This window comes from Daucus carota, chromosome 7 (assembly GCF_001625215.2).
Source record: "Daucus carota subsp. sativus chromosome 7, DH1 v3.0, whole genome shotgun sequence".
In the NCBI taxonomy this organism is placed as follows: domain Eukaryota; kingdom Viridiplantae; phylum Streptophyta; class Magnoliopsida; order Apiales; family Apiaceae; genus Daucus; species Daucus carota.
In genome coordinates, this window is record NC_030387.2 from 9129428 (window position 1) to 9201099 (window position 71672).

The window sequence follows — 71672 nt, forward strand, 5'->3', positions numbered from 1 at the left end:
GTTTGGGTGAGCTTAAAAGAAGTGCTTATTACTTAAAATAAATAAGTGGAGTAGAAGTTAGAAGCAAGATAAGACTTATAAGTGATTAAAGTGTTTGGGAAATAAGTAGAAGCCCTGAAACAAAAGCTAGCATTCCTAACTTTTTTTAAGTGCTTCTTGACTTCTTACACAAACGGTACGAAATAAGTGCTTCTAACTTATAAGTCGAGAAGTCCAGCTTATAAGGGGGGCCAAACACCCACTTATTTGTGCCGTTTGTGTAAAAAGTCAAGAAGTACTTATAAAAAATTAAAACTAAGAATACTAACTTTTTGTTACACGACTTCTAATTTGTTAGAACTAATGGGGAAAAAGAAGCAAGAATCATGTAAGATGTCTTCGAGTTGACCAGCCTCATGTTACTACTTACTGGCAATTTCAGCTCCTAAATCTGCAAGACAAACAAATCCAAATAATTTGTTAGAACTAATGGGGAAAAAGAAGCAAGAATCATGTAAGATGTCTTCGAGTTGACCAGCCTCGTGTTACTACTTACTGGCAATTTCAGCTCCTAAATCTGCAAGACAAACAAATCCAAATTAGATTCCTTAGCATTTTATCAATATATTCAGTATTTTTTCACTGTAAAAGCCTGAACTTCTTTTATTGGGGGAGTAGAGGTTTATTATGTTTTTATAGATTAAAGCCGTAGACTTCATCAAGAGCCACAGAATAACGGCAATATCAATAAAGCCTTCTTCCTTAATTTCATGTTTCAGAGTTTTACTGATGCAGCAAGCAAGACGTTGCAGAACTGAAGCCAAAGTGAATTAAGCCACTCTGAGAAGATCAAGCTATTCTTGATCTCAGACCTATCATTGAGAGAGTATTTGCAATTGTTCAAATTGTATTGAATGAGAAATGTGCTCCTTGAGCTGTATTTACAGGTGCTGATGTAACTAACCACTAACAGAATATTCCCTATCTAACTAACTATTACAGCTGGCTTATAACAGAAAATGAATACAGTGTATATAACTTAATACCCCCCTGTCAAGCTGGAACTAAGGTGGATCAAACACAAGTCCCAGCTTGAGGCTTAGAAACTTATGTTGATCAGCTCCTAATGGTTTAGTAAGAATGTCAGCGAGCTGGAGAGATGTATTAATGTGAGACAATTGAATAAAACCAGAATCAACGTATTCCCTTATGAAATGACAATCTATCTTTAAATGCTTAGTCCGTTCTTGAAAAACTTGATTCTCAGCAATATGTTGAGCAGAAGTATTATCACAATAGAAGCTGATTGGTAGAGGAACCTGAACATGAAGATCCTGTAATAAACCTTCAAGCCAGATTAACTCAGAAGTCGCATAACTCATGCTTCTATATTCGGATTCAGCACTACTCTTGGAGACAGTCTTTTGCTTCTTTGTTTTCCAAGAAATCAATGAAGAACCCAAAAAAACAGCATAGCCTGATAAAGATTTAGCAGAGAAAGAACATGTACCCCAATCTGCATCAGAGTATGCAGTCAAATGTAGAGGAGAATTAGATTTATAAAACAAACCAACATTCAGGGTGCCCTTGAGGTACTTAAGAACATGAATAACAACATTGTAATGAGACTGAGCTGGAGCCTGAAGAAACTGTGAAAGCTGTTGGACTGCATAGGAAATGTCAGGCCTGGTAAGATTTAGATATAGCAATTTACCAATGATCCGTCTATAAGGCTCTGGATCAGGTAATTTTGGTATATCTTTAGTACTTAAATGCAAACCCTTCGACAAAGGAAAATCAGCTGCAGTACAATCAGATAAGCCAGTATCAGCAAGCAAATCCAAAATATATTTTCGTTGATTTAACTGAATACCAGCATCAGTCCTTAGAACTTCAACTCCCAAGAAATACTTGAGATCACCTAGATCCTTGATAGTGAATTTCTGATGTAATAAAGACTTGATGGAAGTGATTTCTGGTAGATCATTACCAGTAAGTAAAAGATCATCCACATAGACCACTATGGCAGTGAAAGAAGAACCAGTGCTCTTTGTAAATAAAGAGTAATCCTGGGAAGATTGTACATATTCTTGTGAAATAAGAAACTGAGAAAGTTCTTTATTCCACTCCCTGGAAGCTTGACGCAAACCATATAATGACCTTCTCAGTTTACAAACAAGACCTGGAGAAGCCTTGAAATAACCAGGAGGAGGTGTCATATAAATGTCTTCTTGAAGAAAACCATGAAGAAAAGCATTGTTAATGTCCAATTGTTTTATAGGCCAGTTATTGGAAGCAGCAATAGCAATTAGGGTTCTGACAGTAGTAAACTTGGCAACAGGACTAAAAGTATGTTTGTAGTCCTTACCCTTGATTTGCTTATCACCTCTAGCAACTAACCTGGCCTTACATCTGTCAACAGTGCCATCAGGGTTATATTTGGTCTTGAAGACCCATTTACAGGGAATTGTATGTTTGCCTTCAGGTAAAACAGTAAGGTCCCAAGTATGGTTATCTTCAAGAGCTTTAAGCTCAGCATCCATAGCAGCCACCCATTGAGGGTGTTGTCTGGCTTGATTATAAGAAGAAGGTTCAACTGGAGAAGTCAAAACATTGTTTAGACTAACACAGTAGTCATCTAGAACAGAATCAGTGGTATGAGCTTGAAGCAGATGTGTAGGTTTAGAAATAATGAAGGACTCAAACTTCTTTGGTAATTGAGTAGTCCTAGAAGACCTTCTTAGAACAGGCAAAGAAGGAGGTGAAGAAGAGATTTCTACCTCTGCTTCTGCAGATGAAACATCCATATCAAAATGTGGAATAAAGTGTGATGAAGTATTAGAAGATGGTGATGAAGATGTAGTTCCAGAACCAGAAGGCATTGTGGAAGAGCAAACAGGAGCATCAACATCAGCAGGATTTACCATAGGTAAAACTGGAGGGACAACAGAAGGAACAGTGGTGGTTGAATCTTGATGGAAAGGAAAAATAGTTTCCTTAAAAATGACATCTCTACTAAGAAATATCTGCTTAGTGTCCAAGTCATATAATTTGTAGCCTTTCTGAGCGAAAGGATATCCCAACAAAACACATTTTCTTGCCCTTGCAGCAAACTTATCAGATGTTTTAACAGCAGCAAAGCATAAACAACCTATAACTCTGAGATTATCATAGACAGGTTGTTTGTGCATAAGAAGAGAATAAGGAATTTTCCAGGACAAAACTGAGCTAGGCATCAGATTAATAAGATAAGTAGCAGACAATAAACAATCTCCCCAAAATTTTAAGGGTAAATTGGCATGTAATCTGATGGCTCTAGCGGTATCCAATAAATGTCTGTGTTTTCGTTCGACTCTGCCATTTTGTTGTGGCACACCAGGAAGACTTCTTTGATGAATGATACCTTGAGAATGAAACAAACTTGTGCAATATTCTTGCAAGATTTCAGTACCATTATCACTTCGAATTGTTTTAACATTGGCCTTAAAATGTAAAGATACATAAGCCAGAAAGCCAGAAATTATATGAGGAACTTGAGTTTTGGATTGAACCAAGTGAGTCCAGGTAACTCTAGTGTGATCATCTAAAATTGTCAGAAAATAAGTGCATCCAGAATATGTGGGAGTCCTGTAAGGACCCCATAAATCTATATGCAACATGTCAAAAGAAGCAGGAGCTCGAGAAGAAGAATCAACAAAAGGAAGTTTATGATGCTTAGCCAAAATACAAGAATCACATTGTAAACTATTCAGAATAGAAGAAGAAAATACATTCATATGTTTGAGTTTACCAACAGAAAGATGACCAAGTCTAGCATGAAAAACATTTACATCTGGTAAAACAGTGGATTGAAGACAAGAATCACTAGCTAGAGGTACAGAACTAGAATCTGCAGAAGAAGCAAATCTGTATAAACCAGCAATTCTTGTTCCAACGGCAAGAAAAACATTAGTCTGAGGGTCCTGAAAGAAACAATGGTCTTGATCAAATTTAGCAACAAGCTTATTTTGATCAAGTAATTTGCCAACAGATAACAAATTATGTTTGAAATCTGGTACATAGAGAACTCCTTTTAAAAGAATTTGTGGAGTCAAAAAAACATCACCAATTTTGGTGACTGTTTTAGTAGTGCCATCAGGTAAACAAATGGTAATAGGAATAGTAGCATCATAAATTTTTGTAAAACAAGATGAAAGATAAGCCATGTGATCACTAGCTCCTGTATCAATTATCCATGATGCAATAGAAGTATGATGATCAACAGAATTTGCCTGGAATGCAGAAACAATACCTGCAAAATTCACTGATGACTGTTGTGTGAAGGAATCAGATAGAGGACAACTAGGTTGCTGCATCATCTTAAGTACTTCTTGATACACAGCAGAGACCATTTTGTTGTCCACAGAAGGAAATGTATCAGCAGGAACAGAACCAAGAATGCCAGAGTTGTCTGAAACATTAGCAGCCATCTTAGGAGACACAGACTTGCCTTTGAGAGTGTGATACCATTCAGGATAACCAACCAACTTAAAACACTGTTCAGCAGAGTGTCCTTTGCGTTTACAATGATCACAGATAGTGTCAAGCTTAGCTTTCTTGAAATCCTTGCGGAAATTAGAAGGTGATTTACCAACATTCTGAGTGAAATTAGGAGGATATTTCTGAGTAAACAAAGCACTGATTTCAGATGTTTGTGAACCAACACCAGAAATATTGTTTTGTTTCTCAATTTGTTGTAAAATATGATAAGCTTTCAGCACAGGTGGAATAGGATCCATGCTCAACAGATTAGTTTTAACAGAGTCATACTGCTTGTTCAAGCCTGAAATAAACTGAATCAATTTCTTCCTCTCTTCTGCTTCTAAAACCTTTTTCAGTACTTCACAAGAACAATGCGTCATAGCACCACAAGAACAAGTAAGATGACCTTCCAACACAAGCAACTTATCCCAGACAGTTTTCATTTTACCATAATACTCAGCAATTGTCATATTATCTTGTTGTATCTTAACCAGACTCGTATGCAAATCATATAGCAAAGGTGCATTGGACTTTCCAAAGCGAGCAATCACATCAGACCACAATTCATGAGCAGACTCAGCAAACATGAGACTATCAGAGATTACCTGTTCCATGGATGAAGTTAGCCAAGACATTACCATGTAATCATTACGAATCCATTTGTTATAGTCTGGAGAATCAGCATCTGGTTTGGATAGAGATCCGTCAATGAAACCGAGTTTATTTTTCGCTCCAAGCGCCATTTTCACACCGCGACTCCATTTGATGAAATTATCACCATCAAGTAACATATTAGCGAGTTGTTGTCTCGGATTATCACCAGAAGAAAGAAAATAAGGATCATTGTAATTCACAGCTTGATTATGTGAATTCAGATCATGAGATTGTTGTTGAGAATGAGAAGATTCACCATGAGCAAACGCCATGCCAGTAATCAATCACTAGATCGATCGTAATCAAGAAATCGTAAAGAGGAGATCGCGTAATCGATCGTGAAATCAATCGAAAACGAAGAGAACAGAGTAACACAAGTAATGAAATCGAGAAATCGAAGTAAGAATCGAAACGCTATGGCTCTGATACCATGAGAAGATCAAGCTATTCTTGATCTCAGACCTATCATTGAGAGAGTATTTGCAATTGTTCAAATTGTATTGAATGAGAAATGTGCTCCTTGAGCTGTATTTACAGGTGCTGATGTAACTAACCACTAACAGAATATTCCCTATCTAACTAACTATTACAGCTGGCTTATAACAGAAAATGAATACAGTGTATATAACTTAATACACTCAAACCCATCCGGCCAGAACAAAGTGAATATTCATGATGAGCCGTTGCAGACCTGACTTCATAGCAGCAGAGTGGTGTAAAACAATCTCATTTTTGTTCTTCTGAGCGACAGCTAACTCAACGACACTCGCATTTTATTTCACAACACAGTTCTCTTCCAGGCATAAAATAATGCCAAAAATATAATGTTTCTACCACTCACTGTATATTAGGATCCATGGTGGGATTTGGACGTGTATATGGAGGACGTGATGCTGTATTTTGGAGTTCATTGGCAAGGTGACTTCGTCGTGGGTCATCTCACCTCTGATTGGAGCAGCAGTGTCATTTCTTGTCTACAAATGCATTGGCAGGGTATGCTCTAAGAATTTGTGATCCATCACCTAATACTTGAACTCTGCTATGCTAAAACACCCCATTTACTAAATCTTCGAATCAAAATTCATTTTTGTTAGATGTTTACCCCTAAAGATAAGTGTTCTGTGACATGAATCAATAACAATGTATTTCTGACTGTGGTATTGAGAGCAGTGTAACCTTATATTGCATCAATTGGTCTTGAGTATTAACTCCTAGATTTGTTTCATAATATATTAGCACAAGTTGCAGCTGATGGCTTCTGTAAAGAATTTATATCCGCTTTCCTGTCTATCTTGATGGAACTGCATCATAGTATCTCAGAATATGCTAAATGAAGTTAGGATACAAGAACTTCAACAGCTGACTTTGACATAATATCCGTAGCTTGAAAATTAGAATATATAAGATAAATGTTTTACCATCCCTACTAACTGATTTTTATGTCTACTTTGTTTACAGTGCTCAAAATCCAGGGCAAGTAGCTGCTGCTGCAGCAGCACCAATTGGTGTCTTTATTGCTGTTACTGGAATCTCTATTGTAGCTTTCCCTCTAAGAAAGATTCTCTCTAAAGCTATTCTCCAAGCTCTAGCACTTGGCACTGCTGGAGCTTTCCTGTTTGACAGATGTATTCGTAAACAGCTTGGTCACCTCCTCATGGAGTCCAGTTTAACACAACCAGATCCAAAGGATTTGCTGCTGAATTTGCAGCTGCTTCTGTGGTTCTGTTTGCATCAAATCTCGGACTACCTATTTCTGCAACTCATACACTGGTTGGTGCAGTCATGGGTGTAGGGGTTGCCAGGGGACTTAACAGCGTAAGAGCAGAAACAGTGAAAGAGATCGTGACGATTCCTGTTGGTGCTACATTTACAATTATTTACACATGGATCTTGAACAGGCTTTTATCATATGTTCTGTAAGAATTGAGTGTACATTTAAAAAAATTTAAATGTATCGATGCTTAATGATTTAAATTGCTGAAATTTATGATCTACTTGATTGTTTGTATAAATTTTTCTTTCCCTGTGTTGAGATGATATTAAAAGGATTTGATGCATTGCAATGCATCTTTTTTTCAGAAATTAAGTTTTTGCTCAAACAGATTGAATTTTTTTATCCTTCGGAGAGTAGATGGGCAGTTTAGGATCTGATAGAATAAAAAATTACTCATAATCGAAAGAACTAAACAAACACAAGATTTCAAATCTAAGTTTAGCAACTCCATCTGCAGCCAAAATTACAAAATGTAGGTCAATAGATGTCGCGGAATGAAGCTAACAACCGAGTTCCAGATTCCAATGACACACTACATAAAATGAAACTGAAATTACGCACTCTGACACTACAAGTTACTACTGGTTTAACTGTCCCCGGTAGAATGCTAAGAATGATAAACACCGACAATTGTTGGCAGGAACAGAAAAATTTTAGATCATGATGATAGCTCCTGTATAGATGTTAGTCTGGGCTTCCACCTTAATTTCTTCAATGCATTTGGCTTTTGGTTAGGAGGGACAAAGGGCTTCTTATTTTTCTGGCTTCTATTGGGCAAGCATCTAGATGGCCTTTCCTTCGAGAGATAGAAATCCTTGGCAGTATAAATATATTCCTCCGAATAATCATCTCTATGTGGCAACGGTTCCTTGTGTTCCTTGTTTCCTTCAGCTTTCCCCTTAATTGAATGTCTGTGCTTCAGTTTTTGTACAGTAGTAGAAGGGATGATGTAATACTTTTTCCCAGGTAAGAGCTGCTCTTCTGCTGGCACAAGTGATTCATAAGGTTTTCTAAAGATACTTGGATGAGCCACACACATTCCGGGATACTTCTCAATCAATTGAGAAGCAGGAAATGCACTTCGATAGAGTTCTTGTCGACCACCAGCATGAACTATCCTCACACTAATATTCTCCAGTTGTCTGCTTAATTCCAGTGTTCGAATGGCCCTTTGTACCTCCCTCCTCCTTCGGGAATCTCTGTTGTTCCAGAACAGCTGAACACATCTCATCAACATTTCTTGCAACCAAAAGCTTCCTGGCTATAATTGTTAGCATCCAGCTTTCTGATTCAACATCAAGTGAACTTAAAGTTTGACTAGGTTCAGGTATTCCAAGATACCTTGTAGTTTCCCTTGTACTGCAACTCGTTAATTCCTGGCCGGCTCACTCTTTCAGCAGCTTTCACACATACTGACAATAGATGAATACAAGCCTTGGAAGAAAAGTTCAAAGGCTCAGAAATAACATACCCTTGTGTCCTTTTCATTTCTACGAAATTAATGTTACCAAAAGAATACCATTTGAAAATTAGCAGAGAGTGTATATCAAATATCAGAAGTAGCTTGTGGGATTGTTACTTAGCCAATTCTGCATACACATTCTTGTGCTTGTATCATAATCCCACAGGCCAGATAAAACCTGGCGCTCGAGCTTCTTCCTCCTCCCATTAATCCAGTTGTTATGGAGAATATAGCAACCTTTACTCAGACAAGATGCTGTCACATTTTTTTCCTCCCATAGGCCTCCATATGCACCATTGGGGAATAAGTCTCTGTTCAAGAATTGAACTGTTAAATTCGTTTCAGGTTCCAAGCATCTGTCGTTTCCCACACGGTTGGACCCCCCTTCACCACATAAAGTGTCGTAGAAGCTAGGCTGCTCAGAAAGATTGGATGAAGCTGCGTGCTTCACTACCTTCTCCAAAGCTTTGATAGTTGAAATATCAGAATGTGCATAATAGAAACCAGAATTTAAGCGACGGGGTAAATTGATAGGTCCTGCATATCATACCCTAATAAGTTAATAGCGAAAAATGCCAAAGCCATCAGAGATTATTTAAGTACATCATTAACCAAAGAGGTTGTTCTAACAGGAATGGTAGGGCATAATCCATGCAATCAAGTTGTATAATTTAATACTAAAATGTTCGGATTAGAAAACAAAACCTTTAACGTTGTACTCATCAGACTGTGCCACAAGAACTGCAGGACCGAAAGAACTAACCAAAGGCAATGGATTCTTAAACCAGTAAATATCAACATCAGTGAGCAATACATTGTAACCCATCTTCAGTATCTGGACAACAATTCTGGACTTCACTTTAGTTACACTCTGAAAACAATTGGTGCCGAAATGGCAGTCATCAAAGCTGATGTTGGATGGGGCAAGTGAATCCTTGAAAACAGGCAAGCCCTGAATAAACAAAGCAGGACAAGTGAAAATATAAGATTTCTTCGTCTAACTTTATAGACTTAAACTCTGATTCAAATGTCAGGTAAAATCAGGGAATACCTGCAAGACAGAGAACTCGTACGTTTCTTGGTCAAGAGCGCATACTAGAAAATTAGAGATTTTTAGGTGGCGCAGTCTACATACCCAACTCATCAGCATGTCCTTATAACTATAACCAGCTACTGCAAGCACAATGGTCTTGTTCTGATCTGAACGTTCCGAAAGAAGAGATTCCTGGGAGAATGGAAGGGATGGCAATGTAGACAAGTTCAGTTGATTTTTTACAGAACACTCTTTGAGCTTGACTTGGGACTTGCATACAGTAACACATTTCATAATCTTTTGACTTCTCGCGAGTCTAGAACCCCCTCCTTTCCTAATGCTTATTGCTTTCGGACTCTGAAATGGGTAAATAATATCTTCTGCTGTATTCACAAATAAGTACTGGCCATCACACCGAAAAAGCTTAACCATGCTTGAATAACTTGCTTCATGAAAAAATAATGATCCGTATTGTGCTGCCAAATGTACATTTCCCGAAGTCTCCCAACTTCTGTAAAAATCTGGAGTACTCGTGGCCTCAACCGATTGGTAAGACCCGTGTTGAAAATCATCATGATAAAAGTTTGAAATGATCAAACTGGCATCGAATACAAACCTATAATCAGACGATAGGGCCTCATTAATGATCCAACGTTTGTGTAGCCCGTTCCTGAACAAGAAAGGCGGAAGAACGCCTTTATGTAAAGGAAATTCCCCATTATTCCATGCCAAAATCATCTTTTCTTCACAATTTCTCAACTGAGAAGTAGCTGCAAGAAACTCCTGCAACTGATGAGGACAATACTAAAATGTCAATTACAGTGTTTAGTTGGCCACACTCTGAATCTGATGTCTGGAACTTCATACCTTTTTGATTCTAATCTGTTTATCTTTGTCGGATAACCAATGTTTTGCATCTGTATCCAAATGGAAGGGGAAGTCAGAAGCATTCCGAGATGAGGCAATTAAAAGCCAATCATAATCAAGTCTTACAACATGATTTAAGATGGTAATAAATTCCGGCAATAAAAGAATTTCAGGGTCTAACAGGACAGATACATCTGAGGTTGATGCTTGTGCTCTTGCAACCATTGAATGAAAGAATGGAGTCCCCAAGAACCTATATAAAAATTCAAGATAATAAGATGACATTTTCCGAAAAAAATCTATTAAGTACCAACATTTCCTCTTCATAATAGCTATATACTTGATGCCTGTACAACTTGTATCCAAGTAATTTCCTGCAACTAAAATTGAAATTACAGTGAGATAGAGAAGAAGTGATTACGTGAAGTCGATATTGGATTCAACAGAAACCCGAGAACCAAAGGCAGCTGCAAAGGAGAAAACCAAAGGGTCTTGACTGAAGAGAACAACATTGATGTTAGAAGACAAACCAAGCCATGATCTAACCGCAACAGCCTGCACATTTCTGTACTTATCTCTAAAAGGCCTAAGAGGTGCCGTAAATATTGTAATATTCGGACCGCCAGACTTATAAACACCATGGTTTACATTTCTGGGCATCATCAAAATCTCATCTTCGATGGAAGGCAACACCAGAGTGGTAGCATAAAAGGAGAGTTGCAAGACAAAACCACATAGCCAAACCACCTTCAAGTCAACTTTAACTTTTTCCATTGCTAATTTTCTCGATCTTGTGGTGCTTCAAGATTGCCTAAAGAATGAAACTCAAAGGGGTTTTTGAAGGACTTGAGAGGGATAAAATAGTGCAACTTTAACTTAAAAGTTTGAATGGTGTAGGCCAAAAGCCATTAAGAAAGGCGCAAAGGAAGGTACGTGCATGTGATGTGAGATTGTAGTCAGTAGTCACCTTCCGTTTCATGCTTATTTTTTTAAAAATTGACTTTGAAAAGGTTAGAAATGAAAATAAAATGCATGATCCAATGCTTATCTTTAATACAAACCATGTCGTAAAAAACGAGAATCGGACTTAATTGAAGAATAATCAGATGATTAACAGAATAATGATATTTAATCAGTTCAGCCGATTACAAAACAAGGATTAATCGGTGATTTATTATAACTAATTATGATTAATTACCGACTTTTAGAACATAGCCAAGTACACGAAGGCAGACAAGTAAAGCAAATTCAGCTGCTTTACTCTCATGCTAGCTCTGGTTCCAACAATACCAGCGCAACTCCATCTCTGCAGCAAAGTGGAATAAAGTTTAAATTTAATAATTATAAGTAAAAGTGATAAGCAAACTACAAAATATTTATATACTTCATTATTATATTTTAATATATATATTATGCCAAATAATTAAAATTATTATACAAAGTAAATTTTAGCTGGCTGATGTTTAAAAATAAGTTATATTTTTTGTCATCCATATATTTATATCTGGTGCATTTTCTTTTAAAATTTTAATATTTTCTTGTAATATAATACGTATTTTAAAATAAATTTTTTTATTTTTGAAATACAAATGTTAAGTTTTATTTATAATCGGGCACATACCTGCCATGCCAGGAAGAAGATAAAATTCAAAGAAAACCCTAATTATAGAATAAATAATCTGAACTTTACTCATCCACTTTTATCAAATGATCCCAAAATCGAATAATTCGACACGTCACCATAACACCGAACAAGAATAATCGGGAACTGAAAGGTATCGTCGGTCCGGTCACACGCGAGAAAACCGGTGATTGTTTTACGACTGTCCAGTTTACTGTAGTCAGCTGAAACGTTTCTCGCGCATCGAATTCGGTAATCAATCTCTCTTCGTTCCAGCTTTTGATCTACTTTTTATGTAATTCATTTGTATCATATCATGGATTCGACTTCAAAAAAATTAGCGAATATTTGTGAGGTAGATAGAATCAGTGATTTACCTGACACACTACTCATCGCTATACTTGCATTGCTTCCAATTGAAACTGCTGTGCGCACTTGTATATTGTCGAAAAGATGGAGGCCTCTCTGCGAGTCGCTCCCGAATCTTGATTTTACTGATGATAGGAATTCAGGCATACATTTCACCGACTTTGTTGATAAATTTTTGATGCGTAGGCCGAATGATTTGAAAATAGCTAAATTCCGGTTATATTGTTATCATGGAGATTACTACCGGGACCGTGTTAATGAGTGGATGATGAATGTGCTTGGACGTGAGGTGAAAGAGATAGACCTTCGTTTTTCGTTTCCAGACTTGTATAAATTGGTCCGAGATTTTTTTTACATGTGCAGTAGTGTTGAAGTTGTTATACTCGATTGGAAAATGTTAGTTGAGATTCCGGAGAATGTTAAGCTTTCGAAGCTTCGTGTACTTAGCTTCAGCGATGTTACGTTTTCGAGCTATGAGTCAGTTGAGAAGCTTTTGTTAAACTGTCCTGTACTTGAAGATTTATCTATTGACTACTGTGAATGGCTTACGGGCAATTCTTTAAGTATTTGTGGGTCTGTATTGAAGAGGTTGTCATATTGTCCTAGTTCAGATGATTTCGTGCTTCGGACTTTGATTGATACACCGAGGTTAGAGAATCTCGAAATTCATTCTTACACAGCCGGTGATAATGATATTTTGTTCAAGGAGAACCTGCCATTCCTCAAAGTAGCTGAAATCGACATCTGTGATATGCCACGAGGAGTTGATTGCATGTTTGGGCTGCTTAAAAAGATTAGTAATGTCAAATTTCTGACTTTGTCAGATAACGCCATGGGGGTTAGTGTCATGCCTAAAACTTAATTACATGAACTGATTTTTATCTTTGCACATAATTTACGTGATTATCATGTTTTGCCTTCTTATTTTTAGGTCCTCAGGCCTGCATATGAAAATGAGTTTATAATAGGTCATTATGAGTTCCCTCCGTTCCATAACTTAACTGAGTTGGTGCTTAACATTGATCTGTACTGTCATGAAACTTTACTGGACAACTTCCTTCAAAACTCACCGAACCTTGAAACTCTTAAATTTCCGCAGGTGAGTTTAAAAATTGAGATTTGACGTATTTGTCAAGAAGGACACTGAACTTAAAATTTAACACATTGCTCTCTCTTGTTGGCAGGGTCTTGTTTGTCGTTTCTTTGATGATTCCTTTCACCGCTCGTGGGGCTGGTCACAGTTACGTGTTCCAGAATGCTTCTCTACACATCTTAAAACAGTACATATTAAAAAATTCAATGGAATAAATGAGGAGTTAGCATTTGTGAAGTTCCTGCTAGTTTATGGGAGTGCTTTGCAAAATGTATCAATTGAAACTTTAAATTTGTCAAAAGATGCAGAGGCCCGGCAAGAACTGTTAAACTTACAGCGCGAATCAACAACTTGCAAGCTTAATATTATAGATGAAAATGGGAAATGCTTCTTATAATCAAAAAGTGTATGAGGTAAATTTTCTGTAATAAGCTCTGTTTTTCTTTTAGATTTTTTTTTTGTTTTTGCTACAATGTTTTTTTCTCCTGTTATTTCAGCCTTTCACTGTGGCATGAAATATTAACAAGATGCATTGTTTGAGAATGACATATTGTTGATTGTGTAATTCTTTTGCCTTCTTTTTAGATAAGGAATCTGTTTTGAGTTTAAATAATATTAATACACATAGATTCCAATAGCTAGAAACTGGAAGATAGCTAAGATGCGCAGCAATGTCACACCTTGTCCTAGTGCCATAGAGGTGCTTCATAGAGAGCCACAGGTTAAGATCCAATCTTTTCAAGGTTACGTGTGAAAATGAGTGATAAGTAGGTGAAGTTGAGTCTGGATTGCTCGTCTTACTTGCTGACCTTAAAGACTCATTCTATAGTCAATTTTGGTCCATCCTCTCTTAGGTTTGTGTTTATTTGTCTTGGTATTAGGTTTCCTAGGTAATCGATATCTTATTTTTTTTATAAGTAGGTAATCAATATCTATTTATGAAGGAAATCTGTTTATGCTACTCTCTAATTAATCACTATATTATAGCAAGACACCACCAGGTTGTTGTCTTGTCATATATTTTAGTGGATCAGTAGGGTATAATTGTTGCATTCTCGTGCCTTTCCATGATTTTTCTTCTAACATCTACATTCTTCCACCAACGAACCTCTTTACCTTGTCCACTAAACAGTATTGTCTGCTAAGCAGAGGTCTGCAGAATCTTGATAAGCTGCAATCTCAGAATCGTAGTTTTAAACTCATTTTCCTTAATTCTGGCAATTAACAACTATAATTCTAGACCTCAAAGTTAGACATAGCCTTAAACTATGTCTGTACACTGCATGCTGTTACTAGACCGTGTCATCGTTGTGCTTCCCTTTTATATGTTAATCACATTATACTGTTAATGGATCCAGCAATAGCTGCTCTTACTAAATATGATGAGGTATATTATAATATTTATTTGCATTAGTGATTATGTTTATAAATACAGAACTTAGTGTTTGATCTGGTATGTCTTATATCACAGTTGTTCTCCAGCCTCTGAATCTGCGTCTAATACTGAGTATAAATATGCAAATGTGCCTGATTCAGAAACTTGAATTCGCTCGTGTTTACTTTTGATTGCAGGGAATTTATGTTTGTATGTAGTTCTGCTTAAATGTTAGCTTCTTATATTTATTGCCCAAATGCAAGCATCCTATCGAATTCATAAATCCATGTCAGATGAGTACTCCCAACATTCAATTATATAAAAATCTGCTGAAACTATCAGGCTTTACAATTTATACAGGATTGAGAACAGAGATAATGTTTAGTCCCCATACATGGAAAAAGTTATCAGCCATAAGGATATGATTATATATAATGGAAATGAAAATAAGAAAAGCTCAGGATGAGGAAAAGGTGTCAAAAATGGTAGTGTGGAGGGGATCACTCAAATGTGTAGCCCAGTTGTTAAGTGGACCTTTTCCGGTGGCAGCAGCTTGGATTTTTTCACTTCAATTAAATTATAAGGTTAATTTCACTACCATACCCTATTTTATAACATAACACATTCTAATTTTTTTTTTTGAAAATGAAAATCATTTTTTTATTTATAAATAGATTTTTAATTGTAGTTAGCAGGGTGTATTCGATTAAGATTTTAAAGCATTTTTTTTCGTTTATGAAATCTGAAGGTATTCGATTGGGATTGTTTGAAATTCATTAAAATCTTGGGGTATTTAATTGGGATTTTAAATTATGTTACAAAATATGGTGGTATTCAATTAAAATTTAAATTATGTTTTAAAATCCGATAGTATTCAATTGAGATTGTTTAAAATTCATTAAAATCTGATGGTATTCAAATGATGAAGGATTTGTTTGGATTTCATAAAATGATTCGGATTTCATAAAATGATGAATTTTGTGGCATTTTTCGGTGTATTTTAAGTTTTTTGAAATTTCATTAGAATCCAAAAAAATAACGCAATGTAAATTACATTGTCCAACTATCAGACGTTAATAATGTCACTAACCAATTTTAGATTAAACTGAAAGAAAAATATAATATGCAATCTAACATAATTAATAATCTAATATAAAACTCCAAAACTTGCAATTTTATTCCACCGTTCATTCATGTTAGTAAACTTCGGCATGTGCAATATATGAGGTAAACCATAAACAGAGTGATAACGCCGTAGATGTGTCTGTTATCATTGATGAGGTAAACCATAAACAGAGTGATAACGCCGTAGATGTGTCTGTTATCATTGATGAGGTAAACCATAAACAGAGTGATAACGCCGTAGATGTGTCTGTTATCATTGTTTCGGGTAGTTTGAGATAGGCTCGGGATCTGTAAAACAACGCCGCACGAGGGTGTGTGACGTGTGTCCCGTGAAGCGTTTCCGGCGTGATAATCAGTGATCGGAACATAAGAGCATAAGTAGAGAATGAGAGAGATATGTGATTTTGTATACTTTGAAGAGTGAATATTTGTGATAGTAGCGAGAGTGTATATTTTGTATGTTGTGAAAATGCTTGATATTAGTGAGCGTGTCCTCTTCTTTTGTGAAAATGCATGTATTTATAGTGTTGTAATATTAGCACTGTTGAGCAAGGGGTACATTTGCTATAGTGCAAGTCATGGCCATGGCCTTACCTCGTGCAGTACACCACCATACCACTCTCACTAGCGAGTTGTTGTCCCTGCATACTAGAGTAGAGTGTTGAAGTTGACTTGTCTCTTGTCATATGGGTGTGTCAGTGTTGATATCATTACCCCATGACTTTGTATATTGCTTTATATATTGATGTTTACTCTAGCTATTTTCCAAAGTGTGTTGACATATATTATTAAATGATAATTATGCATGGTAATATCATTGCCCCCCTACTCCTTCTATTTGCTTTAGCGGATGGGAGGAGTAAGTAAGAAAAAAGAAAATTGAGTTGGGAAAAGTTTGTAGAAAAATAGATTGTTTCGAGGCTTTTCAAATATTGGATGCGAGCAACACGGAGAAAGGAAATTTTGTAAATATTTTGATGGTTGGCCCCCCAGTGTTGGTTGCGGACAACACTTGGGATATAGAAAATTTTGTGAAAAAATTGTTGCTGTGAAAAAATTTGTGCTTGGTTGCCCCCCCAGTGTTGGTTGCGGACAACACTCGGAAAAGAGAAAATTTTGTGAAAAAATTGGTGCTGTGAACAAATTTGTGTTTGGTTGCCCCCAGTGTTGGTTGCGGACAACACTCGGGAAAGAGAAAATTTTGTGAAAAAATTTGTGCTTGGTTGCCCCCCAGTGTTGGTTGCGGACAACAATCGGGAAAGAGAAAATTTTGTGAAAAAATTGGTGCTTATATGAATTTTGTCCAAAGATGTGAAAGATTGTTGCACGGATGTACAAGACTAAAACATATGATATGGCAATAGCAAGTGACGTATGTAATCAATGAATGCAATCATTTGATAGCGGTGTCTGAGACTTGGCGGGTCACAAGAATGAGATAGTGGGTAAGGTTTTGAGTGAGGAATGAGGTAGCGGATTATATAATAAATATGCAATACCTCTAAAGGTGATGGGCCTGAAAGTTAATAAAAGTGACATGCCTAGCTGTTGTTAAAATTTATGCTGCCTAAGCACACATATAGGTATGCATAGAGTGGCGGCTAACTGTCTTGCTATTCTGAATGGCTGGGATGAAGTTGGTGTTATTGTAACTAGCAAATATGTATAAGCAAGAGGAGCTTCTTTTTTTTCGGTCTGCTACCCACGATCTTTTGTCTATATACAAAAAGAGACTGCAGTGACGATGGATTGAGAAGAAAATAGAAAAAAAATGAGGAGTGCAGGATATAGTAGCCCATCAGATGGAGTGATGATAGTATTCATAAAATATAAATGGATGTAGCGGACACATGCCTTTTCCGTTGAACACATATACATATGTGATTGTGATGAGCTCTTGGAATTTTATTTATTTATACAAATAAAGGTGATGGGCCGTGCCGAGGTGATGAGCCCGGTAGTGGTCTGGGATAGATTTTGTAGTTGCTGAAATTAAAAAAAAAAAGCTTCCTGATATCACAAGTCCAGGTATAATATTCAACATGGTCAAACATATAAACGGTATAAATATATGATCATGCGCAAAGTGCCATATTATTGTAATATTAAGATTGTTGGTATGTGAGAGAGGAGATGACAGATGTGCACGTAGTTGTTGTAAAAGTGATGGAGTCGGAAAAAGAGATGCATAGAGTGTTATAAAATTACGCTGAACGCGGAACGACGGTGATCATTATGTGACTTGTATGCGAGTTATAGAGGTCGCGGCCTGTTAAATAGGGGTGGCGGGTACTACTGCCATGATGGGGAATAAATAAAGATGGAAGGGCAAGCGGAGGTGGCAGGCATTCCCAAAATGAGTTGATGAGTAAACTAGTGGCTGACAAATACACATATATACACCATTGTCTGGTTTAGAGCGGGTACATGAAAAAAATAATTTAAAATCTGAGTGAATAAATAACCAGGAAAAGCATGTTGGTGGAATTTTGCTGTGAGAAAGCATAAATAACAGTAAAGATATTGATGGCGGAATGAAGTAGCGAGAGAAGTATGTTGACTTGTGATGGCGGATTTTGCATTTCTATGATATATATAGTTATGTTTGTGACGCCAAAAGGCTGGCGGGTCCGGACAGGCGTGTGCATTTTTGCTAGGATTCAAATCAGCTTATTATACCAGGCATTTTAGTGTGATAATATGAAGATTGCATGAGCATCCTGATAGCGGTTACGGTGACATAAGTGAAGCTGCCAACATGTGCATATATAAGAAGAGATGTGGCCTGCTTTGTCCCGGGAAATAAGAATATAAAGGATAATAAACTGCTTGCTTGTTATAATTTGTAAAAAACGAGATGGCGGATGTGAAAGACGTAGCAGACAATATATTGGGGAACCATGCAGATTGCGGAAAAGGAAGAGAGAGCATGTTAGTGAACTCATTTGGCGGGCTAAATAAAGAGGCTGGTGTCTATTTCATTGTTTCTATCCGGACAAGAGAAAAAAGTAATAAAATAAAATAAAGTAAGCTGAGAAGTTGAGAATGGTGAGAGTCTTTTGTTTTTCAAGCCATGTGAAGAAATATTGTATCACTTTTGTCGATAAATGGGCCCGGCCAAATGTGAAAATATTGTACTAGCTTTTGTAGGAGCATTGTACTAGCTTTTGTAGGAGCTACTATGTCAAATTTTACGCAATCATGATGGTGTGCACTGCATTAATCCAGTTTGAGTCTATGAGACATCTAGAAATTGTGAGTAAACAGTTGTGAAGAAGAGGTTTGTAGAGCCAGCGGTCCCCGGTCTTATATATAAGTTAGTATGTGCTGCTGCTCTTATAATGTTCATAAATAAAAGGTGGAGGGCCCAATAGGGCTGATGTGACGGGCTTGAGCTTAAGGAGGTGACCTTAGAGCATCTCCAACGCAAGCCCAACTGCTGCGTTGGAAGATGTGAAACGGACCTGGCTTATAATTTTACCACTGGAGCAATTCTGAAAATTTGTCCCGTCCCTCTTCCCCGGGCCGAGCCTAACTCTGCCACTTGTCTTTAATATATATTATGTTATTCATTTTATGTGTTCTGCTTTTCATCAACTTCAATTTATATAATATAATAGGAGTATATTGTGGGTCCAACTCATGTCCGTTTTAAGTTTTGCGTTGGAGTGATGTTGCCAAGTCCAGTTTTTATCTAACTGGCATGCTGGTAGGACCCAAATAAAAGTGGACATGGGCTTGTCCATTGCGGCTGCTCTTAAAGGTGTCGTCGCGGGAGAGCTGTAAGCAGCAATCTGTGATGAGTTTGGTAGCGGTACAAGTGATATAACATATATGTAGTCGTAGATTAGGTTAAAATATCAGCCTGCCTTGAATTGTTAATGGGGTAAAAAGAAAAGGAGAGAAAACTGAAAAATAATTATTCAGGCTCTGACTTGCAACTCTAGGTGAAGCTTACTAAATAATATAATATGTGTGTTTCAAGTGGTAGCGGATAGCATTTGGGGAGTAAAATAAAAATATTTGACAAAAAATTAAATTTGATGTTGTGCTCCACATTGTGAAAATAGTGATGAATATGCTGGAAATATTTAAAATGATTGGTTCTGCAATAAAATAATTATTGGACAGAGTAAATAAATTTATAAAAATTGCAGGGCTTGATTTAATGCATTAAATGTGCACTAATATTTTCTCCAAATGAGAATAATATTTTTTATAGTTATACTAAGAAAAATGTGTCGCAGCAGCCCCTTAAAAAAAAGGGTAATTTGCAAAATTTCAGAAAATATGAATCTAAAATTTGGTTATGCTTTTTTGCTTTCGATAGAATTTTTTTTTTTAATGTAGGAACCCGCAGCCGCTACCCTTCGGTGTGCACTGGGTAAACCCACGAGCTCACGTAATAGCTTGCAAACTACGTGAACCAAGTTATACCGCACTTAAGTGACAGGCTCTGATCCAGGAGATATAGCCACACATTCTGCCCCCTTCGAGAGTTTCGATAGAAATTTGTAAATAAAAGTGTGAATTAACAAATGCAATGTGTAATTTTTTGAAGTATTAAAATGTGAAAATGTTTGGCAAACAAACAAAATTGTGATAAATATGCAAATATGCACTTAAATTTTTTGTATGACGGAGTATTAACAATAATGCATCAGAGAATAAAAAATAAATATGTTGCATGTTGTGCTTTAAGAAATGAAGCTGTAATTTATTTTTTTTTGACAAATAAATAGAGTGATATGAATATTTTGCTTTAACTAATATTTTTAAGAGACACAAAGTAATTGTTGGGAGAAAATAAAGTGAAATAAATAGAGTTGGAATGTTGTAGTTAAGAATATGTAATATTGTAACAGTGAACAAAAGTTTATGTGCCCGCGTTAAATATATATAAGGGATAGGTTGACAACAGGAATGCATCAGGTGGTGTTTAGCCTTGGGTGAACACGGGAAAATTGGAAGGTAACGGGTTAAGTGGAGGTAGCGGACACGGTAACATATAGCAGGGGTGATGCTAGTTGGCAATAATTTTAGCAACAATATTGACAGGGCATATCAAGACATATAAGTGATAAAGTGTGGAGCATTTATAGATGTTAATGAATATTAATGTGGATATATGTACTGTACGCTGATATTTGAAACATACAAATTAGATGTAATCATGATAGATATATGAGCAGGGCCGGACAGTTGTGAATATAATAATATATGGAAAAAGAAAAAACATGTGCCTCCCAAATATATAATATTGTATGTAGTGGTGTAGTTGTGTCCGTGAGAGAGATGAGCTTGTTCCGCCATCATGCTTCTTATTAAATAAGAGTAATTTGTTGAGAGGACCCATAAGGTTGATATTCTTGCTTCATTGGATGTGAATGCTTATAATTGCTGCAATAAAGATGGACCAAAAGTTGTAAAGATAGTTGTATGTTACTTTGTTGCTTGCTTTTGTGATATGTGCATGATGCTTTATTGCTTGCTTTTGTGAGATGCATGATGCTTTGTTGCTTGTTTTGTGATATGTGCATGATGCTTTGTTGCTTGTTTTGTGGGATGCATGTTGCTTTGTTGCTTGTTTTGTGGGATGCATGTTGCTTTGTTGCTTGATTTTGTGAGATGCATGATGCTTGGTTGTGGGAGATAGTTGCATGTTACTTTTTTGTGTGCTTTTGAGAGATATGTGCATGTTGTTTTTTGCTTGGTTTGACTTGGTGGCTTGAAGAGTTGCTTGTTGCTCCACTTAGAAAAGTGGTGTGATGCTCCGTTTGAAAAGTGGCATGGTGCCCCACCCAAAAAAGTGGCATAGTGTCCACCTAGTAAAAATGAAATAGCATGATGCTCCGCTTCCACTTGGTGAAGATTGTAATTTTATTTATTTTTTGATGACCCTCTTTCACTGATTCATGTGTTAGCTTCCTTTGTATAAATAATCGTGCAGGTGCTGAAGGCTTTTTGTAATGAAAAAAGTCCCTTTCCTGGCGCGCCAAATGATAACGCCTCCTCTCGTAGATGTGTCCGTTGTCATTGCTTCGGGTGGTTTGAGATAGGCTCGGGACCTGCAAAACAACGCCGCACGGGGGTGTCCCGTGAAGCGCCTCCGGCGTGATAATCAGTGATCGGAACATAAGAGCATAAGTAGAGAATTAGAGAGATATGTGATTTTATATGCTTTGAAGAGTGAATATTTGTGATAGTAGAGAGAGTGTATATTTTGTATGTTGTGAAAATGCTTGATACTAGTGAGCGTGTCCTCCTCTTTTGTGAAAATGCATGTATTTATAGTGTAGTAATATTAGCACTGTTGAGCAAGGGGTACAGTTGCTATAGTGCAAGTCCTGGCTATGGTCTTACCTCGTGCAGTACACCACCATACCACTATCACTAACTAGTTGATCCTGCATACTAGAGTAAAGTGTTAGAAGTTGACTTGTCCCTTGTCACATGGGTGTGTCAGTGTTGATATCATTACCCCATGACTTTGTATATTGCTTTATATATACTCCCTCCGTCCCACCAGGTTCTTTACGTTACTTTTTGGCACGCATTTTAATGCTCCTATAAAGTATACTTACATTATATATTTATTTTTAAAAAAAATCCCCAAAAAAAGTTTGATGTTTAAACTTTAATTCAAAAAAAGAAAAAATTAAAAATATGTAATAGAACTATACTTTACGAGAGTCTCAAAATGCGTGCAAACAGTGCACGTAAGCATCCTGATGGGACGGAGGGAGTACTAATGTTTACTCTAGCTATTTTGCAAAGTGTATTGACATATATTATTAAATGATAATTATGCATGGTAATATCACAGAATACTAAGTTTGCCGTATATCACAATTATATTTCTCCTCTTTTCTTTAATCTCGACAACCTTGCATTTTAAATTAAGGCACGACTTTAAATTACTTATAATTTAGATTTTTTTAATATATATAACATATAAGTCAGATCAGGTTTTTAACAGATTGGATCATAAAAAATCCGTATCCGCTCTTATCGAATCAGATTTATAACAGATCAAATATTTTTATTAAAACTTTGTACCCGTTTATTAAATCTCGGATTAGATTGGATCGGACTGGATCTTAGGTCCATTGACAAGCCTAATCCCGAGGAACCAAATTATATAGATACAACTTCTTGTCCAATTTCTATTTCGAACGGCAAGAAGTGTAGACAAGCACTTGTGCATCCGTGAGAGCTTCCGGTTAACACTAGCCACAAGCCATTCATTTAAACAGTGCCACGTCTTGGTTTCGTTTCTGACAAGACTACCCTCCATTCTTCTTCACCGTATCCAAACCATCTACATATCCCAAGGGTAATACCGTCTTTCCACAATCAGTACCATCAATGGAAAATATCATAGCATGCAAACTAAACCAAATCTCCACTCCAAAAAATATTAAAAAAATCAAACACTTGAAAAACGCCGTCGTTCCGGTGTCAGAATCTCCGGTCCCGTAAAACATGGCCGCCGCCGGAAACTTATCGTTACTCGACATAATCTCTCCGCGAACAATTATAACCGACCGAAAAAACCGCGCCGAACTGCTGCTTAACCTGTTCAAAAAGGAGTCTTTATCTCAACAATCGCCGATTCTTAATCTCAACGCTCTGATCGCCTCGAACGGCTTCGAATTCGATAAACATAGCGAAATCAAGAGATTAAATCGGAGCGGAAAGGTGAATTCGAAGGTGAATAATGCGGTGGATTACGAGAGCTCGAGCGACGATGAGAGTAATGGAATTGATGATGATGAGGTGGATAGTTATGATTGGGAGAAGGAGATGAAGAAGAGAGTAAAAGAGATTCAGGAGATGAAGGAGTTGGAGAAGAAAGCGGAGGAATTGGTGAGTGAAATTGGGGAGGAGGATGGGGAGGGGAGTGGAGAGAGTGAGGAGGAGAAGAAGATGAGAGTTCGAAAAGAGCTCGAGAAGGTTCGCCTTTTTTCGTGTTACTTGTGTGTGGAATACGATTATTTACCAAATTGTTGTGAATTTGGAGTATATTGAGTTTGCTAATTCTAGTGTCTTGATTAGTCATTTTTCGTTTGTGCTTGTGAAATGGTTTTTTGTCGAAACTAGTATAAGCCGAGTTTCTTAATTCTAGTGTCTTGGTTAGTTGTGTATTTTGAAGAGGCGTGATTTTTATTGTTGTTTTTTGCTGAGCTGTTGTAGGTGATATATGCAAATAACTGTTCTGATGTTGGGATCTGATTGGGAATATTCTAGGCACAATTTTTAATATATGAGATGGACTTGATTATTGGTACAGATCAGTGTGGTATTCTCGGAGGTTTATTGGTTATGGTAGTTTAAATCTCTCCTATGAGAGCTATCAAAAGTGATGCTTTGGCTTCATTGGAATCTACTTGTATGTATAAAATGTGGAAATTCGCAGTGATGTTAATGGAAAGAACTGGATACTAGAAATTATGGGATTGGACCTCTATGCAACTTAAGATTGATAGTCTAGTTCTGTTTGTGATCTTTGACTTAATTTACGTGTAGAGTTTGATAATTTGTACTTGAATTGATAAGGTTTTTTTCATTTTGGTAGTGGTTCAATTTAGTGATTGTTGTTATATGTTGCTGGTATTTTATTTTTGATATGGGAATGTAGGTGGCGAAGGAGCAAGCGGAGAGAAGGAAAACTGCTGAGTTGATGTTTGATTTGGGTCAGAGGGCGTATGGGAAGGGTATGTATGGGCGTGCCATTGAATTTTTAGAAGGTGCACTCACTATTATTCCCAGGCCTACTTTGTTTGGTGGTGAGGTTGGTTCGATTTCTGAAAGATATTATCTTTTTGACCATTATGATCTATATGCAGTTGATTTATCAAAATCTTATGCAAAAAATGGGTTGTGAGTTTCAGATACAAATATGGCTTGCGATGGCTTATGAAGCTAATAACCGACATAAAGATTGCATTGCGCTTTACCGCCAGCTAGAACTTAAACATCCGAGTTTTAGTATTCGGCGCCAAGCTGCTGAACTTCGGTATATATTGCAAGCACCAAAGCTTAAGATATCTCAGGAAGAGATGGTTACCATCCCGCTTATAGGTTCAAGTTACGACAAGTGAGTTTCTTTTGCTTACCTATAGCTTTATACATCTTGGCCCTTCTTTAGATAACATTCATCGTTCTTGTGGTCACTTGTCACCGTGGTGCCCTGTATCAGTAACTTTGAGGCACTTGGGTTTTCATTTGAATAGAGGATTTGACAAATGATATCATCACATCTGCAGCTATGCAGGAACATGGAATGATAAATACAAGGATAGTGATGGTAGATTAAACCGTTCGACGACAAACCAACTGCCTTCAAGCAAAGACTTCGTCGGGGACTTTTTGGTGTGGCGGCCACCAGTTGATTTGGAGAAGAATCAGGCTTTCTGGGTGGTCTTGACATTATGGCTGGGTTTGGTTGGAGCTGCTCTTTTTATTCAAAAATAAAGTGTAATAATTGTTTTCACTAAACAATCTAGTTTATATGTAAAAGTATATAAATAGTACATATGTTCTGTTTATTTTAATGTTCAATGTAATTATATGCTGTGAATATAAAATATTGTGTAATACTCTTGAGGTTTACCCCCTTTAATAGTTTTTAACCTGATTAGAACTTAAAAGAAACACTTTAAGTTTCTTTTTATAGCATTTTTCTACATTTGAAATGAGAAAATTTATTACCAATGACATCAAAATGGAAACAGATGTTGAGTACATTCTAGTTCATCTGTGTCAATAGAGAGGTAGCCAGGTAGGGAAGGTATAAAACCGATGGTAACGGTCAAGCTCGTGTCAAAGAATAGAATAGTGTAGGAGAAGAGGGAGGATGGGTTCATAAAAAATGCTCATGTCTTGAGAGATTAAGAGCACCTAGTCTTTGTTTACATTCTAGCATTTGCCTTTAAAAAACTATTAATCTGCAGGTTCTGTTTCTTAGAATCTTGGTTCAGATTAAGAGGATGCTACATGCAGTTAAGAACTTGACTGTCTCTTTTATCTGTACTATGGTATCTGATGAGTATGTCTCTTTCTGGCATATCTTTTAGGTTTCCCGTGGTCTTTGTTAGTTTCTAAACTTCATATGTTACATAATTGGTATAAATGTCTGGCTCTTTCTCTGCTTGAATGTTGCTATGAACATTGAAGTGCATGTTTATGATCTAAACTATATGTATGCAGTATGCTGTTTGTTTGTCCAAAAATTAAAGTTATTTATTAACTATTATACTCTACAGGACAGGGAGTTGAAAGCTGAGGTAAAGTTCGCTGGAGTTTTCAGGTATATAAATTTGCAAACTGCGGAAGTGTGTAAATATGGGACAATTTTAGCTCCTAGGTTTGCACCAGTTTAGTAACACTTTTTTGTTGCCAGTAAGGACATTGCTGTACATTAGCATTAGGACATCAGTTATCACTCTAGTCTGTCTTTTTTAAGAGATTTGAAAATTTGTAGAGTTCCTACATATTCTTCACAAGCTCATTATAACTGTACTGTATTATTAGTTTCCTTTTAGTGTTGCAGTGAAACCTTGTCTTCTTTTTTATGGTATTGTGGTCGCTAACATTTTGTGTGGTTGAGAGAAACTAACTGTAGCAAGAAAAGAATATGAGTGAATTTTGTGTGATAAGGTTTGTGAAAGATACTAGTAGGAGTTAAGGAAGAGAAATTCATTACCTGAGTTTGAAGTTTGTAGTTACATGATATGTGATATTGTGATGCCTTGGCCTTTCTTGGAGATGATAACTCTTGTGATTAGTTAATGTGATTTATGAACATTGTTCATTGTTTAGAACAAAAACACAAGAAGTGTAATTTGGACGAGGCAGCTAAGTGGTTGGTCACAACTTGGTATTGCAGAAGCAAGAGAGCTGCTTTGTGAAGCAGAACCCTGGGTCACAGCTTATGCAGTAGATTGCTTTGTGTAATTGAATTTTCTTGTGATGCAGTTGGTGTCAAGGATTCTCTGTATTTGTTAATCTCACTTGAGCATATGCGTTATGATTTCAGCATTCGCTTCCATATTATTCTAAATTATACCCCATTTTTTACATTATAAATTGTAATAATTCTATGCTAATTTGACAAGTCCGGAAGCTGGCAAAGATAGAGAAAAAAGGAAAATGGGTGAGGCTGGAAGAGCAGGAGCAGGAGGGACAGAATAGTAAACATGTGAAAGGTGAAACTTTGTAAAATCATATATTTCTATGTACTTGCGTTATTGCGTACCCAACTTGTATTCTTTATTGCGTTTACTTTGGCCGTTTCATGACATTTGTAAATTACAGCCAAGCCTGCCTACGCACGTTTATCCTCCTACACATATCCATTCTTCTACTGCACATATGTATTGTATACAACTATACAAGTACACTTCACTCTTCTATTATCAAAACTGCCAAACTCTTTTCGGTTTTGGGTCTTCCCGTGTCCCGTCCGCGAATTATTTTTATCCAGATAATAGATTTTTAATAAAGAATGGAGATCTTTGTCAATATTATGACGTAGATAGCACATTGAAAAATAATAGTGTGTAAAATATATTTAGGAATCACACGGATATATACACACTAAAAGATAATAGTGAGTAAAATAAATCTAGAAATCACTAGAATTTAATCCACTTAGAATCTCAAATTGATTATCAATATCCTTTCCGAATAATAGTAAAAATTGAATTTTTACTTCTCACATTTACATAGAGTGATATTATGTATTTAAATTTAGTATCTCAAATTATTTTTCAAAATAACGTGATAAATAAATGACTGATGTTAATGGAAGGAGTTTTGTGTACAGAAGAAATTTTGATCCTTCTTCATCACTTATACATAAATTTCAAACATTATCTAGACTCGGGAATAATTTTCAAATAGCTCATATTTTCCATCCATCATATTAATCAAATCTTTTATCACACCTTCACAAATATTCTTAATATCGGATCTACCTAACCCCACATTCCAAAATTTGGAGAACTATTCCCAAAACTTACACCAATTATTCCTAAAATGAATTACTCAATTCCTCTCCATTAAATAAACAATCAACCTTCTTACAAAAAAAATAAAAATAAATAAACAATCAACCTTTTTCGGCTACTTATCTTACTCTGCAGCTTATCTATACTTATCTAAACTCTCTCCCTCCTTTTTTAGTTGTTTCATTTCCATTTTCTGTTAGTCAAATTACCTAATTTTTGACCAAAATTTTAAATCACTCTTTTATTATTTGAAAAAAACTAAAAATTACATCTTAAAGTAGATTAAAAATTATTTTTGTTGATATTTTTTTTTATTTTTTCACTTAATAAAATATTAATAAATTTCAGTCAAATATTAATCAATTTAACCGGCACAAATCCAAAGGTAACAACTAAAAAGGGAAAGGAAGGAGGGAGTATTATCATACAAACACTTCACAACATTTAAATCACATATATAAAAGTTTTCATCTCATGTCCGACGCTCATGGAATTATATACAGTATATATATATATATATATATATATATATATATATAGGCTCATGATCAAATAGGAACCAATCTTAAAATAAAAACTAGAAACCAATACAAGTTAGTGATATTTTCAGCACAATTTAGTAATATTCTCTTTAAGATTTAGTGATCTGTGTTGCATGAATTAGTGAAAATTTAATCTCCAGATATGTTCCAGCTTAGAATCTCCAGATCTGTTAACGTTTTCGATTCAGATGGTGGTGATAGTGGTGGAAATGGTGGAGGTGAAGGTGGAGATGAAAGAAAGATGATTGTAGCGGAGGTTTGGGCGGCTTGAAGTAGGGGGTTGGAGCGTTGCCGGAATAGTGGCGGCTCCACATTTGAAGTTGAGTCGAGGTGGAGAAAGAAGTATGAACGGGGCTGAAGGAGGTTGAAACAACGATTAAGATGGGACTGATGAAGATGGAGGTGGAGCTTGTGTTGTTAGAAAAATAATGGAGGTGGAGGTGGAGATGGAGGTGGTGGTTATGGAGGGGACGGGCGGCATAGAGGTGGCAGTGGTTATGAAGGAGGCGACGACGGAGGTGGTGGCGGTGGAGATGGGGTTGGTGAAGATGGAGGTGGATTTGGTGAAGATGAAGATGGAGATGGGGTTGTTTAAGAATTTAGTGGTATTTGCTTTAGAATTTAGTGATATTTCAGTTTGGTTTTTAGTTTCTAGGATAAAGAGGTTTCTATTGGAGTAAGACTCTATATATGTATTGACTTAAATATTTACTTAAAAATATAACTTATATTAATATGATTAATCTCATTGTTAAAAATTGAAGCAGACGGAGTAAACGAAGTGAGGTGGTCAATCTTAGAGGCCGTTTGGCTAAATTTAAAAAAAGTGATTCCATACTTAAAGTAAAAAGTGGAGTAGAAATGAGAAATAAGTTAATAAAGTGCTTGGAAAAGAAGCTGTGAGACAGAAGCTAGCATTCTCAGCTTCTTAAAAGTGCTTCTACTTCTTTACACAAACGGGTCAAGAAAAGCAGAAGCCAGAAGCAGACAGCCCCTCTAATGAGCAAGTATGACTAGACTTGTACTTGTACAGTCTGACTCACCATAAACACCCCACCATCTGACCATCTCATCAAGACAATAAAACACACTTCTCTCAACACAAAATCTTACATTCCCTTCTTCTACACTTCCCTTACCTTAAACAAAACAACCTATACATACAATCCCAAACCTATACACACAAACACAATCAATGGCGGCGGATGACCCCACACCACTAGCCCAGCTCCTCTCCGTCCCGATCATCCTCTCCGACCGCCTCCGCCACGCCGCCGCCGCCGCCAACTCCTTTAAGTCCGAGTGCTCGGAGGTCGACAAGCAGGCCGAACGCATAACCCTCATGCTCCGCTCCGCCGCTCGCTACGCCACGACCACCGCTTCGTTATACGACACTCCGGTGCGTCGTATTGTCGCCGAAGTTGATAAGAATCTGTCCAAGGCGTTGGCGCTCGTTCACAAGTAATATTATGTATTTAAATTTACATAGAGTAATATTATCATACAAACACTTCACAACATTTAAATCACATATATAAAAGTTTTCATCTCATGTCCGACGCTCATGGAATTATATACAGTATATATATATATATATATAGGCTCATGATCAAATAGGAACCAATCTTAAAATAAAAACTAGAAACCAATACAAGTTAGTGATATTTTCAGCACAATTTAGTAATATTCTCTTTAAGGTTTAGTGATCTGTGTTGCATGAATTAGTGAAAATTTAATCTCCAGATATGTTCCAGCTTAGAATCTCCAGATCTGTTAACGTTTTCGATTCAGATGGTGGTGATAGTGGTGGAAATGGTGGAGGTGAAGGTGGAGATGAAAGAAAGATGATTGTAGCGGAGGTTTGGGCGGCTTGAAGTAGGGGGTTGGAGCGTTGCCGGAATAGTGGCGGCTCCACATTTGAAGTTGAGTCGAGGTGGAGAAATAAGTATGAACGGGGCTGAAGGAGGTTGAAACAACGATTAAGATGGGACTGATGAAGATGGAGGTGGAGGTTGTGTTGTTAGAGAAATAATGGAGGTGGAGGTGGTGGTTATGGAGGGGACGGGCGGCATAGAGGTGGTAGTGGTTATGAAGGAGGCGACGACGGAGGTGGTGGTGGTGGAGATGGGGTTGGTGAAGATGTAGGTGGGTTTGGTGAAGATGAAGATAGAGATGAGGTTGTTTAAGAATTTAGTGGTATTTGCTTTAGAATTTAATGATATTTCAGTTTGATTTTTAGTTTTCAGGATAAAGAGGTTAGGTTTCTATTGGAGTAAGACTTTATACATAGATTGACTTAAATATTTACTTAAAAATATAACTTATATTAATATGATTAATCTCATTGTAAAAATTGAAGCAGACGGAGTAAACGAAGTGAGGTGGTCAATCTTAGGGGGCGTTTGGCTAAGTTTAAAAAAAGTGATTCTATACTTAAAGTAAAAAAGTGGAATAGAAGTGAGAAGTAAATAAGTTAATAAAGTGTTTGGAAAAGAAGCAGAAGCTGTGAGACAGAAGCTAGCATTCTCAGCTTCTTAAAAGTGCTTCTACTTTTTTACACAAACGGGTCAAGAAAAGCAGAAGCCAGAAGCAGACAGCCCCTCTAATGAGCAAGTATGACTAGACTTGTACTTGTACAGTCTGACTCACCATAAACACCCCACCATCTGACCATCTCATCAAGACAATAAAACACACTTCTCTCAACACAAAATCCTACATTCCCTTCTACAACACTTCCCTTACCTTAAACAACACAACCTATACATACAATCCCAAACCTATACACACAAACACAATCAATGGCGGCGGATGACCCCACACCACTCGCCCAGCTCCTCTCCGTCCCGATCATCCTCTCCGACCGCCTCCGCCACGCCGCTGCCGCCGCCACCTCCTTCAAGTCCGAGTGCTCTGCGGTCGACAACCAGGCCGAACGCATAACCCTCATGCTCCGCTCCGCCGCTCGCTACGCCACGACCACCGCTTCCTTATACGACACTCCGGTGCGTCGTATTGTCGCCGAAGTTGATAAGAATTTGTCCAAGGCGTTGGCGCTCGTTCACAAGTGTCGCCGGAGGAATATTCTGCGGCGGCTTTTTAGTATTGTGAGCGCCGCTGATTTTAAGAGGGTTTTTAGTTTGTTAGATGCTTCTATTGGTGATTTGAAGTGGATGCTTAATTTGTTTGATTGTGATGGTGGTGGTGTGATTTTATCGTTACCGCCTATAGCGACTAATGATCCGATGTTATCGTGGGTGTGGTCGTTGGTGGCTTCGATTTATCGAGGGGGGTTTGAAGGAAGAATTTCTGCGGTGAATGAGTTGGCGTCTGTGGCGAAGGATAATGAGAGGAATAAGAAGATGATTGTGGAGGAAGGGGGAGTGGGGGCTTTGATTAAGATGTTGAAGGAATGTGATTCTCCGAATGGGCAGGTTGCGGTGGCGAATGCGCTTCTGATTTTGGCGGATGATGGGGAGAGGGTGAGGGTGATCGCGGGGGAGATGGGGGTGGGGGTTATTGTGGGGGTTTTGGGGAGTGCGGTGATGAGGGTGCAGGTTGTGGTGGCGGATTTGGTGGCTAGGATGGCGGAGTTTGATGCGGGGGTGAGGGAGGATTTTGCTAGGGAGAATGCGATTAGGCCTTTGGTCACGTTGGTTTCGTTTGAGACGTTTGTTGATGATTTGAGGGGAGGTGGTGGGAAGCAGAGTTTGCATTCAATTGTAGAGATTAATAAGCAGATTGGGAGGAATGGTTTTGGTTCGTTTGGTTATAAGCCCGGGGGGTTGGAAGGTGGGGGAGGTGGTTATGGGAGGAGAGAGAGAGGGAATGAGACTCCGGAAATGAAGCTGAAGTTGAAGATTAGTTGCTCTCAGGCTCTTAGGATGCTTGCTAGAGGTAGTGTCTCGAATAGTAGGAGGATTACTGAGACGAAGGGGCTGCTATGTTTGGCTAAACTCATTGAGACGGCAAATGGGGAACTGCGGTTGAATTGTTTGTTGACAATTATGGAGATTACAGCTGCAGCTGAGTCAGATGCTGAACTTAGGCGAGCAGCTTTCAAGACGAATTCCCCTGCTGCAAAGGCTGTTGTGGATCAGCTGGTCAAGTTAATTAAAGATTCAAACAACCCGGCATTGCAGATTCCTGCCATGAGATCAATTGGTTCCTTAGCTAGAACCTTTCCTGCACGAGAGACTCGGGTGCTTGTTCCAATAGTTGAGCAGCTGGGTAACCAGAACCAAGAGGTGTCAACAGAAGCTGCTATTGCCCTTGGAAAATTTACTTGTCCGGATAATTTTCTTTGTGCTCAGCACACAAAAACAATCATTGAATACCGCGGTATGCAATCACTGATGAGATTATTGAGGGCAAATGAAATAGCAAAGTTTCATGGAGTCGTTCTTCTTTGTTACCTTGCACTGTCTGTCGCGGAGGATGAGATTTCTGAGCATGGACGAATGTTGACAACTCTTCAGGGAGCAGAGCGTACCTACACAACTCAGTCACCGGAGTTCAAAGAATTAATTTCAAATGCAATACGTCGCCTTTCTGTTTATCATTCAGGGGATATTTCTGTCAAAATGTCATAGGGGCTCTCAGCCATTATATTGATTAAAGCTGATACATAGAATTTGCAGACTTTGGATCATACTTAGACCGGGAAATACCTTCCCTTCATAGTGTTAAATAAATACTTTGTTTATTTTGTGAAGTTATTTGATTTTTTTAGACGCAATAGATTCGATAGTACTGCCTAAACTTCTACAGCAATAGTAGTATTGATTTGTTTACAAGTGAGTTGTCAGTTTATTGCAGATTCTGCAGGTTAGAGACATGTTTTCTGGACCCTGTTAGTGTTGATTTTCATAAATAAATCACTCATTTCTATTACTTTTTTTTTAAAATAAATTTATTTCTGCAAATAAGGAGTGTTAAACACATAGTAAATACTTATGTCTAAAACATATTATGTGAATGTGAAAAAAAAAAATCCTGAAATGAGTTTTTTTTTTCCAATCAGAAAAGTCTAGCAAAAAAGTCAGAGAAATCCACACAAGGAGGGGTTAGCATGTCAGTGCATCAGTGAAATCTCTGGGTGCTGGATGTATCAATCGAGAAGAGCATAAAAAAGGAACTGGGATCAAAGTTGCTTGATACATTGCTTGCAAAGCTTTTTTATTGTAGATACATGTTGCAAATTTGTTACATCGAATGGTTTGAGATTTAAGTATTTACAAGTTGTCACTCAACATAACTTTAAAAAGACAACAAAGTGGAAGTCAGGATGCACAAGGAGAAAGAAAGGGTCGAACAAAACCTTCAGGAAACAAACAGTTTCATAGTTCTTCTGAGTTCTAGCATGCTAATTGATTTAGTGCACTGCAGGCAAAGGACGCCAGTTATCAGCAAGTTGAATAGTTCTTTCCTGTGAAGTTGGCGACATCTGCTCAAATAGAGCAGTCCTGACATGACCTGCAGCGGTTTCCCCTGCCCGCGCGGCAAGCTCCAAGTAAACTGCGGCAGCCTTCAGCTTCCCTTCCTGTGATGTAATAATTTCCATTAATCCACCAAATTTCATGATAACATGTCGAGAAAGGACATTATAAACACATTAAAGCAATCTGAAAAGAAATAACAGCCCTCTTTCTTCTAAACTGAACCATTAGATTGGTATCCCGGTCAGGATTCACAAATAAATCCGTAAACTACATACATAGAGAATAATAATTAAGCTACCCAGGGAAATGTCATGTTTATTGAACTGTTAAACCAATACCAAGATAGATCATAGAATGTGAAAGACATGAGAATTGAAGAGAACTACTTTTGTAATCGAATTAATAAAATATCCCCAGAGCTGTGAAACATTCTAGAAGCAACTCAGTAACCATGACGGTAAAATTGGTGCTATGTAGTACACTTTGTTAAATGTTAATCTCACAAAATATTGTAATATAGAATCTATGCAAGTTCAATTAGATCAATAAACATACCGCAAAAAGGCCAAGTGCATGCTCAAACTGCGCTTTACTGTGTCCACGGTCAGCAGCTCGCTTCATCCAGCTCTTTGACTGCTGGTAGCTCTGTGCTACGCCATCACCACACTGATAGCACAGGGAAGTATTGTACATAGCACGCACATACCCACCTTCTGCAGCTTTAATACACCATTTAGCCTATGAAAAACAGGAAACCATCAGAATGTGCAAGACACTGCAGCACGTATAAAATGGAAAGGACGGAATGAGTACAAGGCCTGCAAGTTTAGCTATTCAGAATGTGAAAGTTTGTAGCACAGCAGAATAGTGCCTATTGTCAAGGAAAATGCTAATGCGATAAACTAATCCAACTACTTTCATACAAAACTAAACATAATAACAAAACAATGTTCGACCTGATAAATATAACTCCTTTACACTGGCAACTTGAGATGACAACTACCATCACACGCAATTAGCAAACCAAATGATCAGTGAATCTTACGCCATCAGTTCAAAATTTTTGAGTTTACTTTCTGTTCTTTACACTAATGTAAAATACAGTTTTTAGATTTCCTCTATTTGTTCGAGCACTCTTAAGTACATGTCATATGTCAAATATTGTGCCTTTATATGCCAATTAGGAAATGACTATATTCTGAAAAAAGCTTTATATTCACCTCAAGAATTATTAGAACAGATACTAATTTTGTAAGACATATAAGCTTGCATCGTCAAAAATAAAAAGGAAATGACTATATTCTGAAATGTATAATCATTTAGTACTGAAGGGAGTATAAAAGATTAAATAGAACATACTGCTTCACACAAATCACGTTTCAGCCCACGACCATGCTGCAAACACAGAGCTAGTTGATACTGAGCACGTACGTAGCCCGAGTTTGCTGCTTTATACAACCATTTAGTTGCTTCCTTTAAGTCCGGTGATTCAACTGCATTGATTACAACAACCATATAATCATCGCAACAAAAAACAAATCATGAAATTACACAACATAGCCATATAATTAAATCAAAATTCTACTCTTGAACCAACTACAACAATAAACCTCCAGTTCAACAAACAAATCAATATAATATCAACAATGAATCACAAAAATTTAAACAACAGAACCAGTACAGTAACACACAATATATGTTATATCATGAATTGAAATTCATAACCCTCCAAAGCAATAATGGTATCAATATACTAGCAACAACACATCAAATTATACTGAAAAACTAACAGAAGAAGAATAAGCATCACAACTTTTTAACAAATAACGAGTTACACTAGCAACAACAACAACATCAATTTATACCAACTAAACTACTAAAAACACATAAGCATATAACTCTTTCACATAAAATAAGTTAAAAACTCTTCAAAGGAATCATCAAAATTGAGATAAAAAAACATCAATACAGGCACATTAAGCTAGCAAAACTAATAATAAAAAAACTTCAAGACAAATATTAAATATTAAAAACTTGTACATACTTTGCAAGTAAGAAAGACCTAAATTGCATTGACCAGCAGGATGACCAAGCTCAGCAGCTCTTCTATAAAACTTCATCCCCTCTTCTTTCTTCCCCATATCCCAATAAAGCAACCCAGCATCAACCATAGCGAGAGTGGAGCCACGCGCCACCCCTCTCAAAAAATAGTCAAGAGCTCTCTCATGATCAACCTCAACACCACCTCTCCCATGCTTATACTTCTTCCCCCACGCCAAAAACCTCATGGCCTGACTCAAAGGCCGCAGCGCGTCGCACCACGCGCGGCACACCAGCGACGCCGCTTCCAGCGTGGGGTGGTTGAAACCCCCGGCGATCCTTACGATAATATCGTTAGGTAGCATGGAAAAATCGCGTTTTGGATCCGACGGTCGGGATTCGGCCTCCGGCGATATTTTTGGAACCCACACCCAGCGGCGTGTGGAGGATACGCGCTTATGGGGGCGGTTGTTTTGTGGTTTGTCGATGCGGGTTTTGTGGTAGAATGATAGGGCGGTGTAGTGGGAAGTGTCTGCGGAGTTGGGCCAGGTTTTCTGGTTCATCGCCGTCGAGTAATGACGGTGACGGTGAGGTTTCATGGAAAACAAGGAATTTAAGTCGGTGGAGTTTCTGTGTTGTATATATGCAGATAGTTTTCTGTGTATGTATTTTGCTAATACGTTTTTAATTTGTTAAAAATACTAAATTTGTTTTATACAAGCGTGAGGAAGATAATTTGGTTGCGTTGTCACATGGTCCAAAATCTTATCATCCAGATCGTATGGAATAAATAGGTACCGTTACATTATAACAAAATTAATTTCTAATTCTATAAGACAACTGATATCTACTTGTATGTTTATAATTTCTTTTCTGAATCCAAAACAAATTCTGTCTTTCACATGTTTATAATTTTTTTAATCCAAAATAAATATTTCCTACCAGTTTTTAATTCTAGAATCATATAAATCGTACTATCACAAAATTATTTTTATCTAATATATTTTCAAATTAGTAAGCCAAATTTATATCAGATTCTAATAATTCTAATATAAAATACATTTATAAATATAATCTAATGGAAGTTGACGTCACATATCCTACTCAATATATATTAAAATTTGATAGAAAAAATTTAATACTTTGGCATGATACATAAGAGAAAAGGAATGATTTGATTACAATAGTTTATTTGAAGCCATTAATGACTGTAACGGTGTATTTTATACTGCATCGCCACTGTCGGATGATCCAACATGTGTAACAATTTTTTTTTTTACAGAAACCAGTCTGAAAAGGAGAACCTATATATTTTTACAATAGTTCTGACTTACAAACAAATCATAATTTTAACTTTTATTTAATTGAAAATTTTAATTTATTATTTATAAATTAAATTCTTTTACAACACTTAGAGTATCTCCAACGGCGTTGTCTATAGTCGTTGGCTAAATTGAACCTGTAAGACATTATGCAAAATTTGCCGAACCTGTAAGACATTGTACTTCAATGGTATTGGCTATATTGGTTGGCTATAATTCAAAAATAGAATGTTATTAATATTTTAATTTGTTAAAATAGAATATATCAGTTTAAATGGTAATAAATGATGTGCAATCATCCTACAGACTTTTTATAGGCCTGTAGAGGTTCGACAAATATAGCCATACATAGGAGGTTGGCTAAAATTATAGACAACAGGTTCACGTGGTTGAAGTATGATTTTTTCAACAGGTTGGCTAAATTTTTTATATTTGGAATGCCAACTCACTTTTTACCTAAGGGGTTGGAGATGCTCTTACAATATATTTAAAAAGTTTATAAATAATTAAAAAGTTCCTGTATCTTGCACGGGTTATAAGATATTACTTTATATAATAAGTGTAAGGAACATAATTTGCCGCATGATTGTATAATACAAAAGCTTATCATCCGTTAGATGGTATATTGAACAAATAAGCACCGTTAGATAATTACAATAAAATAAACTTTTGTTCCATAAGGTAATTAATATCTACTTGCATGTTTAGAATTTCTTTTCAGAATCCAAAACAAATTCTGTATTTCACGTATTTATGATTTTTTAACCCAAAATAAACATTTTTATTATTAAAGACAAATGTGTTAGATTAAGTTACTCATAACCGTTAAATCATAGAAAACTAATATTTTGGATTACATTCAGCTAAAATTTAAGATAAAATTTTAAATTATACCAAAAACATATAAAAATTATATATTTTTACAATAGTTCTAACTTACAAATAAATCATAATTTCAAGAATTATTTAATTAAAAATTTCAATTTATTATTTATAAATTAAATTTCTCCACACCATGTAAAATATATTTAAAAAGTTTCTAAATAATTAAAAAGCCCCCGTGCCTTGCACGGGCTATAAGCTAGTACAGAAAAAAAATGAAAACAGAACCCAGAAAATAAATTGTTCGTTCACTTATTTCTCCGTCAGCCATCCAAGTTTCCTCCTTTATACAAGTTGACCTTTAAAATTCAGAAATGTCAGGTGCAGTCACTGAAGTTACAGAAATGTTATTACTAGGCACAGTGGGCGGAGAGTGCATGCCACACAAATAGGGGTAAGCATTCAGTTCGGTTAACCAAAAATCGAACCGAATAATCGAAAATTTTTCGGTTCGTTTTTTGGTAGCGAAAATTTTGAAATTCGGTTATTCGGTGTTTAACAACGGTTAACTGAAAAACCGAACGGTTAACCGAATTTTCAATATTTAATAATATATGATTAGTATTAATAATATGGGCTTTTTTTATACATAACAAATTTTAAAAATTTTTTTTTAATATACTTCGACCTTTTAAAACAAATTATAAAAATATTATATTCCTGAAAATATTTCCAAAAATATGGTGGCTGCATATGCAATCATATATGCAGCAACCATATGCAACCAGAAATGCAACTTCATAAAAAAATTGAAAATTATATTTGTTTGCATAATACTCCCTCCGTCCCATTTTAATTGTCACATTTGACAAAAACACATATTAAGAAAAATTAATTTTACACTTTGTTTCCATGTTTACCTTTAATTAATGGTGTTTACCCCCAATTAATGATGAGACTACGGTTTTGTTTTCATCAATATTTTGGTGCTTCATTCTATATCATTAATTACATAAAAATGAATAATTATCATCTAACTTTCTTCTACATAACTTCTGCTTATTTTTCTGACTCTACAACAGTGTATGATCGAAATTATGAAACTCAGGGGTGCTAACAACTACAAAATCCCACACATGAAGAAGAAATCTCTAGAAAAGGAAGGGAAGCTGCCACTTCAATTGCAATGTGATGCAAAGCTCGTAGAACACGTAAAAAATTGGTTGAGTGCGTGCTGAAATGATGCTTTATAAGGGCTGATTTAGATTTATTTTAGACGGACGAAATGCATAAGTTCATTTTTGTTGTGGTGAAATTGAAGTTGTTAAGTCTCTGTAACTTGTTACTTTTTGTTTTAAAATCCTTAGTCTGGTGCCTAACGATTTATTAGTACAAAATTTCAGTCTTCCTTTTAATTTCTTTGGGTTAATTATCAAACGACTCACTTTGTACGTTCAAATATATCAAGTGGCTCACTGAAAATTTTTTGATATCATTTAAATCACTAATTCTCCTAATCATTGCACGCCGTTAGTTTTGAAGAAACGCATTGACGGAAAAGGTTGACGTGGACAGTGTAACGGTTATATTTGCTGACTATGCACACCTAGTCAACACTCCACCCGTTTGTATATATAATAACCCGACTATTTACATGAGTAAAATTAGGGTTCTTCATCCCTTTTATATTTTGAGACTAATTGAAGCTCCGTTTTTGCATTTTCGTCGAATTCATTCTGCATATAGTATTAGTAGAGCTTATTGTACATAAACCCTATGAGTTCCATGTCGTCGAGCACTGATCCAATTGTGGAGAGTTTTCAAAAGTGCTTTTGTGGTGGGAGAGTTAGGATGAAGACAAGCTGGACTGAAAAAAATCCCGGAAGAAGATTTATATTGTCCTAGACGAAAGGTGAGTTTTCTTTGTTTTCATAAATTTTACAATCATTTTAATTGATTTTATTAAATTGGTTGTTATGCCATTTTTTCAGGTGGATGGACAGGGGTGTAACTTTTTTGAGTGGATTGATCCGGAATTGAATGTTGGAGTTAAGGAACTCATTGCAGATTTGAAGCATAACAAAAGTATGAATGGATGAGAAGTTAAAAGTTCTTGAAGATCAGCTCATAAAGAAATCAATGAAGGTCAAGAAATTGAAGAATGATCACAGACAACAAAAGAGTTTTTTTGTTTGCATTTTTTGTATTTGTTTTGTTGTTTATGTGTTAAGACTTCTGAACACCAGTGCTCATACTGGTAGACTTTTTCTAGGTTAAATGTTTGGTTGATGAAATCATGAATTTTGATTAAGTACTTCATTTTGTGCAAGTGTGTGAGTTTTTTTCAGTGCAACCGTATGAAAAAAGAAGAGCAAGTAAAACGCAATTTCAAACAAAAGATAATAACTGATGCACCATTTTGATAGTTCAACAAGTTCAACAAAAGATGGACATAAAAGCAATTAGTTCAACAAAAGATGACATAACTAAATCAGTTCAAAAGATGACTAAGAAAAGCTAGCATAATTCTTAGACAAAAGTTCTTCAAAATAAAACAAACAAGACAGTCAAGCATCTTCATCATCATCAGCTTCTAGGTCAATTGCAGTCTCCAATGTATTTTTAAACTTGAACTGTGTCTTTGCTCTAAGTCTTGTGCTCCTCCTAACTGTCATTGGCTGCTCTTCATCCACCCCTCCATCTTCATCTTCATCTGGTTCCCCATCTTCTTTTCCATCAGCATCTTCCTCATTGTTGTGTTGTAAAAGACCCACCATGATGAATGTAGATTTTAACTAAAGTCATGCTGAGAACAACAAACAAACAAGAAACGAATCAACCAACACATACGAGCACGACCATCTACAGTAAACCCTAATACCACATGCATTATATGAACAGTAAACTCTAAAAACTAAAGAAAAGATGAAGAGCGTACCTTAAATCCCTATATCCGGTTCAAGCTTGCTTCTCCGATTAGGGTTTGCTTCTCCGATCACCTTCTTCGATTTTGGGGAGTAGATGTGTCGATTGGTTTTTTTTCCTAATTAGTCTTTGTTTTTATGTTTACTATTGTCCAAATTGTATTTTACTTTCGTTTACTTTGATTTAATTTTGACTTTCTTTTAATAATATTCACTTATAATAATGTTAAAGCTGCCACGTGTATATCGTCGCCACATGGATTGGGTCATGTCAGATTCTTGTCTCCGATTTAACAGAAAACGTTCAATGTAACGGCACTTTTGTTCAAAACTAACGGCGTGCAATGATTAGGAGAATTAGTGATTTAAATGATACCAAAAAAATTTCAGTGAGCCACTTGATATATTTGAACGTACTGAGTGAGTTAACACTAATTTCTTTTATGTAATTTTTTTGCTTTTTTTGTTGTTGTTCATTTATATCGTTTGTTGCTGCAAATTGAAAAAGTATTTATCTGTAGAGCTGAGATTTAGTCTGCTGTCATGTTTCAGTATAGAGGATTTTGTAATACTCTGTTTTACTGCTGCAAGTGGTTTAATTTGGGTCAGTACAGATTGCTATTTAATCTATTGGTGGAATTTTATTTGTGTCAGCATATCCTAAATTTTATCTGCAGGATGCTTGAGTTTGTTTAAATTTTTTAGCAATTTTTTAGTGATTGATTTACCAACATAGATGGAATTGCACTTTGGTGGCCTTATTAATGATCTGGTTTTTAAAGGAAAAAATGATTTCAGTGAGATTATAATTCTCTGCATTGTAATTTTCTGTTTGTCAAGTACACAGAGCATTGTTGTATCATGAACCTGCTGGATGAAACTATGGAAGTGATGTATAAGTCATTAGTTAATGTTCCTGTTAGCTCATTGTTAATTAGTCTAAGCTCACCAAGATTGCTCAATTTGCGAAAACTTAGTGGAACAGAACCATTCAATCGATCTCTACACAGCATGACAGATCATCTCTCACAAGCTTATACATTATGTACTTAATATCGATTCAATTTCTGGAACATCAGCAATCTGCATATATAATATGTAAGTTCTTGTGCTGTGTGATTTGTCTGATCTTCATTGCAGTTGTCGCGTTTTCTGCTATGTGTGAGTCTAACAGCATTCTCATTATAGAATAAGCAATTTATTTGATCAGTCGAGGCATATATTAGTGCCTAAGAAAACTGTACTAACAGATTGCAGTAAGATTAAAAACAATATAATTGCAGAGGTCACAAAGCATATGCAACCCAAATTCTTATTATCAAGAAAAAATTCAGGATAGTGCTGAATCATGATATTGTCAAGAGAAGTCTCATTGTTAAGCTCACTTTTTTAACATGCAGGCCACTTGTCATCATTCCTCATGAAAACAAAAGAATCATAACCAAAGAAACATGATGCAACAAACAAATATGAATAGATAAACCATCAAACCCATTACAATCATAGTTCAGTACAATTTGATACCACAGCAAAACTAGAAAGAAACATCTTAACCATAGTTGTCTAAATACTTCTCTTATTTGAGATATTGCAAAACCATCAGAAAATAAATTGTTGCGAAAATGAAGATTATTTCCTTCAAAGATTCATTGAAGCTCACGGAATCGTCGGGAGGAATTTCTTCTTCAGGGGGCAATTCATTGAGATCAATCTGAAAATGTAGTCCTTGTTGACCATTGTCGCCAGTTGCAAGAATATTTTCACCCTCGTCCTCTTCCGGCAACTTGTTCGAATCATGGTTATTGATTTTTGGTGTGATGAGTTTTTACTATTATTACTACTGCAAATTTTGATAATGTGTCTGGGGAGAGAAATGTACCCGAAGAATGTTGATATATACACATGGAGCATGATTTTACAGTAAAAATCTTCACTTTCTTTCTGAGCTGAGTTATGAGATATATTAATAGTCAAACATTGGAATCAACCAAACAAGGGTAGCCATGGAAAAGTCTAAGTCTACACAAATATGCATTGGACTTGATGTGAGACAACTATTTTGAGACAAAAAAAATTTCCAAATGTGACAACTAAAATGGGACGGAGGGAGTAAGTTTGCAACCGGTTGCAAGACAGAAAAATAACTCCCGCGGAGCCAAACATTACAACCTAAAAAGCAACTACAACAACATCCTATAAATCAACTCAAAATTCAAAATCAATTAAATTAGTGAAAATTTTAATTAAAAAAATGGGGAAATTAAATTTTAAATCACAATAACACAAGTGTAGAACTTTAATAAAAAAATAAAACTCAATCGACGATCTCTACATCAACAAAGCAACGGCGGCGAACAATGCGAAGTTAGATCCGGGACGGTAACTCTGTTCATACCAGCAGCGTTGTCCGGAATACCGGCCGGAGCACCGCCGGGAGTGGAGATCGAGGACGGAGTAAGAACGCTAGTGGGAGATACACCTGGAGCAGAAGTTGGAGGCGCATGAGAATAGGGAGAGGTAGGAGAATTCGTCGGCGAGGGGATGGGTGGGGACGAGCGGTGGGTGGTGGGGGAGTAGAGAGGGTTTGAAGAGTAAGAAGATTATAGTACGGGTTGAAGAGGAGAAAGGGGTTGAAGAGAGATTAACTGATTTTAGGAGAGAGAGAAGGAGGTGAGGTGACGGCTTAAGAGTAGTCCTCTGGCTAACGGCTTGAATCCGTGTCTTCACAGCATAAGATATTACTTAGTACTTGCGTTTTGGACAAGTGAATTTTTAATTTTACAAGTCTGGACCTTGAATTTATATTATTCATATCAAATAGCAGCTGTAGTAGATACTAGCAAAATTCAAATTTCGGTTTTCGATAATCACTGAAATAATAATTTCGGTTTCGGTTACAAACCGGAAAAATTTTGGTTCGGCTTTCGATAGCTAATTTCTGCTCATTTCGGTTTCGATTAACCGAAAAAAATTCGGTTTCGATTTCGGTTACGGTTAACCGAATGCTCACCCCTACACACGAAGTTGGCTGAGAGTGACAGACATCCCCCTCGGAATTCACAACCACTTTTCTTTTCATTCTATATAATATATAACGCTGTGCAACCTTACTTTTTTTTATTCTTTTTAAAATGAGTGCACCCAAATATTGTCATAAACATTTTTAAATAATATTAGCTCATAATCCGATTATGTGATTTATAATATCTATTATTTTCTATAAATGATTTAAATATTTATTTTTTGATGAAAAAATTATTCTAGAATAATATGTATGTTATAACAGAAAAAGATTTTTATAAATAAAAAACAAACATGGTTGCTTTAAATAAAATCATTGAGTGTGTTAAATTTAAAAATTTTATTTATTATAAATTCTAATAATTATTAATCTTAAAAAAATTAATGAATAAACGGAATGTCAAGATATTCTCTTGAAGATCAATATTGATACTTTTAGATTATACTATTAATATATACTTATGAATTTTGCAAAACAAAAATAAAAATAAAAAATTCACAGTCAAATGTCAAATGAAATGTATATTTATTAAAATATTATAATATATTAACAAGAAGAAATGACTGAGAGCAAGTCCAACAATGTCCTAATAAGTGCCTTATAAATATAATAAAAAATAGTGTCCTAGTGATTTAGGACATCATTGTGATGTATGAACTCGAACAACATGTTTTAAAATTGTGCGTTATTATTAAACTAATAATGTATTTGAACTAGTATTGGAGAGAAGTGAAAAAGTATGAGGAGAGAGATGCAGTGGAGGGGAGGGAATTAAGCTAATATTTTATTGTGAAAATTGGTTTAGGACATGCCTAGTATTGCCTTAAAAATGAGTCAATTATTGGATGTCCTACTGATTTAAGGCACTACTAGGACATTGTTGGAGCACACATGGACATCAATTTAGAACATTGTTGGGTTTTCTCTGAGAAAGCTTCCCAAGCCATGTTTCATAGGCAAAGCCCTACAAACAAAGACACTCTTAATCAAAGCAGGATTGAGAACTGGGAGCAGATGGACACAAACAAAACTTAAATTAACCGAAAAATAAAGACCGGGCATGCCTAATATTTAGTGTTCCCAGTTCAACCTTGTATGCTGGGAAAACAAGTCCCGCACAACATGTAATTACATTTATGAATTCGATCATTACTAGCAGCAATGAAAGTTCTGGTTAGTTCATTGTTGCAGAACAACACTAAAGTTAGTGAACAAAATTAGGAGGATATAATTAGTGCTTTTGTGGAGAGCCTTGAGGCTCCTCTTGTGTATACTAAGAATGAGTTTTATGACTCGGATGGATAAGGCCGGTGCAGCAAACGAGAGTATCATGCATGAAACCTTGCTTAGCCCTATCTCCGGTTATTGCAACCATGCACATGTTTATTTTTTTTGAGACTTTTGCTTGTATAATAAACCACGTCCAAAATGTGTTGGGATTACTTTTAATCTAAACATATATTAGTTTTATTAATTTGTTTTTAGTTTTCAAATAAGCCAGTTGTTTGTGAGACTTAGTCATAAGGTAGTTGTGTTTGTTTAGAGTGTAACAGTAGCACAATAAGCTTGAGATAAGCTGGAATATGTTCTCCTGGTTTTTAGCATTTTAGTTAGTTATAGACCTTATATTTCTGTTAACTCTTAGTTATTCATTAATCAGATTTGTTAGCATTCCATATCAGTAAATCATTTGTTCTGTTTTTCAAATGTGTATTCAGTTTATTCTTAACAATAATAAGACCACGTCCAAAATGTGACAAAACAACTGTTGAATACCAGCTTTCTGCGAACAAAATACACAAAATGATAGCTGTTGCATTTCGTGTTGTTGTGTTTGAGTGTCTATCAGTGGAGGAGAAGGAAGCAGATGGGAATGGTGGTGTGCAACAGCAGTCTGCAGCATCACACTCCTTTAATTTGTTTGTCTTCTGGTGCTTTTTCGTTCTTTCTATGGGAAGACCAGTAGAGAAAAGATACATGCATATGAGTGGGAGTATATGTTTGTTGCTCTCAGCCAACTTCATGTGGCGTGCACTCTCTGCCCATTGTGGCTAGTAGTAACATTTGTCTTACTTTAATGGCTAGACCAGTCATTTTTGAATTTTAAGGGTTAACTTGTATATTGGAGGAAACTTGGATGGCAGATGGAGAAATAAGCCATTGTTCTATTTAATAGTAATGTTGACATCTAATACTCCCCCCCGTCCCGTTCATTTCTATACAATTTTCCTTTTGAGATGTCCCGTCATTTTTATACACTCCAAAAATAATAATTTTTTTTATAATCTATCTATCTATCTATCTATCTATCTAATAGTTTCTGAAGCCTCTTTTGTACACTAACTACCCCATATCAGGTCTTCACCCCTGTTATTGATGGAAATTACAAAAATGCCACCGGTCAAAATACTCGCGTTACATTCCACGCTCGCGAAGAATCTGCCGAAAGTTTGGCATATTGAAAAGAAACTGCAAAGACTACACATGAATTCAAGGAATTCAACTTTGAATGAATTAAATTCGAATAAAAGAAGATATACGTATCTCTCTTTATGTGCTGCTATCACTTCTTTCTTCTTCCCCCAATCTCTCTGTTATGTTTCTCTTTTTTATTCATAGTATTTCTTTTGTATAATCTCTATTTGAACTACAACTCTTCTGATGATTTGTTTGTATTTTAGTTGCAGGTTAAACTTTCATTCATAAAGTGTTCGTTGATTTGCCTGAAAGAAAAGAATGGGTAATTTGTCAATATTTGATCTTTCTTTATGTATGGTTACATTTTGGTTATTAATTTTTTTGCTTTTTAGAGATTTAGTTTGTGAAGGAAGGTGTTTACAATGGAAATCACTGCGCGATGAAAGGAGTTGTAATATAATTTTGTCTATAACCTGTATAATAATTTTTATCTATTTATTGCAGTTGAACTTCATCCTGAAACTGTTTGATGATTTGTTCAAGAGAACAAGATCGATGAATATATCGCTATTTAGGTAACTTTTGTATGTGACTGTGTGGGTTTTGATTAGTAAGTTGATTATGTTGTGTATGCTTATACTTTTATGTTTTGGGTATCTTAGTTTTTAACGATTGATTCATGAAGTTGGGCTTTTTTATGATGGTTGTTACATGAGGTGGGATAGCTATATATTTTTTTTTATATATATATGGTGGTAAACATTCTGTATATTATATAATAAAATTCTTATCTTAGTGCTTATATTTTAGTAGATGACTCTATTCACATGTTTTTGGTTTAGAGAACAATTCGTGGCATTTATTCACTTCTGAAGATATGATTCAGGGTATGGTACTTTCCCACCCAACTCCGATTTGAATGTTGCCTCATTTTTCTTAGCTTAGGCGTTGTCTCTCGCTTTATATTTAGGTTATAAAGCACTTAATCGAAGAAAGATAGCAAGAAATGTTAAGAAAGATGATGGTTTTAGGAAAACAGGGCCATATGATTTTTGTTTGAACAATTCAGAGGCACCAACCAGCTCAGAATTCTCTTCCGACAACTTAACATGTAATAATCTGAGGTCATGTACATAGTTGTTTCATGTAGTGCTGTCAAATATCTAAAATGTTACACATTGTAATGCTATGATCTTTAATTTCTTTTATTTAGATGATATAAACTAACACACTGCATAACCAGTATCTTGCTAAAGCCAATATCCTGCTAAAATTAGTAGTTGTAGACATTATATTCCATAAAGAGATGTAAAGCAAGTCACCTCTAATTTTGTCAAATGCTTAACATGTCTTTCTATTTGATTTGGGACCTACATACCAGTGCATACTTGCCAAGTTCGACTCCTAAAACATTAAAAAGAAGGTAACATTGTCATCTACTATATCTATCTATATTATACTCCCTCCGTCCCACCAGATTCCTTACAGTTTTCTTTTTTGGATGTCCCGTCCAATTTTTTATATTTCAAAACTTTTCAAAAATAGTTAATGGGTCCCATCACTTCCCAACTTTTCCTCCCTTTTCACACTACTTTTACTTCCTTTTCACACTACTTAACTCCACTATCTCCCTTTTATACATTAAAAATCATTGGGTCCCACCACTTCATCCACTTTTTTTTACACTTTTCCACTACTTTATACATAGTATTTCTTAACCTCCATGCCTAAACCAAACGTAAAGAATTGGCTGGGACGAAGGGAGTAGTTGCTACTGCATGTCAGCTTCCTTCAATTCTGTAACCTCAACAGAATTAGGACAAAATTCATACTTGGCTATTCAATTATTTGGGATGTTTAATTCCCCAGTACTTTAATGAGTATACCGCAATATAAGGCTATAGCCTTGTGCACACTACTGGAAGATGGGTAGGAACTAAAACATTTTAAGCATTAAAATTTTCTTTATCTGTTCCTCAGTTCTTTGATCTTCTGTCATACTTGCCCATTGCTAAAGAATATACTAAAACACTTACATTCTTTAAATTTGGAAGATCGACATTGTAAATGTCCCATTTCAATCAGAAGCCTTTGTAGTTGGTGTTCTAGCATATCTCCTGGAGAACACATTACATAAGGAGGACAGTTCAATCAGAAAGGACATAGAGTACTTTTATAGTCCACACTGCTGGCTCTAATTTTCGTTAATCATCCTGGAGTATTATGGATTTTAATTGTTGTGCAACAAATCTAAATAATAATATCAAATGACTTATATATATTTTTAATTTTAAAACAGCCCAGCATCGTGGGCAATAAATTCTAGTATACTAGTAAACCTACTACTTTCTTCCACTATCTTCATTCCATAATAATATAAACACTATTATACCCACTACTTTTTTTCATTATCTAAAATCTGTTATTAAATATAAATGGGTCTCGTCATTATACCTACTTTTCATATAACTTTACTCATTTTTTACACTCTTTCTTAGTCTCCGTGTCCACACCCAATGTCTGTAATTGGGTGGGACGGAGGGAGTACAATTCTCGTATTTATAAAGGTGATTTATAGCTAAAACATTAAGTAAAATCTAGACAAACATATAAGATTTAGGGACCGTTTAGATTAGCTCAAAAGAAGTAATTTTTTACTTAAAGTAAAGAAGTGAGTAGAAGTAAGAAGTAAATTAATAATTATAAATTATTAAAATGTTTGGAAAAAAGTAAAAATTGTAAAGAAAAGCTAGCATTTACTACTGTTATTTGACAATGTAAACAATGAGTTAAATTGTAGAAGGAGGGTTGAATATATATAATCTACAAAATTTTCACAAACTTTTGTTTACAACTTGTTGTACTCAAACACAAGAGCAAATGAAAATTAAACAGAAATTTAAAGAACAGGGTTGAAAGGCATATATTTAGCCTATTTGTAATTAAAGAGGTACCAACTAAACTCTGATAAGAAAGCAAGGTAAATAGCAAGTACTGTTGAAGGAATCCGTACGAAGAACGTCAAGTGATTTAATGAAATTATATGTCTGAAGAATTTCAGGATGCTGCTGCACACCACTGGAAGAAGTTCATTAATATGTTCAAGCCTCAATGTACAAATAATCTTTTGTAGCACGTCCAGAAGTCCAGAAGGTATAAAGTTTTAATACTTTATTTATTCAGAAGATTCCATACTATTGTTACTAATGAAGAAGAACTAGGAAGACAAAGACTCGACGAACAAGCCACGTCTCAAATGTTTATTTGATAAAGAATATTTAATTCAGCTAGATACAGATGAACCAGACAGTACATTTGTGTGTCAGCTACTCAGATTAAGTGTTCTGCATTAACTATAAGTGGCCGTTCAATCAAGATGAAGATCTACAACGTTCAACAAAGCCTGGAGTCCCTGCTGCTGAAGGAATATAATTTTATAAATATTTATTTAATTATTTCACTTATCAAAATAATTAAATTGGTTGTATAATTTATTTATTAAATTAATTCACCTTCGAATTAATTTAATTTATGAATTTATATAATTAATATAATTAAGTGAGTAATTATCAAGTATTTATATAATTATTTAAACTAATTTTAAGGTTTAAAAGGGTCGGTATGAGATTATCAAGGAATGTCATACCGTGTCCTCCTATATGGCATTGGTTGACATGAAAATGTCATTCTGATGGGTTTTATGTTAGGTCCGGAAGCGATTGTAGAAGGGGGGGTTGAATACAATCGTCACAAAATAATCGCGGAATAAATCTGATTGGAATATAATTTTTTAATCAGATTTTAATTAATTAATATAACAATGTTTGAAGTCGTTATATAATTAAATTGGTTCAGTTTTAATGTCCACTAATGTTCATAGAATAAATTCGACATGGTATATTCTAGATTAGTGATTAAAACAACCGGTAACAAAGCACAGTAAAACTATGGATGTAACAATAGCAAGTTTTAGCAAAACTTGAAAGCTTTTACAAGTGCTTGTATTTGTCAAAGTGAATGAACACCTTGGAATGAAGAATGGTGGCCATATTTATAGGCAAAACCATTTGAACTACTAAGACAACTAAGGCTTAGACAATTAAAGAAAGACATGACAAAGTATGGCAAGCTAGGACAAACTAGTAGCTTTGCCATGACAAAACAAGTAAGGGTAAGACAAGAGCAAAGAAGGGAAAGACAACAAAAAGCAAGACAAGGCTAGTTGTCACCAATCATGACATCACATAATCAATCAAAAGGACAAGGAATCTTCCTTGATTGGTACCACTTGATTATGGCATGTGAAAGCATGTGGAAAGACATGGTTGTCTTGTACTTGGTGTGTGCTAGCTTGTCTTTGCAAAGAAAAGAGTTGTCTTGACCATGTGCTTTAATAACAAGGTTAGACAAAGCTTTTCAATGTCTTGGAGTGTCTTTAAAGGAGCTAGACAAAGCATTTCTTTGTCTAACTAGATGTAGAAAGCTTTAAAGTGATTTGTTTAGTAAATAATAAATAGAATATAATCCACTTAATTAAATTAGTTGAGTATATTCATTAAATAAATTAATTCAAGAGTGAATCAATTTACTAAATAAAATATACTACTAATATAATTATATTAGAAGTGAATATATATAATCTATTTAATATTTAATCACTTTCCTTCTTTAACAGAGCTTCTGTCTTCTTTGAAACTTTAATATCTTCGTCTTGAATTGTCAATCAATTGAACTACCACCTTTGTTTGACGTAGAATATTTAATCCTTGTAGCTGATACACAAATGTACTGTCTGGTTCATCTTGTTAGGTCCAAAGTATCGTAGAAGGGGGGGTTGAATACACTACACCATAGATGGCTTTTCCCAACGTTTTAGCCTGCTGTTGCCGTTGCTAATTGTTGCAGTAGGTATATTTGTTCTTCTCTATCACAACAATATTCTAAAATGTTGCCATAGATATTAAGAAATGTTGCCAAAAAATAATATTTATTATTTTATTTATGAGGTGTCACTTTGAGGCCACTCTAATGACATTTTATCTAGTGTCAATTCCGTGATCAAATCTTTGCCTACTTATCCCCCGTTAATTGAATAGTAGCCCGAAAAGTGAAATAATTTTAAAAAATTGTTTTAAGCTTTATTTGTGAAAATAAAAGAATGATTTAAAAATATTATTTTTACAAACATAATATATTCGGGATTTTTAGAATTTTTCTAAATTTGAAAAATATTTATGGACTCCTAAATTCATTTATTTGTTATATATAGCTTTTATATTTGTTAAAACCAGTTTACACTTTACAAGCAGAGTAGTCGGTTCAATTTGGGGATAAAAACAGAGGTTAGGGTTCTCAAACCCATTTGGCCGATCGATTCAATCAGAGGTGAGATTAATTGTGTGCGTGTGTTTATCTCTATATGTATAGTTTGTATGTATAATTGGGGATAATGGTTACTGGTATTCTTTGGCGGCGGTGATGTTTTTGTGTCTAGCGGCGGAGGACGGCTTTAGAGGCGACGCCGTCAGTAATCGGAGGGATTATAGCTGATAGGAGGATCTGGACACGAGAGGCGTCCAGATTTGTTTGATTTCTGGGGTAAATGGTAGTGTGTGGCTGGGGAATTGATATGCGGTCTCGGCTTTACTCTGGCCGGAAGTGTTGCGGCGTGGGGATGAGCAGCGACGGCGTCTACTCGATGACGGGTGGTATACGAAGATGTGGTAAAAGGTGGATTGGATCCCAAGAAGGAACCAAGAATTTCAGGCCAAAGTGTTTATGAGTGGTAAATGATTTCTTAATTTTTGTTCATAGCTTTTGGCATATGGGAGAAGTATGTAAGAAAGACTGTGAATCATTAGTTATTGATTATAAATTTTTTTGAAGAAATAGTTATCACTTGTTTTCTTTTTGATGGTTTTAACTTTTAATTTTTATCTGTTAGACTATATATAATGACTACTTTAATATTACAGATCTCTGAGGAAAATTGCAGTGCTTGTCCTTGATGTTTTGTTACCAGAATGATGGTGTTTTGAGGATATGTAGCTTAATATTTCTTGAGCAATATCCTCTAGTTGAAATAGGCAGGAATAGTAATTTGTATATGATGCTGTGAAGTCGGTATGTATCTTTGTGCTTCACTTATTCATGTAGCTTAGTTAGGCACAAGCTTTGTAGTCATTTTTATACAGATTTCTTAATGGGTAGTAAATTGGTAGCATTATTATTTGTCAATGTATAATGTCATTTGCAGATGACTTAGCACAATGTTGGAGCCTTGGTAGTGCTAAGACCTGGGGAGCAAAATGCAGTTGCTGGAATCGTCACATAAAGAGGTACACGAATTCACAAGCTTATCTTTAAACAATATACTAAAGTTAGTTCCAGAGATGCTAATTTTCTAGGTTTCACTTGATCTTTTTCCATTTACCAACACTTGTAATGCTAATTTACTTTGGTTATGATCTTGTTTGGACTAAGCACTTTCCTTTATATAGGAAGCCTTGAAGAGTTCTTTGTTCTTTTAGACGGATTAGATTCTCAACTTGAAAGCGAAAGAACAGAGTTATAGGAACCATATCTGTTTTTCGATGAATCAGTTGTTCTATTCTAAACTTCTTCAGATATAAAGTATACTCAGGATAGCTTTCTACGTGTCTGTGTTATATGAATTCTCTAGTGCTTTAAAAAATATCATCAGCAATGTAATATAAATGTAATATAAATGCAAAAAAAGATATGCGTTCCACTGATGAGAATATAAATGTAATATGATAGACCTGAGCTTAGTTAGCTCTAAAAATTGCCTGGCTAAGAACTGTTTCATGGCAATGACAGCTATCTTGGATGATAAACTTATTAAGATGAGAGAACAGTTTGTAGCTGGTGTTGACGAGGTACTTGCTGATTCTCAATGCTCATGACAATAGTTGACCAATGTGTCCTGTAAAATGTGATTTCCGCAGTTTCTTTCTTAAATCTATATGTACAATTATGCAATTTCTTTCATAAATCTATATGTACAATCATGTTGGAGCCTTGGTAGTGGTAAGATCTGGGGAGCAAAAACTTTAAAATCTCTTTATTTATAGGATTTGGAGGACAAACTTCACCCGGGAGGTCCATCTGATCCATTGGGACTAGCAGATGACCTTGATCAGGCTGCACTTCTCGAGGTAAAGGAGGTCAAGAAGACTTGCAATGTTTGCGATGCTCGGATTCTTGTTGCTTGGTTAAGTGTTGGCATCAAGTAGTAGTAGGGACTAGGGATGTATATTGTGGATGTTGATTTTGGAATGGAAGGAAATTTATGTATTCAAACTGTACCTTTTAATTTGATAATTTAAAAACTATTGCAGTTAGTATAAAATGTCTTGTAGTTGCTTTATATTTACAGTTGGTATATGTTAGAAATTGTTGCAATTGTGCCGGACCCCGCAGTATAGTAGTGGGACCCACCAAACAGTGGACCTAATATATAGACCCACTGCTTGGTGGGTCCCACATTTTTTTTCAAAATTATGCCTTTTTGGCAACGAAATTTTTGATGTTGCCTTTGGATATAAACTGTTGGCTTTGCAAGCTACGGCAACGCCGAAAATACTAACAGCCAGAAACTGTTGCCATTGAAAATTTTCGGTCTGCTGCAACAGTTTATGGGCTTCTGGCAACGTATTTGTAATGTTGCTGAAAGCCATTTATGGCATAGTGATACGATACTCACTACAATTTAAAATTCTTTCGAATCTTGCGGATAAATAAATTGCAGTCCTGTAATGGATTTCGTGTTCCGGATATTTATTGGGTCTGTTTCTGAGGATATGAAAATATTAAACAAACACACAATATTTTCCAAGGTATATCTGTATATTGATAAATACCTCGAAGGTGCTACAAATCCAAACCCGAAGGTTGGCTACAATGACCACTCCTCTAAATATTACAAGCCCTATCCACTACAAATATTTACGGTACAAAACTAGGCTAGGGTGTGTGTTTATTTGAGAGAGTTTGTGCAAAGCACTTGGCCATCCATCCCGAAGGATGTTGTGAATTGTGAGAACCACAATCACATATTTATAGGCTTTCATAAACTAACCATGGTTAACGAGTTCGTCCTGGACGACTTGAGTTCGTCCTGGACGAATTCAATTTAACTGTGGTTAAATTGAATTGTCCAAATAAAAACTAACTCAAGAGAAACTCAAAGTTGCGCCAAGAATTATAAGTCAGAGGCGCAACATTTGACTAAGTCAAATGTTGCGCTTGACTGATTCAAGCAAAACTTCTACTTAGAATAATTCTAAGCAATTGAAGTTGCGCCAAGCAGGAGTCAAACATGGCGCCTAGTCAAACCTTGCGCCTCCCTGTGTTCACAGTGTGTCTTCTTACTTAGACAAATTGTAGTTACTTGAACTAGTGCCACAGTGAGATGAATTAGAGTCGCAACCTTTGACTTGGTCAAAGGTTGCGCTCCAAGTTGCGCTTCCCAGTTGATCAGCCAAGACTTAGAAAATAATTCTAAGTAAAAACTCCAACTTGTGCTCCATGGTGAAGGTCCCTTGTTCTCTCTCATCTCTTGGGACGAACTTTGACTTTGGTCAAAGTTTGCTCCATGGTGAAGGTCCCTTGTTCTCTCTCATCTCTTGGGGACGAACTTTGACTTTGGTCAAAGGTTGCGCCTCAAGAGTGCTATGTCTTCACTGTGATGTACTTAGAGAATTTTCTAAGTGAGGAAGAGCTGTTGACTTCGGTCAAATGTTGTTCCTCACATAGTAAGAGCTTTCCTTGTTATCACTCCTTTGACTGAGATTGACTTGAGTTTGCTCCATCCATATATTTATATTATATTCATAATATTATATAAATATATGTATAAATAAAGATATATATATAAATATATATAAATAATATTTATATAAACATATAGTAATATATATATATACATATATTTAAATATATTCTCACATATTTAAATATATATAATATACATAAAATTATATGTAAATATAAATATAAATATATATAGGGATATATATATAATTATCTATAGATATAAATATACACATATTTATGCACATAATATAATATATATATATATATATATACACTTAAATATATAAATGTTTATGTAAAATATAAATACATATACTATATACATATATATTTATTTAAATATATATACATATAAATATACATATACATATGTTTAAAAACATATATACATATATATTATATATATTATATTTAATTAAATATACATATATACATATATAATTATATTTGTACATATACAAATATATAAGTGCACACATATATAAAATGTCACTTCCTGATATGGCTTTCTGTGGAAGCTTTGACATATGGCATTTGAGCAGTAAGCTTTGGCATAGCTGGCATTTGGCTTGACTTGGCTTTGGAACAAATGACTTGATATGACTGGATCAATTCTTCGATCGATAAATACTTTGCAAAGCTCCGTACGTGCTGACGCTTAGTGCACTGGTCTGGTTCACAAGCGACTAACACTGAAGTTGAACATTGTACCGTCTTTGTCAGCAACCATTGATCAGTCGGTTCCGGGTTAGTTTATGCTTCAGTTTGTTGATTATAAATAACCAACCAAGATATATAGAAATATCTTGCTTCAGGGGTTGCACTGAAATCTTTCTAGTACTTGGACAACATCTTCATTGCTTCCACAATCTTGAATACTTCAATCTTTATTCTTCACTGAGGCATGAACATATTAATGAACTTCTTCCAGTGAACTTATTCCTTCAAGACTGTAGATGGCTTCTTCAACCTTTGTCTTCGTATCTTCCGATTCCGGTGCAGGCGTAGTGTTATTTACTTGTCCTGTTCTATTGTTGAGTTATCATCCCTATGTAACAGATAGAGTTGTCTTTACATTTAGACTTACAATCTCCCCCTATTTGTTTGTTAATCATAACAAGCAAATCCTCTGGAGGATAACTCAACTAACACTAGAAAAAGTAAAGTCCTGGACTAGTAAATAATGCTACAAAGTTTCTGGATCATATAATACATTTCCAGATTTCATGAAATAGAAATAACAAATGTGCATATCACCTTTATTTCTCTGGTTCTTGCTTACCTGCCAGATAATCCTCATAGTCTGTCTTGAAGAGAATTCAAAACATTCCATTATGCAAAGAACAATCAGCAGCTTCATTGAATTCTTCAGTGGTAATGAATGAGTTCATGTCTACCACTTTCTGAAGAATAAATGTATCACCTTATACTTCTCCTCCCGTTACCTTGATTAGGTTCCCCTTAGTGATAAGTAGTTTTCTCCCCTTAGATGAAAGATCAATCCTCCTCCTTAGTTGAAAGAAGAATCTCCCCCTCAGTAGTACACAGCTAAAGAGTGGTTTAATCCCCTTAGTTGTAGACAATAGAAGAAAGCTAACTTACTTTTTCTTCCTTTTTTTCATATATTCTCCCCCTAAATATATTCTCCCCCTTAGTTGTGGAATCCTCCAAGGATATGTGGTATCAAATAGGTCAAGGAATGTGTACAATACTTCCTGTACCAAAAGATAATCTCCCCATAGAGAACTAAACAACGCTAAAGCTGGGGTCGAAGAAAGAGTTCAGAAGAAGGGTTTACTTTGATTGGGTTGGTCCCTATGCTGAAAGAATAGGTTCCAAACGGAAAAGTAATGAGTAAAACTGACATTCTAGTAACAACATCCACTTTGTCTTTAGGTATAAATTTGGTAATTAGTAGGTGTCTCACTAAAATGTTCTGCAGGTGTATCACTCAACACTCAATTTTCTCTCGATTTTTGGGTAATGGTGTCACTCACGAGTTCTGTAAGTGTATCCCTCCACACAAATACTGACCTTCCAGAATGCTGAGTACCTGCAAGAAAATCACCTTAGCCACCCTTAAAGGGGGTCACCGGTGGTGCAATGGGAGTTCGTAATTCCCAGTCCCTGCAGACTCGTCAGATAAATCCGAATCATGGTCCACAAGTTGCCAACCACTAAGTGGCTTATCCAATTAAGGATCCAGAGATGTTTGCTCTGGGAGGTTAGACAAAGGCTTAATTATGGCAAAGGCCTAAGTCCTCCTCAATGTCTGTGAAGACACTTGATTCAAGTGAATCATCAACCATAAGTTCACACCGTGAAATGGAATGAACCATAGTTGCTTCCGTCAATTCTTTCAACAACTTGTGAGCTTTCAATACCAATTATTATTATATGTACCTCACAAGTGTTTCACTTTTCTCAAAATCCTATGTGTTTGCACTCACTCATGCTCACATATTTCTCATTCTGATATCTCACTGAATCTTCTCAGAATCTCACCAAGTGTTTGACTCTCAGTGTTTGGCTCACAGTGTTTCTCTCAGCACTCAAAGTATGGTCTTCTGTACCTGCATGAGAAAATCACCATAGCCCCTTCAAGAGAGGTCACTGGCGGTGCAATGGGGTTTCGTAAATCCCCGATCCTCAACCGACTCATCAATAAATTGACTCATAGTCAGAGAGTTGCCGATCTCCTATAAATAGGAAATCCATTCCGATTGGATCCAGATCTGTTCTTATCTGGGGAGGGAGACGGGAATCCTGAAGATTTGGCAATTGAGATCCTCGTTTCCTCCTTATACCTGTAAAGGCATCAACCATCTTATCTACCGTAAAATGGTAAATGAAGAAGTTGCTTCTAGAACAAAACCTTTAACCTTACTGTGCACTCTCTTGTATTGTGTCCATAAGATTTTTGTTTAGGCTCTTCATCAGAGTGATTACTGATGATGTGCTTGACTCAATACAAGATGCTCTGGCTGACGAGCGAATTTCAATGGACTCATCCTGTTGAGAGAATGATTCCAGAGACTGTTTTATTGCCTTTTCAGCTCTATATTCTTTTGAGAGAATACAGATGAGCAACAGTTACCTCAAGTTCAAAAACACCTTTTCTTCTTGAGAGGTAGAGCTGTGGGTACATTATCCCTCACATCCTTATTTGCTGCAACAAGTACAGTTTCTCCCGCATTGACCTCTAGTCTAATAAGCTCCTTATTACTCCAGGGGAAAAGTTGGGATGTATTCTGAATTTGGTTTTATAGTCTGGGATAAAGATTGTTGGTTTTCAACCTTATGACTATCTAGGAAAGCCAAGAGGCTTATTAAGTTCCGAAGAATAGAAAGAGATATAAATGCATTTTTGAAAATCTATGATTTTGAATGAAAGCAATTGCATTTAATCTTTTGAGAAAAATGAATCAGTTGTGATTGTAAAAATGATTTTTATAAAGAATGACAATCACAACCGATGAAAGAATCGAAGTTTTCCATTAAAAACTGGTTTGAGTACGAGAGTCTGAATCTATGCATAAAAGGTTTAAATGAACTTGTCTTTGAAAAAGACGCAGACTCCTGTTTCTCACTACAATTTAAAAAGGAAATAAGAAAATTTATGCGCTACAGTGTATAAAGCACTCGCCACACTAATTAGTGAAAAGGCCTCATACTAGCACATCGTCTAAACAGACGCTGCAAGTGACAAAGATCACCAAGTACAAAAATACAAGATAATCAATGTCTCGTCCTATGACGCTACATGTATAGATGCAAAATATTCTAAGAAATATTTATGAAATAGAGTAGTGGATACCAATTGTTGAAATCAATTGATAAGAAAAATTATTTGAAGAAACTCACCACTCCAGAACATAAATATGAGACAGAATAAAGATTATGTTGTCTCCCTTGTACTCAGAATATTAAACACCTAAAATATATTAGCACCAATGGTTTTAAGAAATATGCAACAATATTTCATCAGTGCCAATACATCACAATCAATTCACAAATAAAACATCAATAAAGCATCAGAAATAGATACCAATTAAATATTTCAAAAATGAATTAATCATGCTTCTATTATTCTATCAAAGTCAATCATGAAACAAATAAGCATATAATTGTCATGGATCACAATTTAACTAAGATGAAATAAAAATTACCTACGCAATATCATATAATTATCAAATCAGCATATAACAACTAAAATCATGACAATCATACAAAGATATTCGCAAGCCCGAGGGAAAGTTGAAGAAAAGTTCACAAGTCCTATACATGTAAGCATTGAGTACAAGTAAACTCACACAACTCCTCGCAGAAAATATTAACAATTAATATTAGTGATCTACATATAAGCATGCAAAAATGTCACTAACACTAAAAGTATCACAACTATATGTAGTTAGACATGAAATGAAATATCAATTAATAAATCATCAAATATCCAACACAAATAGTTATGCTTCAAGTATATACACTGATATAAATGGATTCAGCCTAGAAAGAATCTAACTAACTCCAAAAATACTAGTATATCATGACTAAATTCTAACTAGATTCTAACCACATACCAATTACTGATACAAGTCACAAGTCTAGAAACAAATAAGTCATGCTTCAGATTTTATACCTATAAAAAAGAATTCAACCTAGAAGATAATCCTAAGTATGTTCACAAATACAGATATATCGCAACTAGATTATGATAAATTTCTCTACTAGATACCAATTGTTAAAAAGGTATAGATCAAGAAAAATAACATAATTAAGTCATGCTTCATGTCATCTCTAATCATTTAAATCATGAACAAATAAGTCACTTAATTGTCATGCAACACAATTTAAATAATTTGAAATAACAAACACTCATGCTAAAACATATAATCACCATCTAAGCATGCAAAGCAATAAACATGGCAATCACATATAATAGCAAAAAGCACGAGGTACTGGATTTTAAATAAATTCACAAGTCCTAAGTATAGACAATTTAATACTTATGAATTCATTCAAGAAATATGATAGACATGCTCATGAAAGAAGTAACACCTTATAGAAAATATAGTATGTGATCTACTTGCAGTTAAGTAAAGTGATAAGTTGAATACCTCTGAGACTTGACATTTCAGTTGATGTACCTTTCTTGTACTGATCAAGTCCAGTGGTTGTTGGCATAAGTCTTGGCAGGTCTAGAATCTTCCAAAATGCGCATATTCAAAAGATCATTGACTTACTTTTATTGCCATCATTCTTTAGGCTAACTAGTAGACCATGAAGAATTGCAACTTTCCAACAAACTCATCATATCACTAATCTGCATTCACTTAGCAATTATCTTGCACAAGTGACGTTAGTCCACATATAATATAATCATGGTATCACAGCACAGATAGTCATATTGTGTCTGCCTTGTATCATGAGAGGTAATATTTTGAATACCAAATATGACTCTAGCAAACAGATATTAAAATAATATGCTAGTCAGAAGTCATACCATGTTCGTGACGATCATCAGGTGTTGGATAGCAACTCATAGAGAGTTGGTGAAGAAAGAGATATACAAATTCTGTTGGATCTGCAACTGCAAAGTCCTTGAAATTTTGTATGAATCTTCATCTTCTAGCTCACTGTAATATCCTGAACCCGAGTCTCGTCAATGGTGCTTTAGTTAAATCATGAAGGTCGTTGAGTCCCCTAAGATGTAGAGTCCTGAACTTGAAGATTCCGTTTCCATCATCTTCATAACCTTCTCCTTTGTAGTAACTCTTAGCAACCAAATTGGCTTGTCCCTCGTAACAGAGCCAAAATTATCCAGTTGGAATCTGAATACCCGACAAGTACTAGGTACCGAATTGTCTTTTGGTCAGGGTATCAGAATCCGCACAATCTGCTTTTCAAATTGATTGAGATCATCTTGCTGTGCAATCACTCAATCTGGATCCCTTTAAGAGCTTCTGAATCTTCCTCAAGTTTCACTTTAGATTGAAACTCAAAGAAATAACATCCTTTCACAATAGCTCTCCCAGTCTTCACTTCACCGTTAGGAACATTTAAGAACTAGAACCCGGGAATGATATTGACTCCAAACCCTTTGTCTAAGCAGATACGTTCTTTATATGTCCTGTTCATCTTGTGTGGTGTTGAGTTTGACTAGTGGATCTACCAAATGCTCCCCCTAAGCTGTTGCTGGGATTTCTTTAATAATCCTTATCCTTGCAAAGAGATTCCGCTTGGATCTGAATCATCATTATACCAATAATATCACCTTTAACAGCTTGGAGCAAAGTGTTGTTCAACGTCCCATCCAGACTTACAATCACCTTCTGGTGATCAATCATAATCACCCTGTAGACTATAGACTCCATTGAGTAGCTGAGGAAAATATTCTTTGATTTTCAAATGCAAGACTTTCAAAGAGGCATTTTCCTCCAAACACATACCAAGAGTTAGTGTTTGCTTCTGATTGGCCACTGAAAGAATGGTGTCTTTCTGGATTTATCAATGATCAGGGTTCATCTTGATCAACCTTCATTTGTGACATCTTGTCCTTCGAACACATATGAACAACACAAAAGACTCTAGAGTAGTCAACGATCATCACAAAAAGATATCTGGCTTTGTTGTAGATATAACATTAACTGATCCGTAGAAATCCATATGTATCATCTGAAGCGGCTCAGAAATGTTGATCATATCTTTGCTTCTTTGTGATGCTCCTTCGACTTCCCTATTGACATACCTCATAAGCTTCATCCATATAGAATCCCAAATGAGGTAGTCCTCTCACTAATTCTCTTCTTACGAATAAAAAGAGCTCCTTGTTTTGACATACAAGTGTGAGAGCTTCATGTTCCATAGCTAACACTCATCCGATGAAGCTTTACTATCGAAATAGCTCACTTCATCTTCAATTGAAGTTCCATATTAGCTACGAGCAGATTCACATCTTTCCTGATTTGAGATAAAGCACTATTCCATGAACTGACATAATGTCCTTTGTCAGAGAACAGTCTGATACTCAGAATTTGTGTGCTTTGACTCTTTCAAGAAAGATATGTTTCCATGATGACATTCCAGGAAAACAGGCATGTCCCGCAAGAGAATCTTTGTTGTCATCTTTCAAAGATTATTGACGGAACTGCTCACACGATCACATTTGCTGACAGGGTACTTTTGGTAAATATATGATTTCAGCTACTCAGCAAACAGAGTGCACCAAAAATCATATGGAACATATGTAACCTGCAATCACAAATGAAAAGTGTTCTATGGTCCCCAATCATAACTGGGTCCGGATGGATTAGAGATTTTTCTTTAACAGTGGTAACAACAAAATCAACCTTAACATGCTAATTCTTATTTAGACATTGCCCTAATGTGATTCTCAAACATGCTTTTCTAAAATCAATGCAAGTACACGGACATGCATTCATGACAAGAAAATAAGCAGACATGATGTTGAATACACATGGCAAATAATCAAAGATAAGACAAGAGCAAGGTAGGCAGTTATGCAATTCAGAAGATTCAGTACTCTCTACTTAAACCAATTAACACAAGTGCAACAGGTAGCAAGTAGAATTACATATATTCAATAATCTTCGAAAAGCATATGGATTAGACACAAGAAATTAATAATCACATTATCAATTCATACTAATCTCAATCTGTTGTTATATGCCATTATACTATCTCTATTACCTAAGTCAGTTTTAGATTTAACATGAAGTTCTAAAAGTTCTACTGACACAAGGTAGACATTCCATCATAGAACAAAATAAAATTCCTTAACAAACAATTCAGATAAATAAGCAAATCTAATTGTACTAGGGAATCTGAAAGTAGGTGTTTCAACAAAGTTATACATGCTAGGATCATAACCCCTAAAACTAAGAGTTGTTTTCCAAAGGAAAGCTTCTAATCTCATCATTGCAAATAATCAAATCCTAAATATTCATACACATGTTAAGAATCTGCTAAAGACACATGCACAAGATTATCATCAAGCCTAGTAACTAGAACAGTCATCTAGCATACCAGTTTAACATTATCTATTGTGATGCTATCATGCTTGTGCTTGTGTGTTGAACAATTCTACTCAGAAATTTATAACATGATTTGAATATAAAGAAATATGTATTGCATAGTTAGAAAGAATTCGTACCTGAGATGTGCGAGTTGAGTCATCTTCAGAGAATGCTAGGATAGCCAGATAACCATAATCATCCTTCTCATCAGCAACTGATCCAGCTCACACCTTTCCTAAAATAGCATAAGAACTTGTTGTGATGTTTCTTTCAAAACATCCACTTGAATTTCAGACAAGCCCTATCATCCTTGTTTGTCGAGGCTTCAATATATATAGCAACCCTTCTTTTCTAAAGATACCAATCAATATTGTGTGTACTGACCAACTCAGTTTTGAAACAACCTCCTTAAACTGAACCCTGAAGAGTATCCGCTTGAAACCAATAGATTCCATCTGAATTTGAAATGACTAAACCTCTCAGACAGTGTTATGCTAATCCTTGAAGTTCCGTCCTCACATTTTTCAAAAGTGTTAACTTTCGTTGACTTGAGCTTCCTCAAATTCAGCTGTTACAAACTCTTTTGTTCAATCCTAAGGTTCTGACATAAATGCACGAAACTGATTTGGTGCGGTAGTAACTCGATAATTATATCCTTAAACCTCCACAGTTCTTTGTCTTTGGTTCAGTTGATTCTGGATGGATTTAGTATTGATACAATTCACTGTGTAATTGTATATCCCTGAATCACCGAGTTAGATTGAAATCCCTTGAAAATTCGTCCGTAAAAACTTCTCTTTTCCTACTACCAGTGGTGCCATTCAAAGTTGACATTCCGAGCCCTGGAAAGATGCTTCACTGCAGATGTAGCAAATTCCCATCCTGATCTGGTGATCTGATAATCAAGTCGGAGTAATTACTCAGATCAAGGCCTGAAGTACTTTCTTCAAAATTCACTGTCAGTAGTTTCCAATCAGTCTTCAATAGAATCTTCTTCGAATCACAATCAGCTTTGTCGAACATAGAAAACTGCTTCTAATAATCCTTTGAGTAATCAATTGGATTGGGTCATCAATGTACTTCCATTACCGGATCTGAGAATCTGGTATTTGAAAACCTGGTGTTTGTCTTGTAATCTGTCAGCCTGATCTGTCTCAACTAAATGTCAATCTGATTTGTCTTGGAGTAGAAATAATTGAATAGGTTACGGGACACTTGATTATTTAAACTAAGTTTGAATTATATAAAGAAAATAAATTTAAAAAATTAAGTTTTAAAAGATGAAAGAAAATAAAGTATAAAATAAACTTAGTTAAATCTATAAAGTAAATTTAATTATATTTAAAAAATAAATTCAAATAAATTCATAATAAACTGAATAAGTTTAGAATAAATTTATTTCAAATTCATTTAGTAAATATATTAAAATTTATTAGATAAATTTAATTTTTGAAAATATTCAAGTGTCTCGTCTCCAATTAAATCATAGCTTCCAGAATAAATGAAATTGAACCCTTGAACTTGAACTTATATCCATAATCAGTTAAATCCTCTTAAATTTATATTTTATATTTTAACTTAAATTTAAATCATAAACTATACAAATTTAAATAATAAATTTATAAAAATTTATGATAAACTTGATAAAGTCTAAGAGTAAACTTTACAAGTCTAAAATAAATTTATTCAAATTTATTAAATGAATTTAGTAAAGTTTATAAAGTAAATTTAATTAAGTTTATAAGATAAATTTAATTAATTCATAATAAACTCAATTAATAAGTTTAAAATAAATTAAATCAAATTTATAAAATAAACTTATTAAAATTTAAAATATAAATTTATAAGTCCCAGTCCAAAGTTCAGTATCCGACAGATAATCCTTGCTTAGGCCTACAGACAAATTCAGCAACACAAACCGGAAGAACATTTTCCCTAATCAAATATCAAAAGCTAGGTTCTTGATTTTCCGTACGATTAGGATCCTGATTTGTATATCAATCAGCCTGGCTCTGATACCAATTGTTAGGTCCAAAGTATCGTAGAAGGGGGGGTTGAATACGATACTCACTACAATTTAAAATTCTTTCGAATCTTGCGGATAAATAAATTGCAGTCCTGTAATGGATTTCGTGTTCCGGATATTTATTGGGTCTGTTTCTGAGGATATGAAAATATTAAACAAACACACAATATTTTCCAAGGTATATCTGTATATTGATAAATACCTCGAAGGTGCTACAAATCCAAACCCGAAGGTTGGCTACAATGACCACTCCTCTAAATATTACAAGCCCTATCCACTACAAATATTTACGGTACAAAACTAGGCTAGGGTGTGTGTTTATTTGAGAGAGTTTGTGCAAAGCACTTGGCCATCCATCCCGAAGGATGTTGTGAATTGTGAGAACCACAATCACATATTTATAGGCTTTCATAAACTAACCATGGTTAACGAGTTCGTCCTGGACGACTTGAGTTCGTCCTGGACGAATTCAATTTAACTGTGGTTAAATTGAATTGTCCAAATAAAAACTAACTCAAGAGAAACTCAAAGTTGCGCCAAGAATTATAAGTCAGAGGCGCAACATTTGACTAAGTCAAATGTTGCGCTTGACTGATTCAAGCAAAACTTCTACTTAGAATAATTCTAAGCAATTGAAGTTGCGCCAAGCAGGAGTCAAACATGGCGCCTAGTCAAACCTTGCGCCTCCCTGTGTTCACAGTGTGTCTTCTTACTTAGACAAATTGTAGTTACTTGAACTAGTGCCACAGTGAGATGAATTAGAGTCGCAACCTTTGACTTGGTCAAAGGTTGCGCTCCAAGTTGCGCTTCCCAGTTGATCAGCCAAGACTTAGAAAATAATTCTAAGTAAAAACTCCAACTTGTGCTCCATGGTGAAGGTCCCTTGTTCTCTCTCATCTCTTGGGACGAACTTTGACTTTGGTCAAAGTTTGCTCCATGGTGAAGGTCCCTTGTTCTCTCTCATCTCTTGGGGACGAACTTTGACTTTGGTCAAAGGTTGCGCCTCAAGAGTGCTATGTCTTCACTGTGATGTACTTAGAGAATTTTCTAAGTGAGGAAGAGCTGTTGACTTCGGTCAAATGTTGTTCCTCACATAGTAAGAGCTTTCCTTGTTATCACTCCTTTGACTGAGATTGACTTGAGTTTGCTCCATCCATATATTTATATTATATTCATAATATTATATAAATATATGTATAAATAAAGATATATATATAAATATATATAAATAATATTTATATAAACATATAGTAATATATATATATACATATATTTAAATATATTCTCACATATTTAAATATATATAATATACATAAAATTATATGTAAATATAAATATAAATATATATAGGGATATATATATAATTATCTATAGATATAAATATACACATATTTATGCACATAATATAATATATATATATATATATACACTTAAATATATAAATGTTTATGTAAAATATAAATACATATACTATATACATATATATTTATTTAAATATATATACATATAAATATACATATACATATGTTTAAAAACATATATACATATATATTATATATATTATATTTAATTAAATATACATATATACATATATAATTATATTTGTACATATACAAATATATAAGTGCACACATATATAAAATGTCACTTCCTGATATGGCTTTCTGTGGAAGCTTTGACATATGGCATTTGAGCAGTAAGCTTTGGCATAGCTGGCATTTGGCTTGACTTGGCTTTGGAACAAATGACTTGATATGACTGGATCAATTCTTCGATCGATAAATACTTTGCAAAGCTCCGTACGTGCTGACGCTTAGTGCACTGGTCTGGTTCACAAGCGACTAACACTGAAGTTGAACATTGTACCGTCTTTGTCAGCAACCATTGATCAGTCGGTTCCGGGTTAGTTTATGCTTCAGTTTGTTGATTATAAATAACCAACCAAGATATATAGAAATATCTTGCTTCAGGGGTTGCACTGAAATCTTTCTAGTACTTGGACAACATCTTCATTGCTTCCACAATCTTGAATACTTCAATCTTTATTCTTCACTGAGGCATGAACATATTAATGAACTTCTTCCAGTGAACTTATTCCTTCAAGACTGTAGATGGCTTCTTCAACCTTTGTCTTCGTATCTTCCGATTCCGGTGCAGGCGTAGTGTTATTTACTTGTCCTGTTCTATTGTTGAGTTATCATCCCTATGTAACAGATAGAGTTGTCTTTACATTTAGACTTACACATCTGTATCTAGCTGAATAAAATATTCCTCGTCATTAAAACAATTAAGCTGTGGCTTGTTCGTCGAGTCTTCGTCTTGTAAGTTCTTCTTCATAAATTGGAATCATCTGAATAAATAAAGTATAGAAACTTCATACCTTCTGAACTCCTGGACGTGCCACAAAAGATTATTTGTGCACTGAGGCTTGAACATATGAATGAACTTCTCTCAGTGGACTGCAGCAGCATCCTGGAATTTTTCTGACATAAAATTCCGATAAATCATTTGACGTTCTTCGTACGGATTCCGGTGACTTGCTATTTACTGAGCTTTCTTATCTGAATTGAATTGTACCTCTTTAAATACAAATAGGCTAAACATATGCCTTTCAATCTCCCCTTATTTGTTTGTTAACATAACAGGCAAATTTCCTAGAGGATAACTCAACTAACAGATAAGACAAAGGATTAAACATACAAATGTAAATAGCAAAAGTTTTTGGTAATTAAATGAAACATGAACCAGAATAATAATAGATTACAAAAGGATGTTCTATGAACATATCTTACAAATATCCTAGTCAATCTATTTCACTCAGAGCGAGTGACTTCTCCTTCTTCAATATCTGACACATGAATAATAGGAGTAGACGGCTCATCCTGAGTAGGCTCTTCAGATATGGTGGATTCACCACGCTTCTTTCGTTCTCGAGCCAAGGACAGCTGGAACTGAACTTCTGTATCCACAGGGTCTTCTATAAAGTCTGAGGGCTGAGTTGGGTTGATATACTTCATCTTTCTGAAGTAGTGATGTACCTTTCTCTTTGTGCAGTAATCCACAATCTCAGCATCAGCATCAGCTTTGGCTTTCGAAGCGAAGCCCTTGGTACGCAGAAAAGTAGATACAAGAACCATCTGATTAACACCATATTTCTGAAGATGTCGATGGTCCAAGTAGAAGGTTCCAAACTTGCTTTCGTGAATGAACTTTACACAGTATGGGTTTCTGACGACTTGTGGACTATTATGAACAGCATATTCCATAAGTCGGTCACGAAGGAGTTCATTCAGATTCGAACTGCGTCGGATCTTGTTACGAGCCACCCAGATTTCAGTAAGAGATAACAACTTGAACGAATCAACTGAAACTCTGAATGTCCCGTTTCTATGAGTAGAAATGATAATCTCCCATTGATCGAGGAGATTCCTGACGCCAACAGTTATATAATCTAATTCAAAAGCAAAGGCACGCATAAACATATCCTCGTTAGGGTTTACCTCTCTTAAATCATATATGAATGATTTGAACTTTCTATCTTGAAAAGGTTCCCTTTGAGGTCCAGAGAAGATCCTCCTTGCGATGTCCCAGCTTTCTCCAACTTTCCGAGCAATATCTTCTTTCTTCTGCTTACAAGCAGCATCCCAAAGTTTCTGTTTCTCCAACTTGATATGCTCATCAGTAATTTTCTTTTCATCCACCAGCCTTTGTAGTTCACGAAGCTTTGCCTTGCTAGCTTCATGTTCAGCTTTAAACTTTTGAACCCTTTCCAAGTGCTCAGGGTCAATAGGCTCTTGCTCGGTGAATAAAAATCTTTCCTCAAAATGACCTTCTTCTTCAGCTTGGAAGTAGGCAGCATCAAATGCATCATCATCAGCAACATCATCAGGAATGTTATCATAATCTTGATTAGAGAAGATGTCATCAGATGCAGGCATTTTGTCTTTAGATTTGTCATGTTTAGCTGCTTCAGAAGAGTACTTTGAACTTTCTTTCCCTTTGCTTGCTCCACCCTTATCCTCCTGATCTTTGTCCTTATCCTTCTCCCCCTTAGTTGAGGGATCCTCTGGAGTTGACTGAGCTGTAGACTTAGGAATCTTCAAAAAATCAACAACCTGGGCCAATGTTTGCTCCACGCTATGAAGTTTTGACATACAGAGCTCATGATTCTTGTCAATCCGAGAGTAAATACCCTTGACATGTTCGTCCATTTTCCTTTGTAGAGAAGTGTAGGAAGTATCAGCAACTTGCTTCTGTAGAGTGACTAGCTCTCCACTCTTCAACTTAGCATTTTCAGCAAGAAGTCTTTCACATTCAGCTCTCAGGGCAGCCATTTGTTCCTGTAACAGATCCGTGTTGGTGTGTGCACTCACCTCATGAACACTCGAAGAATGATCTCTATTCTCACGTGCATGTGTTTCGCTCGGTGTTTGCCTTTCTTCACTCGTGTTTATCACACCGTCACCAGTACCTGTATAAACTACCAAAGTTCCCTGAGATGGAACCATAGGTAGTGAAGGAACAAATTGTCCTTCCGATGCCTGTGAAGGCAGATGTACTTGCAAGCTGCCAAGTAGTCCCTGATCAATAAAGAAAGAGTGATCAGAAAAGTTTTCATTAAACATGTTTTGAAAATCTGTGCACTCATTAAGTGTAGTAACAAAAGGATCAGGTTGAGTGTTTACTAGCGTGAGTGCTAGTGATGTGCTTGACTCTTTACAGGGTACCGCGGTAGGACGGCAAATTTCAATAAACGCATCCTGTTGAGAGAATGAATCTAGAGACTGTATATTTACCATTTCAGTATCCAAATCCTTTTGGGAGGAAATGGATGCGGCTGCAGTTTTCTCAGGTTCATCCACCCTTAGCTTCTTGTGAGACAGAGCTGCGGGTTCACGAATCATAGCACTCCCACTCCGTTTTCGGGCTACCTTCTTAACAACAGGTGTAGTAGTGTTGGTAGGAGTGTTTGACGAAGAACCAGAGGTTGAAAAGAATTCATCAGCTTGGTTATGAACCTGGGTGTTTTCAGGTTCAATGCTGGCAGTCTGACATACAAGATCAATATCACAATCATAATCTGATACATCAACAGTAAAATTAGATGAAAAGTTAGAAAGTACCTCAGCTACCTGTAAGTCGTCATGAAAGTTCTGTAGCTCAATGTCGATGTCAGAATCAGCTGGTAGTGGCTGAGAGGTTGATTGTGTTTGAGGGATGTCATGTGTTTGGATATTTGAGGGAGTAGGTTCAGATTGTGATGGAAGGATAGATGATTGTTGTACAGGGAAGAAGTTGTGTTGAGGTGGTTCTGTTTCAGGTGGTGGTGAAGGGTGATGTAGAGGTGATTGGTGAGGAGATTGGTATGGAGAGTAAAAGGATTATCAAGACAATATTTCATATTGTCTTGGTAATTTAAACAAGGACGGCAGTAACAGAAGTAGGACAAGACAATAATAAAAATTGTCTTGCGAGGTTATTAACAAGCACGTGTACTGCCCGAAAGATCGAAAGAAAATATATATAAATAAACATGTTTTTAGATTAAAATTTAAAGATAAAAATAATTTAAATTAAAAGCAAAAATCTAAAGTAAAAGCAATAATATATATTACAAAAATATTTTATAAATTCCAACTTTAATTAAATATAAATATTTATGAACTTAACTTTAATTCAATAAAATGAATTAACTTAAATTCTGATATTTATACTTAATTAATTTTGAAAAATACAAAGTAACTACAAATAATTATCTAGATGCTTAGAAACTAATACAGGGGAGTACGCAAGCATTTAGAAAATTAAAGACTAATATACAAACATGCATAATTACACAAAATATTATCAGATAATTTACAGGATATTTTATAAAATCTAATAACACAAATATAATTACACAGAAAATTCACAAAAATATATAAAAACATATAAAGCATATGAAAAATATATACAGTGAGAACTATGTCATATTTAACATCCCTAGCTCACAAACCAACTTAGAGAAAGTGGATTCATCAAGTGGTTTAGTGAAGATGTCAGCAATTTGCTCAGTCGTGGGTACGAAATGTAACACCACTGTACCATTCATGACATGTTCTCGAATAAAATGATACCTGATATCAATGTGCTTGGTTCTTGAATGTTGAACCGTATTGTTGGAAATGGCTATGGCACTTGTATTATCACAAAATATAGGAATTTTGTTTACTACAACACCATAATCATTTAATTGATTCCTGATCCAGAGTATCTGAGCACAGCAGCTACCAGCAGCTATATACTCAGCTTCAGCAGTAGAAGTAGACACGGAGTGCTGCTTCTTGTTGTACCAGGAAACCAACCGTCGTCCTA

The 71672-nt window shown here is 35.6% G+C and overlaps 5 protein-coding genes and 3 long non-coding RNA genes across 13 annotated transcripts; 6 read left to right on the top strand and 2 right to left on the bottom strand.

Moving 5' to 3' along the window:
- Nucleotides 1-5746: 5746 nt before the first annotated feature.
- Nucleotides 5747-7128, top strand: LOC108195520 (uncharacterized). The gene is made up of 2 exons (XR_001801532.2): nt 5747-6147; nt 6613-7128. It is a non-coding gene; the product is annotated as an uncharacterized LOC108195520 (long non-coding RNA).
- A 224-nt stretch (nt 7129-7352) lies between these two features.
- Nucleotides 7353-11181, bottom strand: LOC108194217 (beta-arabinofuranosyltransferase RAY1). Its single transcript, XM_017361151.2, has 5 exons — nt 10712-11181; nt 10291-10543; nt 9442-10212; nt 9096-9342; nt 7353-8927 (listed from the first exon to the last, which is right to left on the bottom strand). Exons 1-5 carry the CDS (start codon nt 11062-11064, stop codon nt 8482-8484), a joined length of 2070 nt encoding a protein of 689 aa, XP_017216640.1. The 5' UTR covers nt 11065-11181; the 3' UTR covers nt 7353-8481.
- A 786-nt stretch (nt 11182-11967) lies between these two features.
- On the top strand, nt 11968-13938 carry LOC108194014 (FBD-associated F-box protein At4g10400). 2 transcript variants are annotated; one of them, XM_017360903.2, is made up of 4 exons: nt 11981-12163; nt 12467-13118; nt 13212-13379; nt 13465-13938. In XM_017360903.2, exons 2-4 carry the CDS (start codon nt 12546-12548, stop codon nt 13768-13770), a joined length of 1047 nt encoding a protein of 348 aa, XP_017216392.1. In that variant the 5' UTR covers nt 11981-12163; nt 12467-12545; the 3' UTR covers nt 13771-13938. The 2 variants fall into 2 exon arrangements, with proteins under 2 accessions (XP_017216391.1, XP_017216392.1); XM_017360902.2 differs by having other exon boundaries at nt 11968-13118.
- A 9176-nt stretch (nt 13939-23114) lies between these two features.
- LOC108193366 (uncharacterized) lies at nt 23115-25488 on the top strand. Its single transcript, XM_017359983.2, has 4 exons — nt 23115-23829; nt 24515-24667; nt 24768-24973; nt 25143-25488. Exons 1-4 carry the CDS (start codon nt 23359-23361, stop codon nt 25348-25350), a joined length of 1038 nt encoding a protein of 345 aa, XP_017215472.1. The 5' UTR covers nt 23115-23358; the 3' UTR covers nt 25351-25488.
- Nucleotides 25489-31103: 5615 nt separating this feature from the next.
- Nucleotides 31104-33143, top strand: LOC108203983 (uncharacterized). Its single transcript, XM_017373204.2, has one exon. It carries the CDS (start codon nt 31231-31233, stop codon nt 33019-33021), a length of 1791 nt encoding a protein of 596 aa, XP_017228693.2. The 5' UTR covers nt 31104-31230; the 3' UTR covers nt 33022-33143.
- A 424-nt stretch (nt 33144-33567) lies between these two features.
- On the bottom strand, nt 33568-36591 carry LOC108193171 (F-box protein At1g70590). The gene is made up of 4 exons (XM_017359708.2): nt 35915-36591; nt 35230-35363; nt 34426-34608; nt 33568-33971 (listed from the first exon to the last, which is right to left on the bottom strand). Exons 1-4 carry the CDS (start codon nt 36507-36509, stop codon nt 33804-33806), a joined length of 1080 nt encoding a protein of 359 aa, XP_017215197.1. The 5' UTR covers nt 36510-36591; the 3' UTR covers nt 33568-33803.
- Nucleotides 36592-46444: 9853 nt separating this feature from the next.
- On the top strand, nt 46445-47063 carry LOC135147816 (uncharacterized). Its single transcript, XR_010285641.1, has 2 exons — nt 46445-46740; nt 46923-47063. It is a non-coding gene; the product is annotated as an uncharacterized LOC135147816 (long non-coding RNA).
- Nucleotides 47064-51283: 4220 nt separating this feature from the next.
- On the top strand, nt 51284-53790 carry LOC135147723 (uncharacterized). Of its 5 annotated transcripts, XR_010285510.1 has the most exons (6): nt 51284-51326; nt 51728-51803; nt 51913-52541; nt 52675-52756; nt 53259-53317; nt 53513-53790. It is a non-coding gene; the product is annotated as an uncharacterized LOC135147723 (long non-coding RNA). The 5 variants fall into 5 exon arrangements; XR_010285509.1 differs by having other exon boundaries at nt 51287-51803; XR_010285511.1 differs by having other exon boundaries at nt 51292-52203; nt 52394-52541.
- The last annotated feature ends 17882 nt before the right edge of the window (nt 53791-71672 follow it).

What these genes read in the sequence shown, in the direction of transcription:
- LOC108194217 (XM_017361151.2), bottom strand. Translation starts at nt 11,064, where the DNA reads ATGGAAAAAGTTAAAGTTGACTTGAAGGTGGTTTGGCTATGTGGTTTT. An exon ending in GAATCCAATATCGACTTCAC is followed by an intron (nt 10,544 to 10,711) that starts GTAATCACTTCT and finishes ATTTTTATATAG; the next exon opens with GTTCTTGGGGACTCCATTCT. An exon ending in ACGAGTTCTCTGTCTTGCAG is followed by an intron (nt 9,343 to 9,441) that starts GTATTCCCTGAT and finishes TTGTTTATTCAG; the next exon opens with GGCTTGCCTGTTTTCAAGGA.
- LOC108194014 (XM_017360902.2), top strand. Translation starts at nt 12,228, where the DNA reads ATGGATTCGACTTCAAAAAAATTAGCGAATATTTGTGAGGTAGATAGA. An exon ending in TGTCAGATAACGCCATGGGG is followed by an intron (nt 13,119 to 13,211) that starts GTTAGTGTCATG and finishes TCTTATTTTTAG; the next exon opens with GTCCTCAGGCCTGCATATGA. An exon ending in AAACTCTTAAATTTCCGCAG is followed by an intron (nt 13,380 to 13,464) that starts GTGAGTTTAAAA and finishes TCTTGTTGGCAG; the next exon opens with GGTCTTGTTTGTCGTTTCTT.
- LOC108193366 (XM_017359983.2), top strand. Translation starts at nt 23,359, where the DNA reads ATGGCCGCCGCCGGAAACTTATCGTTACTCGACATAATCTCTCCGCGA. An exon ending in CTACTTTGTTTGGTGGTGAG is followed by an intron (nt 24,668 to 24,767) that starts GTTGGTTCGATT and finishes TGTGAGTTTCAG; the next exon opens with ATACAAATATGGCTTGCGAT. An exon ending in ATAGGTTCAAGTTACGACAA is followed by an intron (nt 24,974 to 25,142) that starts GTGAGTTTCTTT and finishes TCACATCTGCAG; the next exon opens with CTATGCAGGAACATGGAATG.
- LOC108203983 (XM_017373204.2), top strand. Translation starts at nt 31,231, where the DNA reads ATGGCGGCGGATGACCCCACACCACTCGCCCAGCTCCTCTCCGTCCCG.
- LOC108193171 (XM_017359708.2), bottom strand. Translation starts at nt 36,509, where the DNA reads ATGAAACCTCACCGTCACCGTCATTACTCGACGGCGATGAACCAGAAA. An exon ending in AGGTCTTTCTTACTTGCAAA is followed by an intron (nt 35,364 to 35,914) that starts GTATGTACAAGT and finishes TAATCAATGCAG; the next exon opens with TTGAATCACCGGACTTAAAG. An exon ending in AACGTGATTTGTGTGAAGCA is followed by an intron (nt 34,609 to 35,229) that starts GTATGTTCTATT and finishes TGTTTTTCATAG; the next exon opens with GCTAAATGGTGTATTAAAGC.